A 71,201-nucleotide genomic window follows, 5' to 3' on the forward strand; every position below is an offset into this window, starting at 1 on the left:
GGCACTCAATGACTTCTTTGCCTCAGTCTTCACTGTCAAGGACTGCAGCCGCACTACCCCTGGCGCAGAATGCAAAGACGAGGATTGGGGAAATGGAGAACCACCCACTGTAGGTGAAGATCAAGTACGAGACCACCTGAGGAATCTGAAGGCGCACAAGTCCATGGGACCTGATGAGATACATCCGCAGGTCCTGAGGGAGCTAGCAGATGAGGTCGCTAAGCCACTAGCCATGATATTTGAGAAGTCGTGGCGGTCTGGAGAGGTTGGTGCCGACTGGAAAAGGGGAAACATAAGCCCTAATTTCAACAAGGGAAGCAAGGCAGACCCAGGGAACCACAGGCCAGTCATTCTGACCTCTGTGCCTGGCGAGATCGTGGAGCAGATCCTCCTGGAAACTCTGCTGAGGCACATAGAAAAGAGGGAGGTGATTAGTGACAGCCAGCATGGCTTCACCAAGGGCAAGTCATGCCTGACAAATTTGGTGGCCTTCTACGAAGGGGTTACAGTGGCAGTGGCCAAGGGGAGACCAGCTGATGTCATCTACTTGGATTTTTGCAAAGCGTTTGACACTCTCCCACACCATATCCTGGTCTGTAAATTGAAGAGACGTGGATTCGACTAATGGACCGCTGTGTGGATAAAGAACTGGCTGGACGGTCGCACTCAAAGAGGTGCAGTCAACGGCTCGATGTCCAAGTGGAGAGAAGTGACGAGTGGCATTCCCCAACATAAGAAGGACATGGACCTGCTGGATCACGTCCAGAGGAGAGCCACAAAGATGATCCGGGGGCTGGAGCACCTCTCCTGTGAGGAGAGGCTGAAAGAGTTGGGGCTGTTCAGCCTGGAGAAGAGAAGGCTCGGGGAGATCTTATTGCGGCATTCCAGTCCCTAAAGGGGGCCTACAGGAGAGCTGAGGAAGGACTTTTTACTGGGGCATGAAGCGATAGGAGGAGGGGCAATGGCTTTAAACTAGAAGAGGGCAGGTTCAGATTGAACATTAGGAAGAAGGTTTTCACTCTGAGGGTGGTAAGGCACTGGAACAGGTTGCCCACAGAGGTTGTTGAGGCCCCATCCCTGGAGGTGTTCAAGGCCAGGCTGGACATGGCTGTGGGCAACCTGGTCAAGTGGGTGGTGTCCCTGCCTATGGCAGGGGGGTTGGAACTGGATGATCTTCAAGGTCCTTTCCAACCTAAACCATTCTATGATTCTATGATTCTATGACTCCATGTCAGGACACCAGATGTCGGCATGTTTCACGGTACCTACTGCGTTCTGCTGGCAAAGTTCCTCCTGGCAAACCTTGCTCCGCCTCTTTGCATGCAGCTCAGGCTACGTTTGGCTTTCTGGGCTGCAGGTGCACCGTGCCGGCTCACGTCCAGCTTTTCATCCACCAGTGCACCCCCAGCGTATGCATCGGCAGGGCAGCGTGCGAACAGAGTAGGCCTTGGCGCCGTGCAAGCAGTGTTGAGCAACAACTGCAACATGGGTGTGCTACCAATACTGTCTTGCTGACAAATCCAAACCTGGCAGCATATGGGCTGCTAGGAAGAAAACGGACTCCTTCCCAGGCAAAACCACAATAGACAGTGTCTCTGTTGAGGCTTGATAGCAGCTTTGTGCCGCTCTGTTTTATTTGTGGCTTTGCCTTCTGTGGCATATTTGGTGTGCAGAGAGCGGAGGGACTGGGGCTGGTAGTGCCCTACACAGTACCCCTGTCCTGTGCAGCCCCGGACAGAGCTGGCACGGGGAGCAGAGGTGGGGGCGATGAGCTGTTCATGAGCCCCGTGGGTGCCTCTGCGGCTCAGAATTTAGCAGACCGGTCCCACCAGGGAAGCTGTGTTCCCCCAGCCCATCAGCGGGCTCTGTGCCCAGGTTCTGGCCTGCTGACACCATGGGCATCCTCCTCCCTGCCTGCCCTGATATGAAGTTTGGCTCAGAATTGGTGATTTTCTGGGATTGCTTCCGTTATGACCCGGAGGATGGTGCTACAAATCTGTATTTATTGATATGCTATGGTAGCATAATAAGTAATAAATAATAATAAAAAATAAATGGTAGCCTCCTGAAGCTGTCGGTCGGAGTCTGTTGTCGCACCCCAGACCCGTACATAGGTGGGGCCGCCTCACGCCCTTGCAGGAGGATGAGAGCACTGGTCTTAGGGCACATAGGCGGGGTTCAATATCTTTGGGTTCTGGAGGTGGCTGGGCTGGTCCCAAATGGCCGGCTGGCTGAGATGGGCAGCGGTGGAGGTGGTGGTGGAGGTGGGGGTGGGGGCGGGGGTGGAGGTGGAGGCGGGGGTGGGCTGGCCCTGTGGCTGTCCAGGCTGGCAGGTGCTGGTTCCTTGGTTGTCCTTGGCATGTGGGCCGGTCTTTGAGGCACAGGTGATGGCTGCCGGTGTTGGGTCCAGCTCTCAGGGCTTCTGGGATGGGCTGTGCGGCTGTCCGGGTGTGGGGGGCGCCTGCTAGCATTGTGCCGGGCTTCTGAAGCTGCGGAGAGGCGCCTGTGGAGAGAGAAGGCTGCTGAGTTCCCACTGCAGCTGCCGTGCCGGCCAGGTGTGAGAGTTTCGGACACCGCTGGGCACCCCGGGGGTTGTGGGCACCCGCCTGCTCTTAGTGCTCCATGAAGAAAATGGGGCTGAAGTGAACATCTGGGATTTACAGCATCACCTGACAGTTTGACCACTATCTAACTTGGCACTCCAGAATACCCGACTTCTAAATGCTTCCTGGCTAAGAGCTGCCATCTAGTACAAAAGTTGGCACCTCCCCTCCCCCTCACCGCTCCCCCCCCTCAAAAAAACCAACTTACTTTTGTCTCTTCCTATACAAGCAGATCGCACAACACAGTATCATCCCATACAGGATGGAGCCTAAGATCGCCATGGCGCCTTGTATGCAGTACTTCTGGAAATCGTTAGAATCTCTAGCATTTGTCCTTCTCCTGCCATCCGCCCCTGGAGGAACAATTCTGTACATTAGTGTGCCCTGCATGCTCATGGTAATCTCACAGGAGGTCTGACATTGCCAGGAAATGTTCTTTCTCACTTTGCTAGCATCTCTGAACCAGGGAACATCCTGGGGCTGCAACATTGCATTGGTTTCAGTAGAAGCAAAGGAAACTCCCAAAGCCGTGGCAAATCAATGCACTCTGGAGCCTCTCTTTCTCCTCTCGCCCCCAGCTCTCCCTCCCCAGGCGAAGTACGCACACCCCAAAGGGACAGAGGCAGGCCCTCTCGGGAGACACCAGGAACTTGCTCTCCCTCTTTGCCTTTTCTCCAGTACGGGCACTGCTTGCATGCCCCCAATTTTCAGGAGTTGTCGCCCTGCAAGACTGCTCAGTACCTGGATTCTTTTGAAGAAAGTAATGTATCCCAGCACGGCGGGCCTCCCCGAGGTTGGGCAGCGCTGCCAAAAATCAGAGAAAGGTAAAGCCTCAGCATGGTTCAGGCACAGAGCATGCAGAAGGACGGTGCAGGTTCCCTCTAAGCTGTGACACCCAGTGATTTTGATTCAGGATGCTGGATGAGCGAGGGACAGCAATTACCTGGCACACCTCTTTGTTGAATTGCCCTCCTTTTCTCATCAGAGCCTGGCACTGCCGGACTGCCTCCTTCCTGAAGCGCCTCCTTCTCCACAGTCCCACGGTCTGTCTCTTTTCAAAGAAAGTAGGATGGTTTCATTCATTTCATTGGTGTCATTCATGGAGAAAAATGTAAGCGCTAGACACTTTTCAGTTTGCCAGCGTACACAAGAGCCCACAGTGCCCCAAAAGAAGCAGAAAACCACCCCCAAGTTATCTAAAGCACAACTCAAAACAGACAGCTAAACCACCCGAGACGGAATTCACAACCCTTCGTTTGAGCTGCCTTCAAGTTCCACGTCCAGCCTCAAGCTGGGTGTCCAGCTTTCACCTGTCCCTGACCCCGAGGTATCACCGAGCGTCCTCAGACATCAAGAAGAACAACGGGCCTGGACCAGGCTGTGAAGCTGCCCCGATCCTGGCCATGCCACGCCTGCAGCCCAGGCACAGTGTGCCCGTCCCAGTGACCCCAAGCTGCCTGTGCATCCTCTCCACCACTCAAGGGCACTCGCCTCTGGCGACTGGCAGGGCGCTGGCCCTCTCATGGCTTCTCTGCAATCAGCTCCTTGGCAAGTTCCTCACACACTCTGGCGTGACCACCGCCAGTTCCTGCCAGCTGGATACCAACGCCTGCCCAGAACAGCTCTGATGAGTAATGCGAGAGCTGGGGCAGTAGCTGTCCCTGGACCTCAGCTGGAACCAGAACTGGCAGCAGAGACTCTGGACCATCTCCGCCTGCAGCTCACCAGTGCCTGCACGGCGTGAAATTTAAATCACGTTCTGATCAATCCCATCCCGCTGCGTAGGCCACGGCTCGTGTATACCGGCATCTAAAACCTCAGCTTCCCAAGCCTTTGGGTTAAGAGTGACATATGCCCACCACGTGCTGCTTTGTCCAATTCATCCACGATTTCCTCCAGCACTTGCGATGACCACTGGGAAGATTTTCTTCTTTCACCTTTATGCTTTGCTCTTTGAGAACCTTAACGGAAAGTATGAGGTTAAATTTCTCACAAGTAAAACACTAAAAACAAGCACTTAGTCTGTGAATTCGGTCAAAACTGACTACTCACCCCTGCGATGCCAGGTGAGCTCCTGCACCGGATTCAGCCGAGAAGCTGGAAAATCCCTCTCTCTACTCACATCTGCAATCAAACAGCCACAAGAACTTTGCATCATACCTTGGGATATACACCGTCATAACTGATTTACACAACATGTAAGGGGATCGCGTAATGACAGAGCACACGCGATGCAAGTCTCTATTCTCACACCCACAAGAGATGCCTCGCTCCCATTTGGGCTTTCAGCTGGCAGCTCTCAAAGGACGTAAAAACCCATGACATACCCACGCCATCTCCCTCAGCATCAGCCCTGGAAGCCAGTAGGGAAGCTGGATATCCACCGCTTCCAGCCACGTCTGTAAACAAACAGAACAGAGCAGCTCCCATGAACTATTTCAACAGACTTCTTCAGATGTGAGCGGCAGTGAGCGCAGTTCAAAGCCGGGACTGAGCCATGGCACACGTCTTTCCCTTCCACTCAGGATCATTGTGCACAGTCACTGGCTGCCTGGAACACACCCGTGAAAAACAAAGCCTGCACGGAGCTGTCGGGAGAAAGGAGCTCACACCAGCTCTAAACTCAACCCCAACAAGCCCGCTGGCTATGCAGCAGGCACTGGAAGCAGCTCCGGCTTGGAGAGGCTGGGCAAGAATGCTTTGCAAGGCAGAGTGCCCTGCGGCACATCACTGAGCTTCACCCACTCTCTCTCTGCTCTTCTGCGTCTCTGAGTATTGGCCAAGAAAATACTAAGTTACATTTCAGAGGAACAGAATATTAAAACCCAAATGCTCGCTCGTTCAAGTGACATACCTGTGGGATCGCCCTGAAGCTCCTGGACAAGGTCTGGCTGAGAAGTCGGGCGGCCATCGGCTACAGGCACAGCTGTAATCAAGTGCATTTACATAAGATGTTGTGATCTACTTCATTCTCAGTGACCTGCAGGGACTGCAGGGGGTCAGATAATGCCATGGGACCCAGATGTGGGTGAAGATTTCCAAAGCTGCAGAGGGGCCTGGGTGACCTGTTGGCTGGCACCTGGCAGCTCTCAAAATACGGCTTCCAGGCCACGTGCATGTCCATCCTCAAGGACAGGATGGACAAACATTCGGCCCCTTGGGGATTCCCTACTGGGAGATCTCTACTGTGGCCAAAAGAGGCCCACATGAGAGCACTGGAGGAAAAGCTCTAGTGGAGAAGAGCCCATTGGCCAGCGAGTGGCTGCACCAGCGCTGTCCCATCTGCTCCCCGGGCTGTGCACCTCCCTGTGGGGCATCTGCCTCCCACTGCCTGCAGAGCTGGCCACGGCTCACCCATCCCTGCTGCCCTCCCGGCCCTGCCCCAACACGGCCCCAGCCCCGCTGCCACAACGAGGTGCGATGGGTGCTGCAGCACGCTGTCGGGGCTGTGTGACGGCCCTTGCCCACCCGCTTACCTAATCCCCGCGCTCTCCACGGAGCAGCCCAGGCATCCCGGGCTTGCAGGACCACCAGGAGGAGGATAAGGAGGTGGGCGGGGGACATGGTCCCCTGTACTATGCCACTGCCGCTGCTGCTCCGGACACTCCTCCCACTGCTGAAAGCGTGCTTCTATTGCTGCTGCTGCTGCTGCTGCTGCTGCTGCTGCCGCAGTTGGCACTGTCAGAGCAGTGCCCACAGTACAGCTCTGCACAGCAGCGCGTGGCACAGCGGGGCTCTGTGACCTCACAGCCAGGCCTCCCCACCGCAGCCGTGCCCCTGGGGCACCGACTATCCTCCAAGCACTGCCCCCAGCTGCATCGGCTGTGACACCTCTGAGCCTGAGCGCAGCAAAACTGACCAACCCAGGCTCATCCCCATGGACTTACATGCAAAACACTGCTTTTCGGCTTGGAAGGGAGTCTGGCCGAAATGCTCCCGCAACAGACACACTTTGCTACATCTCTTTGCAAGTCCTGGCTCTGTGTTGTCAAATGGGGCAAAGATGGCAAACAAAAGCCCAGCTTTACTCAGCATGTAAGCCTTTTGCCTGCGTGCCCTGGGGCAGTTCCCTCTGGTGCACAGCAAAATACTTGCGAAAGCTGCATCCCAGTCACATACAGCCATTGCCAATGAACGACTGAGCCTGCAAACTAGTGCACGTCCTCCTTCTACACCCGTGTGGAGGGAGCAGAAGCGGAGACGAGTGGGTCTATTTTAGGAGGCAGCACTGCCGATGGGAGTGCACAGGCAGCCGGGCAGCCTGGGTGATACCGGGTGCTCAGTACAGGAGGAGGAGCGCTGGGAAGAGGTGCTCGTAAAGATTAGCATGGCAGCCCATGATGATAGGGAAAGCCTCTTCTGCCTCCCTCCCGTACCGTTGACGTGCGTCACGTCCCTTGGAGTGCATGGTGAGATTCTGGTGACAGATATTTGTCTAAATACAGTACTTAAAACGAAACCGTTGAAATACCAAAGCATCTTTTTTGCTCTTGCTCGTGAGTCAAATGGAGTATCTCTGACCTCAAAGGGACACTGGTTCTCCAGACTCCCATGGGCTATAGCTAAACGTGTCTGGAAGAGCAGTCCAGGGTCAGTTCTGCTGTCCCATCCATGCGGACACCGGATATGTCAACGTACTGGCTGTGCTCAGATGTGCCCTTTGATCCTAAGTGCGACAAAGACAGTTCTCCACAAGCAGAAAGCGGGGAGCTGCAGCCATTTGGCAGTGTCCCAGCGATGGAAAAATTAATGCCCCTACAAAACCCTGTGCTGGAAACCAAGGGTCTGGGATCATGGCAGGATTGTGTGCATGTTCTCTTTTGTCCCGCTTGAGAGACAAAGAGAGAGAACCAGAAGACCATCCACCCTAAGGGTACCAATACCAATGCAGGCAGCCTGGGGAACAAACAGGAGGAAGCGGGGCTCTGCGCTCAGTCAGAAAGTTACGATATCATAGGAATAACTGAAACATGGTGGGACGACTCACATGACTGGAGGATCGCGACGACTGGCTGTTCTGTAAAGAGAGGCAGGGAAGAAGAGGAGGAGTCGCACTCTGTGTTTAGGAGGTTCTTACAGTAGGCGTCTGCTACTGACCTCCAAACCAAGACGATAAGGCCAACGAAGCAATATTTGGGTCACTTAAGCAAGCTTTGGGTCAACAGACCCTGGTTCTTATGGGATGAGCAGTTAGTGGAAGCCACCTGGCTAGTCAACACCCGGGGAACCGTCAGCCGAGCTGGTCCCGCTCTACACAACCGATTAAATCAATGGAGCATTTAATCGGATCAAGGCCTTGCGAAACAAGACACTTTGTATAAAAAATACATGCCTTGCTCATGAAAGTACCCTTGAAGAAGAACAGAAGGTTGATAACAAGGGAAGACCCCTACGCAGAAAGCACCAAAAGCGGCTGAAAACCAGACAGCTGCTGCAAGAAGCCCAAAGTCAACAAAGATTTGCAGTAACCGGGGGAAAGCTAAAGACATCGTGACCACCGACTCAATTAGAGGCTGAATAGAACTGCCCCCCGACTGCACTGGAGCATGCGCACATCAACTCAAGGACTTTGTGGCTCAAAATGAAAGCGAGAGACTGTACTAACCAACAGAAATTGTTAAGATAGGGTGCTAAGCAGTAATTGTAATTAAGGGCGTGTATTTTGGTGTTTTGAATTGTATTCCAAAGAGTTTGTAGGCCGATGTGATGGCTTTGTGGGCTACCAGCTAGCACCCATCTCTGCGCAGAAATGATTTAAATAAATACCTCTGCTCTGGGCATTCATGGGCGTCTTGCACACCGGGTAAACGACCCCACTTTGGGACAACAGCCAGGCTCAACAATTGCACATGTCCAGCGATTGCTCCCACACCAAAGGTGCCAGGAGGGAAAGCTGTGGCTTGCCCTCACTGTCCCAAAGCACCAGCGCAGGAGCAGGCAGGGCAGTCAGGCGCCGGGGTCAAAGTGGGGAGCAGCGAGCAGCAACAGCCCTCTGCCACCCAGCATTAGTTAACAACAATTGCTGCTCTCAACTGGGGCTTGGGCCGTGTGCAGGTACAGTACCGACCCAGATACAAAGCTCAGGATGTCACTTTATCCCCAGTGCCACATACATGGTACCTTCTTCAAGCGCCTCCTCTCGATCAACTCTTTTCCAGGCTCTTCCATCTCGTTCCAGCTCAGACACCTCCCCTCCGGCTCAGCGCTAACTGGGGACCAACGATCCGGGAGGCAGCAGCACGACATGATCTCATCGGGGTTGTGGGGTTGTCCCTGGGGTTGAGCCCTCGGGCCCAGGGCCGGTGAACTGGGCCATGGCCAGGCCTGTGGGCGGTGATGTCTCCAGGGCCCCCCTGACGCGACCATGGGACGTACCTGCTCCGGCGCCTGCAGTTGTCCTGGGCTTGGCCTGGTCCCGGTCCTATGCCTACCCCCTATCCCTATCCCCCCTGTCCCTGTCGCCGTCGCCGTCCCTGTCCCTGTCCCTGTCCCTGTCCCTGTCCCTGTCCCTGTCCCTGTTCCTGTTCCTGTTCCGGTCTCTGTCCCTGTCCCCCCTCGCTCCAGCTGCCCCTCCCCCTTTCTCCTCAGGCCCCTCAGCTCCCCTCCGGCCCCACCCCCGGCCGCCTGTGACTGACAGGCCGCCTCCGGCTCTGCTGATTGGCTCAGCCCTGGCCAATGGCAGCCTGTTTCCTGGCTGGCTGGGGGTTGCTTCCCTGTAGCTTTTGGGAGGGTTCTGGAGGACTCTTTGGAGGAATAAAGTGAAATGCCAGAAGCTTCTGTCCAGGCCCTCTCCTGAGGAGACAGGCCGTCCTGGACAGGGCCCTCTCGGGACATGCCTGGACTCCTCCCAGGCATCTCCTGGAGGGTTTAGTGCTCCCCGAGGAGGGAGCAAAACTGACAGAAACAGAGAATGGTTTGGGCTGAAAGGGACCTTCAAAGACCTAGTCTACCCCGCTCCCCGCCATCAGCAGGGACACCTTCTACTACACCAGCTTGCTCAAAGCCCCTCCAACCTGACTTGTCCAGTCTTAACCTCCCTCTTTCACGTTACACCCCTCGCCCCTTCTACCTCTCACTACAGGCCCTGGTAAAAAGTCTCTTTGCACCTTTCTTATCAGTCCCCTTTAAGTAGTGAAAGGCCGCAGTGAGGTCTCCCCGGAGCCTCCTCTTGTCCAGGCTGACCACCCCCAACTCTGACAGCCTTTCTTCGCAGGAGAGCTGTTGCAGCCCCGGCAAAATTTTCGTGGTCTCCTCTGGACCCGCTCTACAGGTCCATGCCGTTCTTGCGCTGGGGACCTCAGAGCTGGACACCTGCTGGCCACGCTTTACAGAGTCAGAGAATGGTCAGGGTTGTAAGGTACCTTTGGGGATCATCTAGGCCAGCGTGTCGCCAAATCAGGTTCACCTAGAGCAGGTTGGACAGGAACGCCGCAGGCGGATTTTGAATCTCCAGAGAAGGAGATCTATACAATGGGTTACATGATGTGCCATTTAGCAAGGCGGGGATGTCTCTTGAGAGCTGGGAATACCCTTGGAATGTTTTGATTACTGTGCTTGTGTTGTTCAGTTTTGCGGGCTTGTTCTTCTTCGTTGGCTGGACCTGCGGTAGAGGGACACATCCAGCAGCAACACTGCCAGTGCCCAGAGCAGATATCGTGCCTGCACAGACTGCGCTGTCCCCTGCAGCAGACATCGTACCTGTACAACCGCTGCTGGCCCCCACCACAGACATTCTTATGGGTGACTTCAACTGCCCAGACATTTGTTGGCAGAACAGTACAGCAACTCACATGTCCCCATCAAGTTCCCGGAATGCGTAGAGGACTGCTTCCTCCTACAAATGGTAGATGTGCCAACCAGGAACGAGGCACTGCTGGACTTGCTACACACCTGATTCGTGGTATCTTGGTTCAAGATAGTGATACCATAGCGCTAACAAAATTCTTGTCTAACTAGAGTCACAAAACCAATTGCCTTTTTGAAGGTACCAATAGAATCTGTACCTAAGACATGACAGTAGGGAACACAGGGCTAAAGACTAAGAAAGTCAGTTGAAGAGAAGGCTGTCTTGTATGGAGTAAGTGAGCAGGCTGATGTGGTATAAGTGGGAGTTGAACAATGTAGCAAAGTTTGGAATTTTTGCAAGCAGATGGCTTTAGAATTTGTTATATGCGAGACACTGTATCCTTGAGTAGAATAGGTAAGGGAAGCGTGCTAGAAGCAGGTAGGTTTGGTATAAGCAACCAGGCCAAAAATGAACTGAGCAAGCGCAGGAACTACGGTCAACCAGCGGACGCGGTGAGGAAGACTATCAACGACCACCAGAGGACCCTGGAAGACCACCAATGCACATGAAAGCGCACGCATCAAGGACATTTATTATATTACTGGCTTCTAGGAAAGAGTATGACTATGTTAATCATTTCTCAGAAATTGAATCAATATGTATATTCTGATTGTACATAACTTCTGCAGTTGAGCAACTCAGCACGCACACTAGGTGAAGCGATCCCCTGTGCGCCCGGTACCGTGATAAACAATGCGTGCTTTCTAAAACTCCAAGATGAGTCCTAGAGAGTTATCATTTTGCCGACTTACTGTAACAATAGCCTTGGCTGTAGTGATCTCAATATTGTGGAGTCTGGGATCTTGCTGGCATGCTGAAGTTTAGGACTAAGACAAAGGAGTTAGGTTTTAGCAGAGCAAAGTTCAGCTTGCTCAGAGCTCAGTTGGGAGGGATTCCATGGGAAGCTTCCATGGAGGAGCAAATGAATGCTGGGAGTTTTTGAAGAACACTCTCCTGGAAGCACAAAACCCGTTCATTCCTTTTAAAGGGAATTCCCTTTGTTGGGCCCCAGGCCTTGGCAACACCAATCCAGGTTGATGCAAACACAGACCCACCACCAGTGAAGGAAGAGTTTGTATGTGAACTCTTACAGCAGTGCCACCTATAGAGGGATGGGCCCTGACAAGATCCACCAGAGGATGTTAAGAGAGCTGGCTGATGTTGCTGTGAGGCTGCTCTCCATAATCTTTGAGAAACCGTGAAAATCGGGGGACGTCCCAGAAGACTGGAAGAAGGCTACTGTCACCACCATCTACAAGGCGGCCTTAAAGGAGGATCCAGGAAATTATAGGTCCACCGGCCTTCTTTCGGTCTCTGGGAAAGTTACGGAACGAATCCTCCTGGGGGCCATCACAAGTGAAATGAAGCACATGATTGGAATAAGCAGCACGGATTCACCAAGGGCAAATCGTGCTTGCCAAACCTGATCACCTTCTACAACCAAGGAACCTGCTCAGGTGATGAGGGCTGAGCGGTGGCCATTGTCTACCTGGAATTCTCCAAGGCTTTCAACAGGGTTCCCCGCAGCCTCCTCCTAGAGAAAGTCTTGCGTTAGGGTCTAGACAAGTGGTCTGTGTGCTGGGTTGGTAACTGTCTGACAGGCTGCCCCCAGAGGGTTCTGGTAGATAGCTCTTTTTCAAACTGTCAGCCTGTCACAAGAGGGGTCCCCCAGGGATCTATACTGGGCCCAATGCTGTTCAATGTCTTCATAAGTGATGTGGACGATGGGGTCTTGTTTATCCTAATGAAGGTTTCAGCTGATACAAAACTGAGTGGGGAAGCAGACAGTTGGCAAGGCAGAGCCCACAAGCAGGAGGACCTGCATAGGCTGGAAGAGCGGGCTAACAAGAACGCGCCCGTGTCAATGACATTTACGTATATGAATACGTTCTAGGAAATAGCATGAGTATGATAATTCCATGGGAAGCTTCCATGGAGAAGCAAGTGAGTGCTGGGAGTTTTTGGAGAACGCTCTCCTGGAAGCACAAAACCATGTCTACTGCCACGCTGCTGGGGCTGTGTGACGGCCCTCACCCACCCACCTACCTAACCCCCGTTCGCTCCGCAGAGCAGCCCAGGCCTCCTGGGCTTGCAGTACCAGCAGGAGGAGGATAAGGAGGCAGTTTGGGGGCCATGGCCCCCTGCACTATGCCGCTGCCACCGCTGCTCCTGACACTCCTGCCGCTGCTGACACTGCTCCTTCGACTGCCAGTGCTTGCACTGCTGCTGCTGCTGCTGCTGGCACTGCTGCTTACAGTAACATGGCTGCTGCTGTGTCTGCTTCCGCTTCTGGCTCTGCCGGGGTGGTGCTCGTGGTACAGCTCTGCACATCTGTTGGTCGGGAGCCTGTTTTCACACACCAGACCCAAACACTGGTGGGGCCACCTCACGCCCTTGCAGAAGGATGAGGCTACTGGCCTAGGGGGATAGAGGGTGTGTTCAGTGTCTTGGGGGTCTGCAGAGCTCTGGTCTGATCCTGATTGGTCGGCTGGTTGAGTTGGGCAGTAGTGGAAGCAGGTGTGGGCTGGCCAAGTGTCTGTCCAGGTTGGCGGGTGCCGGTTCTTCGGTGCTCCTTGGCACGTGGGCTGCTCTTCCAGGCACAGGTAATGGCTGCCGGTGCTGGTTCCATCTGTCAGGGGTTCTGGGATGGGCTGTGCGGTGCTCCGGGTGGGTTGCTTCTAGAACTGTGCCGGGCTCCTTAAGCTGCGAAGAAGTGCCTGTGGAGAGAGGTGTCTTCTGAGGTCCCACTGTGGCTGCCATGCTGGCCAGGTGCATGTCTGAACCAGGGAACATCCTGGGCCTGCAAAATTTCATTGGTTTCAGTAGAAGCAAAGGAAACTCCCAAAGCCGTGGCAAATCAATGCACTCTGGAGCCTCTCTTTTTCACGGAATCACGGAATTTTCAGAGTTGGAAGGGACCCCTAGAGAGCATCTAGTCCAACTCCCCTGCTAAAGCAGGACTGCCTAGAGCACATTACTCAGGACTACATCCAGGCGGGTCTTGAAAATCTCCAGAGAAGGGGACTTCACATCCTCCCTGGGCAGCCTGTTCCGGTGCTCTGTCACCCTCACCGTCAAGAAGTTTTTCCGTGTATTTGAACGGAACTTCCTGTGTTCTAACTTGTGCCCATTACCCCTCGTCCTGTTACTGTGAACCATTGAAAAGAGCCTGGCTCCATCCTCCTTCAACCCACCCTTTAGATCCTTGTATCCCACGATAAGGTCTCCCCTCAGCCTTCTCTTCTCCAGGCTAAAGACTCCCAGATCTTTCAGCCTTTCCTCATAAGGGAGATGCTCCAATCCCTTAATCATCTTAGTTGCTCTTCGCTGGACTCGCTCCAGCAGTTCCCTGTCCCTCTTGAACGGGGGAGCCCAAAACTGAACACAGTATTCCAATCGTGGCCTCACCAGTGCAGAGTAGAGGGGGAGAATAACCTCCCTCGACCTACTGGCCACACTCTTCCCTATGCAGCCCAGGATTCCATTGGCCTTTTTGGCAACAAGGGCACATTGCTGGCTCATGGATAATTTACTGTCTACCAGGACCCCCAGATCCTTCTCCTCAGAGCTACTTCCCAGCAGGTCTGCCCCTAACCTATACTGGTGTTTGCATTCTTCCTCCCCAGGTGCAGGTCCTTGCACTTGCTTTTGTTGAACCTCATTAGGTTCATCTCTGCCCAGCTCTCAAGCCTGTCCAGGTCACGCTGGATGGCAGCACGGCCCTCTGGGGTGTCAGCCACCCCACCCAGTTTGGTATCATCAGCAAACTTGCTGAGGATACACTCTGTCCCCTCATCCAGGTCATTAATGAATATATTAAACCAAATTGGAGCAAGTATTGACCCCTGGGGGACACCACTGGTTACAGGCCTCCAACTAGACTCTGTGCCGCTGATCACAACCCTCTGAGTTCTGTCCCACGGCCAACTCTCAATCCACCTCACTGTCACCTCATCTAGCCCTCAGCTTCCTAAGACTGGTCTAAATAACATCTGCCAGCTCTCTCAGCACTCGCGGGTGTATCCCGTCAGAGCCCATGGACTTATGAATGTCCAGCTTGGCCAAGATGTCTCTGACCCGGTCCTCCGCAACTGAGGGAAAATCTTCCTTTTTCCAGACCTTCCCCCTTGCCTCCAGGGCATGGGATTTGTGAGGGACAACTTTAGCAGTGAAGACCGAAGAAAAGAAGTCATTCAGTAAGTCTGCCTTCTCTGTGTCTTCCACCACTAGGGCACCCGTCTCATTCATCAGTGGGCCTACATTTTCCCTAGTCTTCTTCCTTTTTCTATGGATATACTGAAAGAATCGCTTCTTATTGTCTTTAACTGCAGTGGCCCAGCTGAGTTTTGATTGAGCTTTGGCCCTTCTCATTTTCCCCCTACATAGCTTTGTTATATCTTAATAGTCTTCATAAGTTGCCAACCCCATTTTCCAGAGAATGTAAGCTTTCCATTTTTTCCTGAGGTCCACCCAAAGTTCTCTATTTAGCCAGGCTGGTCTTCTTCCCCGTCTGCTCATTTTTCGAGACAAGGGGATGGCCTTCTCCTGTGCTTTTAAGAGCACCTGCTCGAAGTATGCCCAGCCTCCCCGGGCACCTTTGCTCTTCAAAGCAGTTTCCCAAGTGTATGGGAGCATGCAGACAAACCGGTTTCTGAGCACAATAGGTGAGCTATAGGGGGGATAGATTCTAGAGATCGGGGTGAGCCACTGGCTATTAAAACTGCTGGGCTGTCTGGGCGAGCTGAATCCATACAAAAGGCTGCCTGTATATAAGGCATGTATGAGCGTGGTGAGCAGGGCATTCCCCTTGCCGCTCCGGTAGATTCGGTCCACCTTAAACTGTTGATTAGAGGTCTCCCTGATTCTGTGAAAATGTATGTGCAAAACCTAAAGGTAAAGATTACACAGGCAATTGACCATAATACTCGCAACCCGCACCAGCGGCAGCAGCCCATTTTAACTTGGGGGGAAGTATTACACGAAATAGTGATTTTTGGTAGAGACATGGGTTGGTTAGAGGAAGGTTTGAATTTACAGCGCCGGGTCCGGCAGGCACGATTTGTCGGCCATAATAATCCTCGTCCTCCCCGACAAACTAATTCTCGTTTTGACCCCCAGCGTGATGAATTGTGGAGAAAGGCGTTAGCATTAGGAATTCCCCGATCAATGTTACATGGGCAGTCCACAGAGAATATTCGTATTATGGTAAACCTCCTGGAGCAGCCTATTAGCAAAGCTACGGAGCGCACTGATGTTGTTAAAACACAGAGAGATAAACCCTCTGCTCCTGCGAATCCTTACTCAGATTTAAGGAAGGATTTAATAGATCTAAAAAGTAGAAAGTGCGGGGGGTATTTTAGGCCGACCCACCCGCGTAATGTGTAACCTAGAATGGCCTAACCATTTAAGTGACCCACATATTACTTTAGCTACTGGCCCCAGACGAATACCTGTGAATTTTCTAATTGATACTGGAGCTCAAATAAGTGTCATCACTGAAAAAACAGCAAAAAAGTCAGATTTAGCCCCCACCCGGAAGAAAATAAATATAATAGGAGTGACTGGAGCCCCTGAAATCAGACCAATTGGTATGGTGTGTGCCTGGCTTCCAGGAGAAAACCAAATGACTAAGATAAAAGTAGTCATCGGTCCTTATCGTAATAACGTTTTGGGATTTGATGTATTAGCACACAAAGTCTGGAGGCTGCCAGACGGGACAGTGTGGAGTTTTGGAGCCCCACCACGTGAAGTCCGGTTACTGGAGACAGCCACTAGACTGCCTCCTTGCCGGGTAACGAATGTTAAGCAATATCCACTACCAGCCGCAGCCAAAACGGGGATCAGGGAAGTTATTAAAGACCTGGAAGCCCGTGGCATTATAATCAGGACTCACTCACCCTATAACTCCCCAGTGTGGCCAGTATGTAAAGCGGACGGTAGATGGCGACTCACAGTTGACTACAGGAGGTTGAATAGCAATGCAATGCCCCTTACGGCCGCTGTTCCCAGCATTGCTGACCTGGTTACTCAGATTCAAGCTAACCACCACACATGGATGTGCACATTAGATGTTAAGGATATGTTTTTTATGATTCGTCTTCAGGAGGAAGATAAACCCCAATTTGCATTCACGTGGGAGGGAGTGCAATATACCTTGAATCGGCTCCCACAGGGATACAAACACTCTCCCACTATTGCCCATAATGCATTAGCAAAAGTATTGAAGGAGGTAAAAATACCAGATGGGGTAAGCGTGTACCAATACATTGATGACCTCTTAATAGGTGGAGACAATGAAGAGGCAGTCAGAGAAGTGTCCAGTAAGGTTTGGGACACACTGACTTCATTGGGATTAGAAATCCCTCCTGCCAAATGTCAGGGACCAAGCCAAGAGGTTAAATTTTTAGGAGTTTGGTGGTCTGGAGGAGCCGTGGCTATACCAGCTGACACCCTGGAAGAAACAGAAGCTGGTAAAGCTCCAGAGAACAAAAGGGAACTACAACAGATACTTGGAACTTTAGGTTATTGGCGAAAACATATCCCTGGGTTTTCTATAATTGCTAGACCCCTGTATAATTTGTTTAAGAAAAATGCTGTGTGGCAGTGGACTCCTCAGCATGAGGGAGCCTTGAATTTGCTGATTCACGAACTTCACCTATATCAGACTTTAGGCCCTATACAACAGACAGATCCTATACAGATCGAGTGGGGATTCAGTGAGCATGCTTCTCATTGTAATTTATATCAACGGGGACCAGAAGGCCCTGATAGACCCTTGGAATTCTCTTCTCATTCCTTCAGTGATACTGAGCAGAGATACACTGACTGGGAAAAGGGTATGTTATCACTGGTGCGGGCAGTAAAAAAGGCTGAGAGCATTTGCATGAACCAAGATATGGTCATCCGGGGTCCTTTCCTTCTCCTGGAATCAGTTAGGAAAGGGACTCCTCCCCCTGAAGGAATTGCCCCCAAACCCACTATCCAGAAACGGTACTCCTATTTGGAAGATATTTGTCAGTTAGTTACTATTACTGAAGGGCCAGCAAAAATATCTAAATTACAAAAGGGTGTTAACGTAGACCTTTCTCTGCTCGTCAAACCTAAGAAGCCATCACCTATTTTAGAAGCACCCCCTTTTACAGCCGAATCTGATCAATCAGGAGTATGGTTTACAGATGCTTCTGCAGTTTGCAAAACCCGGAGTTGGCAATATACAGCAGTAGCTCTAGAGATAAAACCAGGAAAAACTGAGATTGAGAAAGGAGAAGGTAGTGCCCAAGTAGGGGAGCTCTGGGCTGTGTTGTTAGCTGTGAAACATGGAGCTCAAACTATGTAATAATAGTCATTAGCTCTATAATAATCATAGGTATAAGTAGGCAATCTAGAATATGGAATAGACAGCCTCGGGCTTTTGAACAGCATGTCGATGGATCCCCAGTTATTAATTACACTGAACCAGACAATGTGATCTATAGGATGATACAAGGTTTTGCCCGCATCCTCAATTTTTCTCATGTGACTACCTGTCTGCCTCTACCACATACCCCCACTCAGGGGCTCCCCATAACAGCTCTCCCTGTGGATGGGTAAAAATTTAGATTGGCTCTGGAATCAAAATAAGTCTATTATTTGGGGTGAATTTGAGTGGAGGTGGCCATTTAACAATACACTAAATCAAACTTCTGTTTGGAGCTTGAACTGTTCCTATGCCCCTCTTTGTTTGGACAATAAGACTGTGGGATGTAGAGGCAAACAACCGCAATTCTTCCAACAGCCGTGTTCCAGACACCCTTGGGCAGAAGCCGTACTGGGGGAAACGTTTAGTCCTGAACTGTGTGGAACCGGTAAACACCCAGTGGTACTTTGAGTTCCCTTCAACACCCAGTAATTCATGTACATGGTTCAATGTAATGCAGGGGCCACCTGCTGATTGTTTATGGTCTCATGCCCATGAGGAGAAAAGAGATGACGGGAAGGATTGCTATCCATGGAGGTCTCGACAAAAGGCCTCAACACAGCCCAGTGTAAAAAGCCCACTGTGGAATTGCACAAATATTATCAATTGTACCACTGGTGGGAATCTGCAAAACAGTTGGGTGTGGTTAATCCCTTCATTACAGTATTTAATTAGTGTTGCCTGCTTGTGTCAAAATTACACAAAGCCATATCCTCCAGAAATGGGGTGTAACACTGGCATAAGCTATAAGGACTTAAAATATTCGGAAAAATCCTCCTGTCGGATCCCTCAAACCATGGGCAATTGTGATGACTCACCTGTATATGCTCCTCGCCAGTTAACTTGTATATGCTCAGACGGGACCATTACAGATATGTTAAACCCTATTCATCCCGGTCTGCAATGTACTTTGGGAGTACCATCATCATTATGTCTTTCTTACTACTCTAAAAAAAATATTTCTCAAGGGCTGTGGCATCCCCGTACCAAACGAAGTACGGATGGTACTGGTTGGACTGTGTCCCAGTGATTAGCAGTATGGGCTGAAGGATTCTTTGGACTGGGAATAGGTCACCTTAGAACTAGAATGATATTGTCCAATTTAACTGCACAAGTGGAAACTTTAGCAGACCTTACTAATGACAATTTTGAATTGCTCAATGCCCAAGTGCAAGCTGTCTCGAAAGTCACAGTTCAAAACCGACTCGTGCTAGATATGACACTACTCAAAGAACAAGGAGTGTGTGGATACCTAAAAGCAAACCACGAACAAGAATGCTGTGTCACAATTCCTAATGTGGCACTACCTCTCCGGGAAAACCTCCAGAAGATGAGGAAGATAGCTGAAGTGACACATGAGCTGCAGGACCAAATAAAGAACACTTGGCTGGGAAATATTTTTGCTAGAATAGGATGGGTGTTTTCTGGATGGATTACTAACTTGTTGCAAACATTGATTGTTATAATAATTTGCATTATTGTAGTATGCATTGCCGTTAGTTGTGTTAAAAGAATTATTGCAAAATCTATCTCTCGGGTAAGAGTCCACCTGGAAACTGGGGAATACCTGGATCTACTTAAACACTCAGATGAAAATTATACAGACACATTGGGTGATGACATATCCGTGGCGGATCTGTGACTCAGGTCACGGGGTGGAATGTATGGCAGCACGCAGCCAAACTGCTTTCTGAGCACAATAGGTGAGATGCAGGAAGTTGTCATCCGACTCAGCTTCATCTCTGCCTTGCCTTGTCTATGCAGAGATAACTTGGGGGGAGCTCCAAAACAGCTCAGCCCGGGGTTATCTCAAGATTGCATATGAGAACTGAAACCAAATGGCCCTTGACAAACAAAATGCCCTGAGTCCCATCCCACCACTCTCCCCGTGACTTTGAGTGCCAGACATCACAAATTGGCAGCAGAGACTTAGTTATCGCACCACCAGAGGTAAATATCCCTCATAGTGTAATCCACTTAGGCATAATCCTGCACCCTCACAGAGTCAGGAAATATAAACCGCAGGGTTTGGGGAGAAAAAGGGGGAATCCTCCAACGATACAGCTGGCCTGTAGGAGATCCGTCCCCCCCCTGTCCAGGACGCTGTACAGGGTAACTTCCCAGGGATTGAGCGACCTCACCTGAGAGAGAGAGGGTAAGTGACTAAGAAACATACGTACGGTATATGGCATGTGTCCTGGTTCCGGCAAGGATGGGGTTAATTTCCAAGGAGCCGGCAGGGGAGGCACGTATTCCATACCACGTGACCCATGCCCAAGGAGCTAGCCGGGGCGGGGGAGTCAGTCGCCACTCCGGGGTGGGTTGCGGCGGTGCGGGTCCGGTCGGTGCGCTTCGCGGCGGTACTGTAATCGCGTTCTTGTATTCCTTTACCGGTGTTATTGTTTTTCTTTCTTTCTTTTCTTTCTTTTTCCCTTTGTCTGTTCTGTTAAATTATAATATTTCAACCCACGAGTTTTGCCCTTTTCTGCTGATTTTTCCCACGGCTGTGGGAGTCGAGTGAGCGGCTGCGTGGTTCTCTGTTGCTGGCTGAGGCCAAACCATGACAGCATGCTATTAAGTTTGTGATTGGTGCACTCGTTTATTAATATCTAGAGCGCTTGTGGTTTGTGTTGTTACTTGTCGGGATCATTTGTAGCTTGCAATAGTGTATCCCACTAATTTCTTTTAAACTGCAATAGTGTAATAGCCATTGTACACCTAGAACTTGCAATAGTGACGTATTGGACCTGTGAGTGAAGTCCAAATAAATTGTTAATTTGAACCTCACAGTGAAGTCCTTTTTTCCCGTTCGTCACACCAAGGGACACTCTCGACCATGCTCCGAAACATGCCAAAGTCTGCCCTTTGGAAATCCAAGGTGGCAGTTCTGCTGGCTCCCCACTTTGCTTCATCAAGAATTGAAAATTCTATCCTTTCATGATCACTCTGCCCAAGGCCACCTCCAACCTTTACATCCCCCACAAGACCTTCTCTGTTAACAAACAGTAGGTCCAGTAGGGCACTTCCCCTAGTTGGTTCCTTCTCCAGCTGTGTTAGGAAGTTGTCTTCCACACACTCCAGGAACCTCCAGGACTGTTCCCTCTCTACTGCGTACTATTTCCAGCAGACGTGGGAAGTTGAAGTCCCCCACAAGAACAAGGGCAGATGATCGTGAGACCTGTGCCAGCTGCTTATAGAATACTTCATCGGTTTCTACATCCTGATTAGGGGTCTATAACAAACTCCCATCACGATGTCTGCCTTATTGGCCTTCCCCTTAATTCTTACCCATACACACTCAACACTGTCATTCACACTGTTAAGTTCCAGACATTCAAAAGTGCCCCTAACATAGAGGGCCACCCCACCACCTCTCCTTCCTTGCCTATCACGTTCACAGACCCTGGTTCTCATGGGTGACTTCAACCACCCCGACATCTCTTGGAAGGGTAGCACAGCCAGGCAGAGGCAATCCAGGAGGTTCTAGGATTGCATTGATGACAACTTCCTTCTCCAAGTGGTTGAGGAGCCAACGAGGAGAGGAGTTATGCTGGATCTTGTTCTTACCAACAAGGAGGGGCTGGTAGACAGTGTCAAACTCAAGGGTAGCCTGAGCTGTAGTGACCATGAAAAGGTCGAGTTTGAGATCCCTGAGGCAGCGAGGAAGGTGTGCAGAAGGCTGACCATCCTGGAGTTTGGGAGAGCTGACTTTGCCCTCTTGAAGAATCTGCTTGTTGTGGTGCCATGGGATGAAGCGCTGGAGGGAAGGGGGGTCCAAGAAAGTTGGTTAATATTCAAGGACCACCTCCTCCAAGCTCAGGAGCAATGCATCCCTACAAAGAGGAAGGCAGGCAGAAATCCATGAGGCCTGCATGGATGAACAAGGAGCTCCTGGACATGACCAAAAGGAAAAAGGAGGCCTCTAGAGAGTGGAAACAGGGGCGGGTAGCCTGGGAGGTATACAGAGGAATAGTTCGAGCAGCCAGCGATCGGGTTAGACAAGCTAAAGCCCAGATGGAACTAAATCCGGCCAGGGACGTTAAGACAAACAAAAAATCCTTCTTTACGTATGTCAGCGAGAAAGGAAAGACTAGGGAAACTGTGGGCCCTCTCCGGAAGGAAATGCAAGAACTGGTTACCTGGGACAGAGACAGAGCTGAGGCAGTCACTGACTTCTTTGCCTCAGCCTTCACTGGCAAGGACTGCAGCCACACTACCCCTGATGCAGAATGCAAACAAGGGAAACAAGGCAGACCCAGGGAACCACAGGCCAGTCAGTCTCACCTCTGTGCCTGGCAAGATCGTAGAGCAGATCCTCCTGGAAACTCTGCTGAGGCACGTAGAAAACAGGGAGGTGATTGGTGACAGCCAGCATGGCTTCACCAAGGGCAAGTCATGCCTGACAAATTTGGTGGCCTTCTACGAAGGGGTTACAGTGGCAGTGGACAAGGGGAGACCAGCTGATGTCATCTACTTGGATTTGTGCAAAGTGTTTGACACTCTCCCACACAATATCCTGGTCTCTAAATTGAAGAGACGTGGAGTCAACTAATGGACCGCTGTGTGGATAAAGAACTGGCTGGATGGTCGCACTCAAAGAGTTGCGTCAGCGGCTCGATGTCCAAGTGGAGAGCAGTGACGAGTGGCGACATGGACAGTGGGGTCGAGTGCACCCTCAGCAAGTTTGCCGATGATACCAAGCTGTTTGGTGAGGTAGACACGCTGGAGGGGTGGGATGCCATCCAGAGGGACCTAGAGAGGCTGGAGAGGTGGGCCCAAACCAACCTCATGGAGTTCAACAAGGCCAAGTGCAAGGTGTTACATCTGGGTCGGGGCAATCCCAAGCACAACTCCAGGCTCGGCGGGGAATGGCTGGAGAGCAGCCCTGAGGAGAAGGACCTGGGAGCGCTGATTGACGAGAAGCTCAACATGAGCCAGCAGTGTGTAATCGCAGCCCAGGAGGCCAACCGTATCCTGGGCTGCATCAAAAGAAGTGTGGCCAGCAGGTCAAAGGAGGTGATTCTGCCCCTCTACTCCACTCTCGTGAGACCCCACCTGGAGTACTGCATCCAGCTCGGGAGAACCCAGCATAAGAAGGACATGGACCTGCTGGATCATGTCCAGAGGAGAGCCACGAGGATGATCCGAGGGCTAGAGCACCTCTCCTATGAGGAGAGGCTAAAAGAGTTGGGACTGTTCAGCCTGAAGAGAAGGCTCCGGGGAGATCTTATTGCAGCCTTCCAGTCCCTAAAAGGGGCCTACAGAAGAGCCGGAGAAGGACTTTTTACTAGGGCATGTAGCGATAGGACGAGGGGGAATGGCTTTAAACTAGAAGAGGGCAGGTTCAGATTGAACATTAGGACATTAGGAACAAGAACATTAGGAAGAAGGTTTTCACTCTGAGGGTGGTAAGGCACTGGAACAGGTTCCCAGAGAGGTTGTCGGCGGGCCGCGTGCCCAGCTGCCGGCCTGCTGACACCGTGGGCATCCTTTTCCCTGCCTGCCCTGATATGAAGTTTGGCTCAGAATTGGTGATTTCTTGGGATTGCTTCCATTACGACCCAGAAGATGGTGCCACAGATCTGTATTTATTGCTATGCTAGGGTGGCATAATAAGTAATAAATAATAAATAATAACAATTGGTAGCCTCCTGAAGCTGTCAGTCGAAGTCTGTTGTTGCACCCCAGACCCATACACTGGTAGGGCCGTCTCATGCCGTTGCAGGAGGATGAGGGCGCTGGTCTTGGGGCAAAGAGGGGGCGTTCAGTGTCTTGGGGGTCTGGAGGTCGCTGGGCTGGTCCTGAATGGACAGCTGGCGGAGTTGGGCAGCGCTGGAAGCAGTGGTGGGGGTGGGGCTGGGCAGGCCAGGTGGCTGTCCAGGATGGCAGGTGCCAGTTCCTCGGTGCTCCTTGGCACGTGGGCCGGTCGTCCAGGCACAGGTGATGGCTGCCGGTGTTGGATCCAGCTCTCAGGGGTTCTGGGATGGGCTGTGCAGCTGTCCGGGTGTGTGATGCAGCTGCTAGAATTGTGCGGGGATCCTTAAACTCGGGCGAGGCACCTGTGGAGAGAGGAGGCTGCTGAGGTCCCACTGCACTTGCTGTGCCGGCTTGGTGTGAGGGTTTGGGACAGTGCTGGGCTCCCCGGGGGGTGTGGGTGCCCAGCTGCATGCGGGGAGCTCCATCCAGAAAACCGGGGTCTCTGTTTCACTTGGCTGGGGCTCTGCTCGCCCGCCTTTGGCTTCTCTCCTCTCTGTCCTGACCATCCTGACCTGGCTGCTCTGCATGTGCCGGGAAGGAGACCGAGGGGACCAAAGCTGGCCACAGCACTGCAGGGCCAGCAGAGCCTCCCCTTTGCCTTTCTCAGCGTGTCTGGCAAAAAACAGCACTTGGCTCCCCTGCCCGTACCAGACCAGACAAGGGGACAGGCTCCGCTTTCTGTACAGTGAGGTTCTCTCCATGCTCTCTTCAGAATACGTATCTGAGGAGACACATACACCTGCACAGACAAAACCCCTGCTGTTGCTGAGAACACGCACGCCGGCAGTGTTGGGTTGCGCCTGACTCTCTCTCTCCAAAACAAGGCGGAAAACCGGGAAGCTTCCTCACAACAATCTGCGTTGCTGGGACATCTTGGCGAGGTGAACATCTGGGATTTACGGCATCACCTGATAGTTTGGCAAGTAACTAATTCAGCACCCCACAATACCCGACCTCTAAATGCTTCCTGTCTAATAGCTGCCATCTAGTACAGAAGTTGGCACCTCCCCTCCCCCCCCGACCCCCGCTAAAACCCACCCAACTTACTTTTTTCTATTCATCCACAACCTGATCGCACAACACAACAACATTCCAAACAGGATGGAGCCTAAGATTGCCATTGCGCCTTCTATGCAGTAATTCTGGAAATTGTTATGGTCTGTAGCATGTGTCCTTCTCTTGCCATCCACACCTGGAGGAATAATTCTGTAAGTTAGTGTGTCCTGCACGCTGTGTCTCGCCCCCAGCTCTCCCTCCCCAGCCAAGTACCCACACCCCGAAGGGACGGAGGCAGGTCCTCTCGGGAGATACCTGGGCCTTGCTCTCCCTCCTTGCCTTTTCACCAGCGCAGACACTGCTTGCATGCCCCCAGTTTTCAGGACTTGTTGCCCTGTAAGACTGCTCAGTACCTGGGTTCTTTTGAAGCAAATCATGTATCCCAGCGCGTTGGGTGTCCCCGGGGTTGGGCAGTGCTGCCAAAATCAGAGAAAGGTAAAGCCTCAGCATGGTTCAGGCACAGAGCATGCAGAAGGACGGTGCAGGTTCGTCTCTAAGCTGTGACACCCGGTGATTTTGATTCAGGATGTTAGATGACCGAGGGACAGCAATTACCTGTCACACCTCTCTGTTGAATTGCCCTCATTTTCTCATCAGAGCCTGGCACTGCCAGACTGCCTCCTTCCTGAAGCGCCTCCTTCTCCACAGTCCCACGGTCTGTCTCTTTTCAAAGAAAGTAGGATGGTTTCATTCATTTCATTGGTGTCAATCATGGAGAAAAATGTGAGTGCTAGACTCTTTTCAGTTTGCCAGTGTACACAAGAGCCCACAGTGCCCCAAAAGAAGCAGAAAACCACCCCCAAGTTATCTAAAGCACAACTCAAAACAGACAGCTAAAGCACCCAAGACGGAATTCACAACCCTTCATTTGAGCTGCCTTCAAGTTCCGCGTCCAGCCTCAAGCTGGGTGTCCAGCTTTCACCTGTCCCTGACCCCGAGGTATCACCGAGCGTCCTCAGACATCAAGAAGAACAACGCAGCTGGACCAGGCTTTCAAGCTGGGGCTGCTCCGATCCTGGCCATGCCACGCCTGTAGCCCAGGAACAGTGTGCCCGTCCCAGCGACCCCAAGCTGCCTGCGCATCCTCTCCACCGGCCAAGGGCACTCGCCTCTGGCGACTGGCAGGGCGCTGGCCCTCTCACGGCTTCTCTGCAATCAGCTCCTTGGCAAGTTCCTCACACACTCAAGGCGTGAGCACTGCCAGTTCCTGCCAGCTGGACACCAACGCCTGCCCAGAACAGCTCTGACGAGTAATGCGAGAGCTGGGGCAGCAGCTGTCCCTGGACCTCAGCTGGAACCGCAACTGGCAGCAGAGACTCTGGACCATCTCTGCCTGCAGCTCACCAGTGGCTGCACGGCGTTAAATTGATTGTGGCTGCGGTGATGTTCTGATCAATCTCATCCCGCTGTGTAGGCTACGGCTCGTGTATACCGGCATCTAAAACCTCAGCTTCCCAAGCCTTTGAGTTAAGAGTGACATATGCCCACCACGTGCTGCTTTGTCCAATTCCTCGAGGAGTTCCTTTATGACTTCTGCTGACTGCTGGGAAGATTTTCTTCTTTCACCTTTATGCTTTGCTCTTTGAGAACCTTAACGGAAAGTATGAGGTTAAATTTCTCACAAGTAAAATATTGAAAACTGTCTGTGAATTCAGTTAAAACTGACTACTCACCCCTGCGATGCCAGGTGAGCTCCCGCGCCGGATGGAGCTCAGAAGCTGGAAAAGACCTCTCTCTACTCACATCTGCAACCAAAGAGCCATGAGAACTTTGCATCATACCTTGGGATATACACTGTCATAACCGAATTACACAACATGTAAGGGGATCATGGAATGAGAGGGCACGCGCGATGCAGGTCTCTATTCTCACACCCACAAGAGATGCCTCGCTCCCATTTGGGCTTTCAGCTGGCAGCTCTCAAAGGACGTAAAAACCCATGACGTACCCACGCCATCTCCCTCAGCATCAGCCCTGGAACCCAGCCGGGAAGCTGGATATCCACCGCCTCCAGCCACGTCTGTAAACAAACAGAACAGAGCAGCTCCCATGAACTGTGTCAACAGACTTCAGATGTGAGCGGCAGTGAGTGCAGTTCAAAGCCGGGACTGAGCCATGGCACACGTCTTTCCCTTCCATTCAGGATCATTGTGCACAGTCACTAGGTGCCTGTACCATGCCCGTGAAAAACAAAGCCTGCACGGAGCTGTTGGGAGAAAGGACTCCCTGGAGCTCACACCAGCTCTAAACTCAACCCCGACAAGCCCACTGGCTTTGCAGCAGGCACTGGAAGCAGCTCCGGCTTGGAGAGGCTGGGCAAGAATGCTTTGCAAGGCAGAGTGCCCCGCGGCACATCACTGAGCATGACCCACTCTCTCTCTGCTCTTCCACATGTCTTAGCATTGGCCAAGAAAATATTGAATTACTTTTCAGAGGTACAGAATATGAAAACCCAAATGCTCGCTCGTTCAAGCGACATACCTGTGGGATCGCCCTGAGGCTCCCGGACAAGATCCGTCTTAGAAGTCGGGTGGCCGTCGGCTACAGGCACAGCTGCAATCAAGCGCATTTCCATTAGATGTTGTGATCTACTTCATTCTCAGTGATCTGCAGTGACTGCAGCGGGGGAGGTAATGCCGTGGGACCCAGACGTGGGTGGAGATTTCCAAAGCTGCAGAGGGGCCTGGGTGACCTGTTGGCTGGCACCTGGCAGCTCTCAAAATACGGCTTCCAGGCCACGTGCATGTCCATCCTCAAGGACAGGATGGACAAACATTCGGCCCTCTTGGGGATTCCCTACTGGGAGATCTCTACTGCGCTCAAAAGAAGCCCACATGAAAGCACTGGAGGAAAAGGTCTAGTGGAGAAAAGCCCGCTGGCCAGCGAATGGCTGCACCAGTGCTGCCCCATCTGCTCCCCGGGCTGTGGGCTGGGGCTGTGTGTCCAATGGGGGCCTGGATTCGCCCAAGGAGAACACTGCAGGTCTCAAGCAGCGATGCTCCTGTATTCCTGAGCAGACATCTCCCACAAACATAGGTCTCCGAAGCTGAAAGACGAGATGCAGTGTGGGAGTGGCAGAACCATGGCCCCGGCCATGGCTGTGCCCAGCCTGGGGAAGAAGTGCTCCTGCACTGCCTCTCTGTCCTTGACACGCAGGCTGGAGGAAGGCTGCTCAAGCCCAGGGCGGCACCAGGCCAGCTCTAGGGACACTTTCTCATGCCGATGTGCTGGTCCCGGCCCCACCATTCACCTGGAAAATGCCCATGCAGCAGCCACAGCCCTCTGCACGTCCCTGTGGGGTATCTGCCTCCCACTGCCTTCAGAGCTGGCCATGGCTCACCCATCCCTGCTGCCCTCCCGGCCCTGCCCCACCCGGCCCCAGCCCCGCTGCCACAACGAGGTGCGGTGGGTGCTGCACCACACTGCCCGGCTGTGTGATGGCCCTCGCCCACCCGCCTACCTAATCCCTGCGCTCTCCATGGAGCAGCCCAGGCATCCCGGGCTTGCAGGACCACCAGGAGGAGGATAAGGAGGCGAGCGGGGGACATGGTCCCCTGCACTATGCCACTGCCGCTGCTGCTCCGGACACTCCTCCCACTGCTGACAGCGTGCTTCTATTGCCGCCGCTGCTGCTGCTGCTAGTGCTGCTGCTGCTGCTGCTGCTGCTGCTGCTGCTGCTGCTGGCACTGCCACACCAGTGCCCACGGTACAGCTCTGCACAGCAGCGCGTGGCACAGCGGGGCTCTGTGACCTCACAGCCAGGCCTCCTCACCGCAGCTACGCCCCTGGGGCACCGACCCTCCTCCAAGCACTGCCCCCTGGTGAACCAGCTGTGACACCTCTGAGCCTGAGCACAGCAAAACTGACCAACCCAGGCTCATCCCCATGGACTTACATGCAAAACACTGCTTTTTGGCTTGGAAGGGAGTCTGGCCGAAACGCTCCCGCAACAGACACACTTTGCTACATCTCTTTGCAAGTCCTGGCTCTGTGTTGTCAAATGGGGCACAAGACGGCAAACAAAAGCCCAGCTTTCCTCAGCATGTAAGCCTTTTGCCTGCGTGCCCTGGGGCGGTTCCCTCTGGTGCACAGCAAAATACATGCGAAAGCTGCATCCCAGTCACGTACAGCCATTGCCAATGAACGACTGAGCCTGCAAACTAGTGCACGTCCTCTTTGTACACCCATGTGGAGGGAGCAGAAGCGGAGAAGGGTGGGCCTATTTTGGGAGCAGCACTGCCGATGGGAGTGCACAGGCCGCCGGGCAGGCTGGGGTATACCGCGTGCTCGGCACAGGAGGAGGAGCGCTGGGAAGGGGTGCTCGTAAAGATCATCATGGCAGCCCGTGATGATAGGGAAAGCCTCTTCTGCCTCCCTCCCGTACCCTTGACTTGCATCACGTCCCTTGGAGTGGATGGTGAGACTCTGGTGACAGATATTTGTCTAAAAACAGTACTGAAAACGAAACCGTTGAAATAGCAATGCATCTGTTTTGCTCTTGCTTGTGAGTCAAATGGAGTATCTCTGACCTCACAGGAACACTGGTTCTCCAGACTCCCATGGGCTATAGCTAAACGTGTCTGGAAGAGCAGTCCAGGGTCAGTTCTGTTGTCCCATCCATGCGGACACCGGATTTGTCAACGTGCTGGCTGTGCTCAGATGTGCCCCCTGATCCTAAGGGTGGCAAAGACAGTTTTCCACAAGCAGAAAGCGGGGAGCTGCAGCCATTTGGCAGTGTCCCAGCGATGGAAAAATTAATGCCCCTACAAAACCTTGTGCTGGAAACCAAGGGACTGGGATCACGGCAGGATTGTGTGCATGTTCTCTTTTGTCTCGCTTGAGAGACAAAGAGAGAGAACCAGAAGACCATCCACCCTAAGGGTACCAATACCAATGCAGGCAGCCTGGGGAACAAACAGGAGGAAGCGGGGCTCTGCGCTCAGTCAGAAAGTTACGATATCATAGGAATAACTGAAACATGGTGGGACGACTCACATGACTGGAGGATCGCGACGACTGGCTGTTCTGTAAAGAGAGGCAGGGAAGAAGAGGAGGAGGAGTCGCACTCTGTGTTTAGGAGGTTCTTACGGTAGGCGTCTGCTACTGACCTCCAAACCAAGACGATAAGGCCAATGAAGCAATATTTGGGTCACTTAAGCAAGCTTTGGGTCAACAGACCCTGGTTCTTATGGGATGAGCAGTTAGTGGAAGCCACCTGGCTAGTCAACACCCGGGGAACCGTCAGCCGAGCTGGTCCCGCTCTACACAACCGATTAAATCAATGCACCATTTCCCACGGATCAACTGAATACAAGCATCTGTGGTTACCTGTTTTCACAAGAGGCACATGCTGCTTCAACTTCTATCTTTCGGGCTGTTACCTATGAGAAAATGGAAGCATGTTTTATTGTCAGAGGAAATCATGAATTGCAAAGTCAGCTCATGGCCCACTTTGCCTCTCCATGCACGTACCTAGCAAACAGCCCAGGAAGTGTTACAGAGGTGATTAGCAAAGCAACGCCACAACACCTCAAGAGATCCCGTAACTAAACGAGTCTGTCCCTTGGCGGTGCTTTCATAGCCCCACAAACCTTGGGGCTCCATGCTTTCCTGGCAACTTAATCCTCAAAACAACTTTTTTTCACTCGCACCAGCGCTGTTGTACTTTACAAAAGTAAAATTTACTTTTAAAAGGTAGAATGTATTATAGAAGGTAGAATTACTCATTAAGCAAGAGCTAAAAGCTGTAAAAAGGTTGCAAGGCCTTGCAAAACAAGACACTTTGTATAAACAATACATGCCTTGCTCATGAAAGTACCCTTGAAGAACAGAAGGCTGATAACAAGGGAAGACCCCTACGCAGAAAGCACCAAAAGCGGCTGAAAACCAGACAGCTGCTGCAAGAAGCCCAAAGTCAACAAAGATTTGCAGTAACCGGGGAAAGCTAAAGACATCGTGACCACTGACTCAATTAGACTGAATAAAACTGCCCCCCCCACTGCACTGGAGCACGCGCACATCAACTCAAGTACATTCTGGTTTTAAATGAAAGCGAGAGACTGTACTAACCAACAGAAATTGTTAAGATAAGGTGCTAAGCAGTAATTGTAATTAAGGGCGTGTGTTTCGGTGTTTTGAATTGTATTCCAAAGAGTTTGCAGGCCGGTGTGCTGGCCTTGTGGGATACCACCTAGCACCCATCATCCGATTTAAATAAGTACCTCTGCTCTGGGCGTACATGGGCATTAATTAACAATTGCTGCTCTCAACCGGGGCTTAGGCCGTGTGCAAGTACAGTACCGACCCAGATACAAAGCTCAGGGTGTCACTTAATGCCCAGTGCCACATACACGGTACCTTCTTCAATTGCCTCCTCTCGATCAACTCTTTTCCAGGCTCTTCCATCTCGTCCCAGCTCAGACACCTCCCCTCCTCCTCAGTGCTAACTGGGGACCAACCATCCGGGAGGCAGCAGCACGACATGATCTCACCGGGGTTGTGGGGTTGTCCCTGGGGTTGAGCCCTCGGGCCCAGGGCCGGTGAACTGGGCCATGGCCAGGCCCGTGGGCGGTGATGTCTCCAGGGCCCCCCTGATGCGACCATGCTGGGACGTACCTGCTCTGGCGCCTGCAGTTGTCCTGGGCTTGGCCTGGTCCCGGTCCTATGCCTACCCCCTATCCCTAGGTCCCGGTCCCTGTCCCTGTCCCTGTTCCTGTCCCTGTCCCTGTTCCCGTCCCCGTCCCCGTCCCCGTCCCCGTCCCCGTCCCCGTTCCCGTCCCTGTCCCTGTCCCTGTCCCTGTCCCCGTCCCCGTCCCCGTCCCCGTCCCCGTCCCTGTTCCGGTCTCTGTCCCTGTTCCCCCTCCCTCCAGCTGCCCCTCCCCCTTTCTCCTCAGGCCCCTCAGCTCCCCTCCGGCCCCACCCCCGGCCGCCTGTGACTGACAGGCCGCCTCCGGCTCTGCTGATTGGCTCAGCCCTGGCCAATGGCAGCCTGTTTCCTGGCTGGCTGGGGGTTGCTTCCCTGTAGCTTTTGGGAGGGTTCTGGAGGACTCTTTGGAGGAATGAAGTGAAATGCCAGAAGCTTCTGTCCAGGCCCTCTCCTGAGGAGACAGGCCGTCCTGGACAGGGCCCTCTCGGGACATGCCTGGACTCCTCCCAGGCATCTCCTGGAGGGTTTAGTGCTCCCCGAGGAGGGAGCAAAACTGACAGAAACAGAGAATGGTTTGGGCTGAAAGGGACCTTCAAAGACCTAGTCTACCCCGCCCCCCGCCATCAGCAGGGACACCTTCTACTACACCAGCTTGTTCAAAGCCCCTCCAACCTGACTTGTCCAGTCTTAACCTCTCCCCTCGCCCCTTCTACCTCTCACTACAGGCCCTGGTAAAATCAGAATCACAGAATCACAGAATTATCAGAGTTGGAAGGGACCTCAAGAGATCATCTAGTCCAACTCTCCTGCTAAAGCAGGATTGCCTAGAGCACATTACTCAGGACTGCATCCAGGCGGGTCTTGAAAATCTCCAGGGAAGGGGACTCCACAACCTCCCTGGGCAGCCTGTTCCAGTGCTCTGTCACCCGAACCGTAAAGAACTGTTTCCGTGTATTTGAACGGAACTTCCTGTGTTCTAACTTGTGCCCATTGCCCCTCGTCCTGTCACTTGGAACCAATGAAAAGAGCCTGGCTCCATCCTTCTTCAACCCACCCTTTAGATACTTGTACGCCATAATAAGGTCTCCCCTCAGCCTTCTCTTCTCCAGGCTAAAGAGTCCCAGCTCTCTCAGCCTTTCCTCATAAGGCAGATGCTCCAAGCCCTTAATCATCTTAGTTGCCCTTCGCTGGACTCGCTCCAGCAGTTCCCTGTCCCTCTTGAACTGGGGAGCCCAAAACTGGACACAGTATTCCAGTTGTGGCCTCACCAGTGCCGAGTAGAGGGGGAGAATGACCTCCCTCGACCTACTGGCCACACTCTTCCCTATGCAGCCCAGGATTCCATTGGCCTTTTTGGCGACAAGGGCACATTGCTGGGCCATGGATAATTTACTGTCTACCACAACCCCCAGATCCTTCTCCTCCAAGCTATCTCCCAGCAGGTAAGCCCCTAACCTGTACTGGTGCCTAGCATTCTTCCTCCCCAGGTGCAGGACCTTGCACTTGGTTTTGTTGAACCTCATTAGGTTCTTCTCTGCCCAGCTCTCCAGCCTGTCCAGGTCACGCTGGATGGCAGCACAGCCCTCTGGGGTGTCAGCCACCCCACCCAGTTTGGTATCATCAGCAAACTTGCTGAGGATACACTCTGTCCCCTCATCCAGGTCATTAATGAATATATTAAACAAAATAGGACCGAGTATTGACCCCTGGGGGACACCACTGGTTACAGGCCTCCAACTAGACTCTGTGCCGCTGATCACAACCCTCTGAGTCCTGTCCCGCAGCCAACTCTCAATCCACCTCACTGTCACCTCATCTAGCCCATACTTCCTCAGCTTCCTAATGAGGATGTCATGGGAGACAGTGTCAAAAGCCTTGCTAAAGTCAAGGTAGATGACATCCACGACTTTCCCCTAATCCAGCCAACCAGTTATAACATCATAGAAAGCTATCAGATTGGTCAAGCACGATTTACCCTTGGTAAATCCATGTTGACCACTTCCAATAACTTCCTGTTCCTCAACGTGATTGGAGATGACATCCAGAATGAGTCGCTCCAATACCTTCCCAGGGACAGAGGTGAGACTAACCGGTCTGTAGTTCCCTGGGTCCTCCTTCTTGCCTTTTTTGAAGATTGGAGTGATGTCGGCCTTCCTCCAGTCCTCAGGCACCTCTCCTGTTCTCCATGACCGTTCAAAGACGATGGAGAGTGGTCTAGCAATAACATCCGCCAGCTCTCTCAGCACTCGCGGATGCATGCCATCAGGGCCCATGGACTTATGAATGTCCAGCTTGGCCAAGTGGTCTCTGACCTGGTCCTCCTCAACTGAGGGAAAATCTTCCACTCTCCAGACCTCCCCTTTTGCCTTCAGAGGGTGGGATTCATGAGGGACAGCTTTAGCAGTGAAGACCGAAGAAAAGAAGGCATTCAGTAACTCTGCCTTCTCTGCGTCCTCCACCACTAGGGCACCTGTCTCATTCACCAATGTCTCTCTGCACCTTTCTTATCAGTCCCCTTTAAGTAGTGAAAGGCCGCAGTGAGGTCTCCCCGGAGCCTCCTCTTGTCCAGGCTGACCTCCCCCAACTCTGACAGCCTTTCTTCGCAGGAGAGCTGTTGCAGCCCCGGCAAAATTTTCGTGGTCTCCTCTGGACCCGCTCTACAGGTCCATGCCGTTCTTGCGCTGGGGACCTCAGAGCTGGACACCTGCTGGCCACGCTTTACAGAGTCAGAGAATGGTCGGGGTTGTAAGGTACCTTTGGGGATCATCTAGGCCAGCGTGTCGCCAAATCAGGTTCACCTAGAGCAGGTTGGACAGGAACGCCGCAGGCAGATTTTGAATCTCCAGAGAAGGAGATCTATACAATGGGTTACATGATGTGCCATTTAGCAAGGCGGGGATGTCTCTTGAAAGCTGGGAATACCCTTGGAACGTTTTGATTACTGTGCTTGTGTTGTTCAGTTTTGCGGGCTTGTTCTTCTTCGTTGGCTGGACCTGCGGTAGAGGGACACATCCAGCAGCAACACTGCCAGTGCCCAGAGCAGATATCGTGCCTGCACAGACTGCGCTGTCCCCTGCAGCAGACATCGTACCTGTACAACCGCTGCTGGCCCCCACCACAGACATTCTTATGGGTGACTTCAACTGCCCAGACATTTGTTGGCAGAACAGTACAGCAACTCACATGTCCCCATCAAGTTCCCGGAATGCGTAGAGGACTGCTTCCTCCTACAAATGGTAGATGTGGCAACCAGGAACGAGGCACTGCTGGACTTGCTACACACCTGATTCGTGGTATCTTTGTTCAAGATAGTGATACCATAGCGCTAACAAAATTCTTGTCTAACTAGGATCAGGAAACCAATTGCCTTTTTGAAGGTACCAATTGAATCTGTACCTAAGACATGACAGTAGGGAACACAGGGCTAAAGACTAAGAAAGTCAGTTGAACAGAAGAGTGTCTTGTATGGAGAAAGTGAGCAGGCTGATGTGGTATAAGTGGGAGTTGAACAATGTAGCAAAGTTTGGAATTTTTGCAAGCAGATGGCTTTAGAATTTGTTATATGTGAGACACTGTATCCTTGAGTAGAATAGATAAGGGAAGTGTGCTAGAAGAAGCTAGGTTTGGTATAAGCAACAAGGCCAAAAATGAACTGAGCAAGCGCAGGAACTAAGGTCAACCAGCGGACGCGGTGAGGAAGACTATCAACGACCACCAGAGGAGCCTGGATGACCACCAATGCGCACGAATGTGCACGCATCAAGGACATTTACATATATTAATGGGGTCTAGGAAAGAGTATGACTATGTTAATCATTTCTCAGAAATCGAATCAATATGTATATTCTGATTGTAAGCTTCCATGGAGGAGCAATTGAATGCTGGGAGTTTTTGACGAACAGTCTCCTGGAAGCACAAAACCCCTTAATTCCCTTTAAAGGGAATTCCCTTTGTTGGGCCCCAGGCCTTGGCAACACCAATCCAGGTTGATGCAAACACAGACCCGCCACCAGTGAAGGAAGAGTTTGTATGCGAACTCTTACAGCAGCGTGGCCCCTATAGAGGGATGGGCCCTGACAAGATCCACCAGAGGATGTTAAGAGAGCTGGCTGATGTTGCTGCTAGGCTGCTCTCCATAATCTTTGAGAAACCGTGGAAATCGGGGGACGTCTCAGAAGACTGGAAGAAGGCTACTGTCACCCCCATCTACAAGGCGGCCTTAAAGGAGGATCCAGGTCCATCGGCCTTCTTTCGGTCTCTGGGAAAGTTACAGAACGAATCCTCCTGGGGGCCATCACAAGTGAAATGAAGCACGTGATTGGGAAAAGCAGCACGGATTCACCAAGGGCAAATCGTGCTTGCCAAACCTGATCACCTTCTACAACCAAGGAACCTGCTCCGTGATGAGGGCTGAGCGGTGGCCATTGTCTACCTGGAATTCTCCAAGGCTTTCAACAGGGTTCCCTGCAGCCTCCTCCTAGAGAAAGTCTTGCGTTAGGGTCTAGACAAGTGGTCTGTGTGCTGGGTTGGTAACTGTCTGACAGGCTGCCCCCAGAGGGTTCTGGTAGATAGCTCTTTTTCAAACTGTCAGCCTGTCACAAGAGGGGTCCCCCAGGGATCTATACTGGGCCCAATGCTGTTCAATGTCTTCATAAGTGATGTGGACGATGGGGTCTTGTTTATCCTAATGAAGGTTTCCGCTGATACAAAACTGAGTGGGGAAGCAGACAGTTGGCAAGGCAGAGCCCACAAGCAGGAGGACCTGCATAGGCTGGAAGAGCGGGCTAACAAGAACGCGCCCGTGTCAATGACATTTACGTATATGAATACGTTCTAGGAAATAGCATGAGTATGATAATTCCATGGGAAGCTTCCATGGAGAAGCAAGTGAGTGCTGGGAGTTTTGAAGAACGCTCTCCTGGAAGCACAAAACCATGTCTACTGCCACGCTTCCGGGGCTGTGTGATGGCCCTCAGCCACCCGCCTACCTAATCCCCGTGCGCTCCACGGAGCAGCCCAGGCATCCCGGGCTTGCAGTACCAGCAGGAGGAGGATAAGGAGGCAGTTGGGGGCCATGGTCCCCTGCATTATGACACTGCCACAGCTGCTCCTGACACTCCTCCCACTGCTGACACTGGTGCTTCGACTGCTTTTGCCCAAAAATTAGCAGGGCTTATTAATAAGGTTTTAAACTAGATTCGATGGGGGAAGGGGGTAATATCGGGTAATATCGGGTATCGCAAAGTAATTACAGCTGCTCCAGCCAAGTCAGCCTCAACAAAGACACAGCTGAAGTCCCTCTATGCAAATGCATGGAGGGGAAGGCCAATAAGGCAGACATTGTGATGGGAGTTTGTTATAGACCTCCCAATCAGGATGTAGAAGCCGATGAAGGATTCTATAAGCAGCTGGAAGAGGTCTTACGATCATCTGCCCTTATTCTTGTGGGGGACTTCAACTTCCCAGACGTCTGCTGGAAATACTACGCAGCAGAGAGGGAACAGTCCTGGAGGTTCCTGGAGTGTGTGGAAGACAACTTCCTAACACAGCTGGAGAAGGAACCAACTAGGGGAAGTGCCCTACTGGACCTACTGTTTTTTAACAGAGAAGGTCTTGTGGGGGATGTAAAGTTTGGAGGTGGCCTTGGGCAGAGTGATCATGAAAGGATAGAATTTTCAATTCTTGATGAAGCAAGGCGGGGAGCCAGCAGAACTGCCACCTTGGATTTCCAAAGGGCAGACTTTAGCCTGTTTAGGAGCATGGTTGAGAGTGCCCCTTGGGAGGCAGTTGTGAAGAGCAAAGGTGCCCAGGAAGGCTGGGCATACTTCGAGCAGGTGCTCTTAAAAGCGCAGGAGAAGGCCATCCCCATGTCTCGAAAAACGAGCAGACGGGGAAGAAGACCAGCCTGGCTAAATAGAGAACTTTGGGTGGACCTCAGGAAAAAAAGGAAAGTTTACATTCTCTGGAAAAGGGGGTCGGCAAATTCTGAGGACTATCAAGATATAACAAAGCTATGTAGGGGGAAAATGAGAAGGGCCAAAGCTCAATCAGAACTCAGCTTGGCCACTGCAGTTAAAGACAATAAGAAGCGATTCTTTCAGTATATCCATAGAAAAAGGAAGAAGACTAGGGAAAATGTAGGCCCACTGATGAATGAGACAGGTGCCCTAGTGGTGGGAGACACAGAGTTACTGAATGCCTTCTTTTCTTTGGTCTTCACTGCTAAAGCTGTCCCTCATGAATCCCATACTCTGAAGGCAAAGGGGAAGGTCTGGAGAGGAGAAGATTTTCCCTGAGTTGAGGAGGACCGTGTCAGAGACCACTTGGCCAAGCTGGACATTCACAAGTCCATGGGCCCTGATGGCATGCATCCGCGAGTGCTGAGGGAGCTGGCGGATGTTATTGCTAGACCACTCTCCATCGTCTTTGAACGGTCATGGAGAACAGGAGAGGTGCCTGAGGACTGGAGGAAGGCTGACATCACTCTGATCTTCAAAAAAGGCAAGAAGGAGGACCCAGGGAACTACAGACCAGCTAGTCTAGGAAGAATGCAAACACCAGTATAGGTTAGGGGTGGACCTGCTGGGAATTAGTTCTGAGGAGAAGGATCTGGGGGTCCTGGTAGACAGTAAATTATCCATGGTTCAGCAATGTGCCCTTGTTGCCAAAAAGGCCAATGGCATCCTGGGCTGCATAGGGAAGAGTGTGGCCAGTAGGTCGAGGGAGGTCATTCTCCCCCTCTACTCTGCACTGGTGAGGCCACGATTGGAATACTGTGTTCAGTTTTGGGCTCCCCAGTTCAAGAGGGACAGGGAACTGCTGGAGCGAGTCCAGCGAAGAGCAACTAAGATGATTAAGGGATTGGAGCATCTCCCTTATGAGGAAAGGCTGAGAGAGCTGGGAGTCTTTAGCCTGGAGAAGAGAAGGCTGAGGGGAGACCTCATTATGGCGTACAAGTATACAAAGGGTTGTGTTTAAGGAGAATGGAGCCAGGCTCTTTTCAATGGTTCCAAGTGACAGGACGAGGGGCAATGGGTACAAGTTAGAACACAGGAAGTTCCGTTCAAATAAATGGAAAAACTTCTTGATGGTGAGGGTGACAGAGCACTGGAACAGGCTGCCCAGGACAGTTGTGGAGTACCCTTCTCTGGAGATTTTCAAGACCCGCCTGGATGTAGTCCTGAGTAATGTGCTCTAGACAATCCTGCTTTAGCAGGGGAGTTGGACTAGATGATCTCTAGAGGTCCCTTCCAACTCTGAAAATTCTGTGATTCTGTGATTCTGTGAAACAGGAGGAGCTAGAGCTATGTGCACGCCTCCAAGGCTACGATCTCATTGGCATCGTAGCAACTCTGTGGGATGACTCCTATGACTGGAGTGTTGCCCTGGAAGGCTACAGGCTCTTCAGGAGAGAGAGGCAAGGGAAACGAGGAGGTGGTGTTGCCTTATATGTTAAGGAGCAGCTGGAATGCCTGGAGCTCAGCCTAGGGACGGATAAAGAGCCAACTGAGAGCCTATGGGTCAGGATTAAAGGGAAATTGGGAGCAGGGGACATTACAGTGAGGGTCTGCTAGAGGCCACCCTACCAAGAAGACCGAGTGGATGAAGCCCTGTATAGACAGATAGGGGCAGCATCACGTTCACAGACCCTGGTTCTGATGGGTGACTTCATCCACCCCGACATCTCTTGGAAGGGTAGCACAGCCAGGCAGAGGCAATCCAGGAGGTTCTTGGATTGCATTGATGACAACTTCCTTCTCCAAGTGGTTGAGGAGCCAACGAGGAGAGGAGCTATGCTGGATCTTGTTCTTACCAACAAGGAGGGGCTGGTAGACAGTGTCAAACTCAAGGGTAGCCTGGGCTGTAGTGACCATGAAATGGTCGAGTTTGAGATCCTTGAGGCAGCGGGGAAGGTGCGCAGCAGGTTGACCATCCTGGAGTTTGGGAGAGCTGACTTTGGCCTCTTGAAGAATGTCAGCGAGAAAGGAAAGACTAGGGAAACTGTGGGCCCTCTCCAGAAGGAAACGCAAGAACTGGTTACCCGGGACAGAGACAGAGCTGAGGCACTCAATGACTTCTTTGCCTCAGTCTTCACTGTCAAGGACTGCAGCCGCACTACCCCTGGCGCAGAATGCAAAGACGAGGATTGGGGAAATGGAGAACCACCCACTGTAGGTGAAGATCAAGTACGAGACCACCTGAGGAATCTGAAGGCGCACAAGTCCATGGGACCTGATGAGATACATCCGCAGGTCCTGAGGGAGCTAGCAGATGAGGTCGCTAAGCCACTAGCCATGATATTTGAGAAGTCGTGGCGGTCTGGAGAGGTTGGTGCCGACTGGAAAAGGGGAAACATAACCCCTGTTTTCAACAAGGGAAACAAGGCAGACCCAGGGAACCACAGGCCAGTCATTCTGACCTCTGTGCCTGGCGAGATCGTGGAGCAGATCCTCCTGGAAACTCTGCTGAGGCACATAGAAAAGAGGGAGGTGATTAGTGAGAGCCAGCATGGCTTCACCAAGGGCAAGTTATACCTGACAAATTTGGTGGCCTTCTATGAAGGGGTTATAGTAGCAGTGGCCAAGGGGAGACCAGCTGATGTCATCTACTTGGATTTGTGCAAAGCGTTTGACACTCTCCCACACCATATCCTGGTCTGTAAATTGAAGAGACGTGGATTCGACTAATGGACCGCTGTGTGGATAAAGAACTGGCTGGACGGTCGCACTCAAAGAGGTGCAGTCAACGGCTCGATGTCCAAGTGGAGAGAAGTGACGAGTGGCATTCCCCAACATAAGAAGGACATGGACCTGCTGGATCACGTCCAGAGGAGAGCCACAAAGATGATCCGGGGGCTGGAGCACCTCTCCTGTGAGGAGAGGCTGAAAGAGTTGGGGCTGTTCAGCCTGGAGAAGAGAAGGCTCGGGGAGATCTTATTGCGGCATTCCAGTCCCTAAAGGGGGCCTACAGGAGAGCTGAGGAAGGACTTTTTACTGGGGCATGTAGCGATAGGAGGAGGGGCAATGGCTTTAAACTAGAAGAGGGCAGGTTCAGATTGAACATTAGGAAGAAGGTTTTCACTCTGAGGGTGGTAAGGCACTGGAACAGGTTGCCCAGAGAGGTTGTTGAGGCCCCATCCCTGGAGGTGTTCAAGGCCAGGCTGGACATGGCTGTGGGCAACCTGGTCTAGTGGGTGGTGTCCCTGCCTATGGCAGGGGGGTTGGAACTGGATGATCTTCAAGGTCCTTTCCAACCTAAACCATTCTATGATTCTATGATTCTATGACTCCATGTCAGGACACCAGATGTCGGCATGTTTCACGGTACCTACTGCGTTCTGCTGGCAAAGTTCCTCCTGGCAAACCTTGCTCCGCCTCTTTGCATGCAGCTCAGGCTACGTTTGGCTTTCTGGGCTGCAGGTGCACCGTGCCGGCTCACGTCCAGCTTTTCATCCACCAGTGCACCCCCAGCGTATGCGTCGGCAGGGCAGCGTGCGAACAGAGTAGGCCTTGGTGCCGTGCAAGCAGTGTTGAGCAACAACTGCAACATGGGTGTGCTACCAATACTGTCTTGCTGACAAATCCAAACCTGGCAGCATATGGGCTGCTAGGAAGAAAACGGACTCCTTCCCAGGCAAAACCACAATAGACAGTGTCTCTGTTGAGGCTTGATAGCAGCTTTGTGCCGCTCTGTTTTATTTGTGGCTTTGCCTTCTGTGGCATATTTGGTGTGCAGAGAGCGGAGGGACTGGGGCTGGTAGTGCCCTACACAGTACCCCTGTCCTGTGCAGCCCCGGACAGAGCTGGCACGGGGAGCAGAGGTGGGGGCGATGAGCTGTTCATGAGCCCCGTGGGTGCCTCTGCGGCTCAGAATTTAGCAGACCGGTCCCACCAGGGAAGCTGTGTTCCCCCAGCCCATCAGCGGGCTCTGTGCCCAGGTTCTGGCCTGCTGACACCATGGGCATCCTCCTCCCTGCCTGCCCTGATATGAAGTTTGGCTCAGAATTGGTGATTTTCTGGGATTGCTTCCGTTATGACCCGGAGGATGGTGCTACAAATCTGTATTTATTGATATGCTATGGTAGCATAATAAGTAATAAATAATAATAAAAAATAAATGGTAGCCTCCTGAAGCTGTCGGTCGGAGTCTGTTGTCGCACCCCAGACCCGTACATAGGTGGGGCCGCCTCACGCCCTTGCAGGAGGATGAGAGCACTGGTCTTAGGGCACATAGGCGGGGTTCAATATCTTTGGGTTCTGGAGGTGGCTGGGCTGGTCCCAAATGGCCGGCTGGCTGAGATGGGCAGCGGTGGAGGTGGTGGTGGAGGCGGGGGTGGGGGCGGGGGTGGAGGTGGAGGCGGGGGTGGGCTGGCCCTGTGGCTGTCCAGGCTGGCAGGTGCTGGTTCCTTGGTTGTCCTTGGCATGTGGGCCGGTCTTTGAGGCACAGGTGATGGCTGCCGGTGTTGGGTCCAGCTCTCAGGGCTTCTGGGATGGGCTGTGCGGCTGTCCGGGTGTGGGGGGCGCCTGCTAGCATTGTGCCGGGCTTCTGAAGCTGCGGAGAGGCGCCTGTGGAGAGAGAAGGCTGCTGAGTTCCCACTGCAGCTGCCGTGCCGGCCAGGTGTGAGAGTTTCGGACACCGCTGGGCACCCCGGGGGTTGTGGGCACCCGCCTGCTCTTAGTGCTCCATGAAGAAAATGGGGCTGAAGTGAACATCTGGGATTTACAGCATCACCTGACAGTTTGACCACTATCTAACTTGGCACTCCAGAATACCCGACTTCTAAATGCTTCCTGGCTAAGAGCTGCCATCTAGTACAAAAGTTGGCACCTCCCCTCCCCCTCACCGCTCCCCCCCCTCAAAAAAACCAACTTACTTTTGTCTCTTCCTATACAAGCAGATCGCACAACACAGTATCATCCCATACAGGATGGAGCCTAAGATCGCCATGGCGCCTTGTATGCAGTACTTCTGGAAATCGTTAGAATCTCTAGCATTTGTCCTTCTCCTGCCATCCGCCCCTGGAGGAACAATTCTGTACATTAGTGTGCCCTGCATGCTCATGGTAATCTCACAGGAGGTCTGACATTGCCAGGAAATGTTCTTTCTCACTTTGCTAGCATCTCTGAACCAGGGAACATCCTGGGGCTGCAACATTGCATTGGTTTCAGTAGAAGCAAAGGAAACTCCCAAAGCCGTGGCAAATCAATGCACTCTGGAGCCTCTCTTTCTCCTCTCGCCCCCAGCTCTCCCTCCCCAGGCGAAGTACGCACACCCCAAAGGGACAGAGGCAGGCCCTCTCGGGAGACACCAGGAACTTGCTCTCCCTCTTTGCCTTTTCTCCAGTACGGGCACTGCTTGCATGCCCCCAATTTTCAGGAGTTGTCGCCCTGCAAGACTGCTCAGTACCTGGATTCTTTTGAAGAAAGTAATGTATCCCAGCACGGCGGGCCTCCCCGAGGTTGGGCAGCGCTGCCAAAAATCAGAGAAAGGTAAAGCCTCAGCATGGTTCAGGCACAGAGCATGCAGAAGGACGGTGCAGGTTCCCTCTAAGCTGTGACACCCAGTGATTTTGATTCAGGATGCTGGATGAGCGAGGGACAGCAATTACCTGGCACACCTCTTTGTTGAATTGCCCTCGTTTTCTCATCAGAGCCTGGCACTGCCGGACTGCCTCCTTCCTGAAGCGCCTCCTTCTCCACAGTCCCACGGTCTGTCTCTTTTGAAAGAAAGGAGGTCGGTTTCATGAGAAGTAACCGTTCTTCAGCAGGAGCACGATACCTTCAGGTTGCAATACTTCTCAAAATACATGAATAATGCTTAGAAACAAAGCCTGGGAATCTGGGGATGTGCCTAGTCACTAGTCCAAGCAATATGTCATTCATGGAGAAAAATGTAAGCGCTAGACACTTTTCAGTTTGCCAGCATACACAAGAGCCCACAGTGCCCCAAAAGAAGCAGAAAACCACCTCCAAGTTATCTAAAGCACAACTCAAAACAGACAGCTAAACCACCCGAGACGGAATTCACAACCCTTCGTTTGAGCTGCCTTCAAGTTCCGCGTCCAGCCTCAAGCTGGGTGTCCAGCTTTCACCTGTCCCTGACCCCGAGGTGTCACCGAGCGTCCTCAGACATCAAGAAGAACAACGGGCCTGGACCAGGCTTTCAAGCTGCCCCGATCCTGGCCATGCCACGCCTGCAGCCCAGGCACAGTGTGCCCGTCCCAGTGACCCCAAGCTGCCTGTGCATCCTCTCCACCACTCAAGGGCACTCGCCTCTGGCGACTGGCAGGGCGCTGGCCCTCTCACGGCTTCTCTGCAATCAGCTCCTTGGCAAGTTCCTCACACACTCTGGCGTGACCACCGCCAGTTCCTGCCAGCTGGATACCAACGCCTGCCCAGAACAGCTCTGATGAGTAATGCAAGAGCTGGGGCAGTAGCTGTCCCTGGACCTCAGCTGGAACCAGAACTGGCAGCAGAGACTCTGGACCATCTCCGCCTGCAGCTCACCAGCGCCTGCACGGCGTGAAATTTAAATCACGTTCTGATCAATCCCATCCCGCTGCGTAGGCCACGGCTCGTGTATACCGGCATCTAAAACCTCAGCTTCCCAAGCCTTTGGGTTAAGAGTGACATATGCCCACCACGTGCTGCTTTGTCCAATTCATCCACGATTTCCTCCAGCACTTCCGATGACCACTGGGAAGATTTTCTTCTTTCACCTTTATGCTTTGCTCTTTGAGAACCTTAACGGAAAGTATGAGGTTAAATTTCTCACAAGTAAAACACTAAAAACAAGCACTTAGTCTGTGAATTCGGTCAAAACTGACTACTCACCCCTGCGATGCCAGGTGAGCTCCTGCACCGGATTCAGCCGAGAAGCTGGAAAATCCCTCTCTCTACTCACATCTGCAATCAAACAGCCGGGAGAAAGGAGCTCACACCAGCTCTAAACTCAACCCCAACAAGCCCGCTGGCTATGCAGCAGGCACTGGAAGCAGCTCCAGCTTGGAGAGGCTGGGCAAGAATGCTTTGCAAGGCAGAGTGCCCTGCGGCACATCACTGAGCTTCACCCACTCTCTCTCTGCTCTTCTGCGTCTCTGAGTATTGGCCAAGAAAATACTAAGTTACATTTCAGAGGAACAGAATATTAAAACCCAAATGCTCGCTCGTTCAAGCGACATACCTGTGGGATCGCCCTGAAGCTCCTGGACAAGGTCTGGCTGAGAAGTCGGGCGGCCATCGGCTACAGGCACAGCTGTAATCAAGTGCATTTACATAAGATGTTGTGATCTACTTCATTCTCAGTGACCTGCAGGGACTGCAGGGGGTCAGATAATGCCATGGGACCCAGATGTGGGTGAAGATTTCCAAAGCTGCAGAGGGGCCTGGGTGACCTGTTGGCTGGCACCTGGCAGCTCTCAAAATACGGCTTCCAGGCCACGTGCATGTCCATCCTCAAGGACAGGATGGACAAACATTCGGCCCCTTGGGGATTCCCTACTGGGAGATCTCTACTGTGGCCAAAAGAGGCCCACATGAGAGCACTGGAGGAAAAGCTCTAGTGGAGAAGAGCCCATTGGCCAGCGAGTGGCTGCACCAGCGCTGTCCCATCTGCTCCCCGGGCTGTGCACCTCCCTGTGGGGCATCTGCCTCCCACTGCCTGCAGAGCTGGCCACGGCTCACCCATCCCTGCTGCCCTCCCGGCCCTGCCCCAACACGGCCCCAGCCCCGCTGCCACAACGAGGTGCGATGGGTGCTGCAGCACGCTGTCGGGGCTGTGTGACGGCCCTTGCCCACCCGCCTACCTAATCCCCGCGCTCTCCACGGAGCAGCCCAGGCATCCCGGGCTTGCAGGACCACCAGGAGGAGGATAAGGAGGTGGGCGGGGGACATGGTCCCCTGTACTATGCCACTGCCGCTGCTGCTCCGGACACTCCTCCCACTGCTGACAGCGTGCTTCTATTGCTGCTGCTGCTGCTGCTGCTGCTGCCGCAGTTGGCACTGTCAGAGCAGTGCCCACAGTACAGCTCTGCACAGCAGCGCGTGGCACAGCGGGGCTCTGTGACCTCACAGCCAGGCCTCCCCACCGCAGCCGTGACCCTGGGGCACCGACTATCCTCCAAGCACTGCCCCCAGCTGCATCGGCTGTGACACCTCTGAGCCTGAGCACAGCAAAACTGACCAACCCAGGCTCATCCCCATGGACTTACATGCAAAACACTGCTTTTTGGCTTGGAAGGGAGTCTGGCCGAAATGCTCCCGCAACAAACAGACTTTGCTACATCTCTTTGCAAGTCCTGGCTCTGCGTTGTCAAATGGGGCAAAGATGGCAAACAAAAGCCCAGCTTTACTCAGCATGTAAGCCTTTTGCCTGCGTGCCCTGGGGCAGTTCCCTCTGGTGCACAGCAAAATACTTGCGAAAGCTGCATCCCAGTCACATACAGCCATTGCCAATTAACGACTGAGCCTGCAAACTAGTGCACGTCCTCCTTCTACACCCGTGTGGAGGGAGCAGAAGCGGAGATGAGTGGGTCTATTTTAGGAGGCAGCACTGCCGATGGGAGTGCACAGGCAGCCGGGCAGCCTGGGTGATACCGGGTGCTCAGTACAGGAGGAGGAGCGCTGGGAAGAGGTGCTCGTAAAGATTAGCATGGCAGCCCATGATGATAGGGAAAGCCTCTTCTGCCTCCCTCCCGTACCGTTGACGTGCGTCACGTCCCTTGGAGTGCATGGTGAGATTCTGGTGACAGATATTTGTCTAAATACAGTACTTAAAACGAAACCGTTGAAATACCAAAGCATCTTTTTTGCTCTTGCTCGTGAGTCAAATGGAGTATCTCTGACCTCAAAGGGACACTGGTTCTCCAGACTCCCATGGGCTATAGCTAAACGTGTCTGGAAGAGCAGTCCAGGGTCAGTTCTGCTGTCCCATCCATGCGGACACCGGATATGTCAACGTACTGGCTGTGCTCAGATGTGCCCTTTGATCCTAAGTGCGACAAAGACAGTTTTCCACAAGCAGAAAGCGGGGAGCTGCAGCCATTTGGCAGTGTCCCAGCGATGGAAAAATTAATGCCCCTACAAAACCCTGTGCTGGAAACCAAGGGACTGGGATCACGGCAGGATTGTGTGCATGTTCTCTTTTGTCCCGCTTGAGAGACAAAGAGAGAGAACCAGAAGACCATCCACCCTAAGGGTACCAATACCAATGCAGGCAGCCTGGGGAACAAACAGGAGGAAGCAGGGCTCTGCGCTCAGTCAGAAAGTTACGATATCATAGGAATAACTGAAACATGGTGGGACGACTCACATGACTGGAGGATCGCGACGACTGGCTGTTCTGTAAAGAGAGGCAGGGAAGAAGAGGAGGAGGAGTCGCACTCTGTGTTTAGGAGGTTCTTACAGTAGGCGTCTGCTACTGACCTCCAAACCAAGACGATAAGGCCAACGAAGCAATATTTGGGTCACTTAAGCAAGCTTTGGGTCAACAGACCCTGGTTCTTATGGGATGAGCAGTTAGTGGAAGCCACCTGGCTAGTCAACACCCGGGGAACCGTCAGCCGAGCTGGTCCCGCTCTACACAACCGATTAAATCAATGGAGCATTTAATCGGATCAAGGCCTTGCGAAACAAGACACTTTGTATAAAAAATACATGCCTTGCTCATGAAAGTACCCTTGAAGAAGAACAGAAGGTTGATAACAAGGGAAGACCCCTACGCAGAAAGCACCAAAAGCGGCTGAAAACCAGACAGGTGCTGCAAGAAGCCCAAAGTCAACAAAGATTTGCAGTAACCGGGGGAAAGCTAAAGACATCGTGACCACCGACTCAATTAGAGGCTGAATAGAACTGCCCCCCCACTGCACTGGAGCATGCGCACATCAACTCAAGGACTTTGTGGCTCAAAATGAAAGCGAGAGACTGTACTAACCAACAGAAATTGTTAAGATAGGGTGCTAAGCAGTAATTGTAATTAAGGGCGTGTATTTTGGTGTTTTGAATTGTATTCCAAAGAGTTTGTAGGCCGATGTGATGGCTTTGTGGGCTACCACCTAGCACCCATCTCTGCGCAGAAATGATTTAAATAAATACCTCTGCTCTGGGCATTCATGGGCGTCTTGCACACCGGGTAAACGACCCCACTTTGGGACAACAGCCAGGCTCAACAATTGCACATGTCCAGCGATTGCTCCCACACCAAAGGTGCCAGGAGGGAAAGCTGTGGCTTGCCCTCACTGTCCCAAAGCACCAACGCAGGAGCAGGCAGGGCAGTCAGGCGCCGGGGTCAAAGTGGGGAGCAGCGAGCAGCAACAGCCCTCTGCCACCCAGCATTAGTTAACAACAATTGCTGCTCTCAACTGGGGCTTGGGCCGTGTGCAGGTACAGTACCGACCCAGATACAAAGCTCAGGATGTCACTTTATCCCCAGTGCCACATACATGGTACCTTCTTCAAGCGCCTCCTCTCGATCAACTCTTTTCCAGGCTCTTCCATCTCGTCCCAGCTCAGACACCTCCCCTCCGGCTCAGCGCTAACTGGGGACCAACGATCTGGGAGGCAGCAGCATGACATGATCTCACCGGGGTTGTGGGGTTGTCCCTGGGGTTGAGCCCTCGGGCCCAGGGCCGGTGAACTGGGCCATGGCCAGGCCCGTGGGCAGTGATGTCTCCAGGGCCCCCCTGACGCGACCATGGGACGTACCTGCTCTGGCGCCTGCAGTTGTCCTGGGCTTGGCCTGGTCCCGGTCTTATGCCTACACCCTATCCCTATCCCCCCTGTCCCTGTCCCTGTCCCTGTCCCTGTCCCTGTCTCTGTCCGTATCTCTGTCCCTGTCCCTGTCCCCGTCCCCGTCCCCGTCCCTGTCCCCGTCCCTGTCCCTGTCCCCCCTCTCTCCAGCTGCCCCTCCCCCTTTCTCCTCAGGCCCCTCAGCTCCCCTCCGGCCCCACCCCCGGCCGCCTGTGACTGACAGGCCGCCTCCGGCTCTGCTGATTGGCTCAGCCCTGGCCAATGGCAGCCTGTTTCCTGGCTGGCTGGGGGTTGCTTCCCTGTAGCTTTTGGGAGGGTTCTGGAGGACTCTTTGGAGGAATAAAGTGAAATGCCAGAAGCTTCTGTCCAGGCCCTCTCCTGAGGAGACAGGCCGTCATGGACAGGGCCCTCTCGGGACATGCCTGGACTCCTCCCAGGCATCTCCTGGAGGGTTTAGTGCTCCCCGAGTAGGGAGCAAAACTGACAGAAACAGAGAATGGTTTGGGCTGAAAGGGACCTTCAAAGACCTAGTCTACCCCGCCCCCCGCCATCAGCAGGGACACCTTCTACTACACCAGCTTGCTCAAAGCCCCTCCAACCTGACTTGTCCAGTCTTAACCTCTCCCCTCGCCCCTTCTACCTCTCACTACAGGCCCTGGTAAAATGTCTCTTTGCACCTTTCTTATCAGTCCCCTTTAAGTAGTGAAAGGCCGCAGTGAGGTCTCCCCGGAGCCTCCTCTTGTCCAGGCTGACCACCCCCAACTCTGACAGCCTTTCTGCGCAGGAGAGCTGTTGCAGCCCCGGCAAAATTTTCGTGGTCTCCTCTGGACCCGCTCTACAGGTCCATGCCGTTCTTGCGCTGGGGACCTCAGAGCTGGACACCTGCTGGCCACGCTTTACAGAGTCAGAGAATGGTCGGGGTTGTAAGGTACCTTTGGGGATCATCTAGGCCAGCGTGTCGCCAAATCAGGTTCACCTAGAGCAGGTTGGACAGGAACGCCGCAGGCGGATTTTGAATCTCCAGAGAAGGAGATCTATACAATGGGTTACATGATGTGCCATTTAGCAAGGCGGGGATGTCTCTTGGGAGCTGGGAATACCCTTGGAATGTTTTGATTACTGTGCTTGTGTTGTTCAGTTTTGCGGGCTTGTTCTTCTTCGTTGGCTGGACCTGCGGTAGAGGGACACATCCAGCAGCAACACTGCCAGTGCCCAGAGCAGATATCGTACCTGCACAGACTGCGCTGTCCCCTGCAGCAGACATCGTACCTGTACAACCGCTGCTGGCCCCCACCACAGACATTCTTATGGGTGACTTCAACTGCCCAGACATTTGTTGGCAGAACAGTACAGCAACTCACATGTCCCCATCAAGTTCCCGGAATGCGTAGAGGACTGCTTCCTCCTACAAATGGTAGATGTGGCAACCAGGAACGAGGCACTGCTGGACTTGCTACACACCTGATTCGTGGTATCTCAGTTCACGATAGTGATACCATAGCGCTAACAAAATTCTTGTCTAACTAGAGTCACAAAACCAATTGCCTTTTTGAAGGTACCAATAGAATCTGTACCTAAGACACGACAGTAGGGAACACAGGGCTAAAGACTAAGAAAGTCAGTTGAAGAGAAGGCTGTCTTGTATGGAGTAAGTGAGCAGGCTGATGTGGTATAAGTGGGAGTTGAACAATGTAGCAAAGTTTGGAATTTTTGCAAGCAGATGGCTTTAGAATTTGCTATATGCGAGACACTGTATCCTTGAGTAGAATAGGTAAGGGAAGCGTGCTAGAAGCAGGTAGGTTTGGTATAAGCAACCAGGCCAAAAATGAACTGAGCAAGCGCAGGAACTAAGGTCAACCAGCGGACGCGGTGAGGAAGACTATCAACGACCACCAGAGGACCCTGGAAGACCACCAATGCACATGAAAGCGCACGCATCAAGGACATTTATTATATTACTGGCTTCTAGGAAAGAGTATGACTATGTTAATCATTTCTCAGAAATTGAATCAATATGTATATTCTGATTGTACATAACTTCTGCAGTTGAGCAACTCAGCACGCACACTAGGTGAAGCTATCCCCTGTGCGCCCGGTACCGTGATAAACAATGCGTGCTTTCTAAAACTCCAAGATGAGTCCTAGAGAGTTGTCATTTTGCCGACTTACTGTAACAATAGCCTTGGCTGTAGTGATCTCAATATTGTGGAGTCTGGGATCTTGCTGGCATGCTGAAGTTTAGGACTAAGACAAAGGAGTTAGGTTTTAGCAGAGCAAAGTTCAGCTTGCTCAGAGCTCAGTTGGGAGGGATTCCATGGGAAGCTTCCATGGAGGAGCAAATGAATGCTGGGAGTTTTTGAAGAACACTCTCCTGGAAGCACAAAACCCGTTCATTCCTTTTAAAGGGAATTCCCTTTGTTGGGCCCCAGGCCTTGGCAACACCAATCCAGGTTGATGCAAACACAGACCCACCACCAGTGAAGGAAGAGTTTGTATGTGAACTCTTACAGCAGTGCCACCTATAGAGGGATGGGCCCTGACAAGATCCACCAGAGGATGTTAAGAGAGCTGGCTGATGTTGCTGCTAGGCTGCTCTCCATAATCTTTGAGAAACCGTGGAAATCGGGGGACGTCCCAGAAGACTGGAAGAAGGCTACTGTCACCCCCATCTACAAGGTGGCCTTAAAGGAGGATCCAGGTCCATCGGCCTTCTTTCGGTCTCTGGGAAAGTTACAGAACGAATCCTCCTGGGGGCCATCACAAGTGAAATGAAGCACGTGATTGGGAAAAGCAGCACGGATTCACCAAGGGCAAATCGTGCTTGCCAAATCTGATCACCTTCTACAACCAAGGAACCTGCTCAGTGATGAGGGCTGAGCGGTGGCCATTGTCTACCTGGAATTCTCCAAGGCTTTCAACAGGGTTCCCCGCAGCCTCCTCCTAGAGAAAGTCTTGCGTTAGGGTCTAGACAAGTGGTCTGTGTGCTGGGTTTGTAACTGGCTGACAGGCTGCCCCCAGAGGGTTCTGGTAGATAGCTCTTTTTCAAACTGACAGCCTGTCACAAGAGGGGTCCCCCAGGGATCTATACTGGGCCCAACGCTGTTCAATGTCTTCATAAGTGATGTGGACGATAGGGTCTTGTTTATCCTAATGAAGGTTTCCGCTGATACAAAACTGAGTGGGGAAGCAGACAGTTGGCAAGGCAGAGCCCACAAGCAGGAGGACTTGCATAGGCTAGAAGAGCGGGCTAACAAGAACGCGCCCGTGTCAATGACATTTACGTATATGAATACGTTCTAGGAAATAGCATGAGTATGGTAATTCCATGGGAAGCTTCCATGGAGAAGCAAGTGAGTGCTGGGAGTTTTTGGAGAACGCTCTCCTGGAAGCACAAAACCATGTCTACTGCCACGCTTCCGGGGCTGTGTGATGGCCCTCAGCCACCCGCCTACCTAATCCCCGTGCGCTCCACAGAGCAGCCCAGGCATCCCGGGCTTGCAGTACCAGCAGGAGGAGGATAAGGAGGCAGTTGGGGGCCATGGCCCCCTGCATTATGACACTGCCACAGCTGCTCCTGACACTCCTCCCACTGCTGACACTGGTGCTTCGACTGCTTTTGCCCAAAAATTAGCAGGGCTTATTAATAAGGTTTTAAACTAGATTCGATGGGGGAAGGGGGTAATATCGGGTAATATCAGGTATCGCAAAGTAATTACAGCTGCTCCAGCCAAGTCAGCCTCAACAAAGACACAGCTGAAGTCCCTCTATGCAAATGCATGGAGGGGAAGGCCAATAAGGCAGACATCGTGATGGGAGTTTGTTATAGACCCCTAATCAGGATGTAGAAGCCGATGAAGGATTCTATAAGCAGCTGGAAGAGGTCTTACGATCATCTGCCCTTATTCTTGTGGGGGACTTCAACTTCCCAGACGTCTGCTGGAAATACTACGCAGCAGAGAGGGAACAGTCCTGGAGGTTCCTGGAGTGTGTGGAAGACAACTTCCTAACACAGCTGGTGAAGGAACCAACTAGGGGAAGTGCCCTACTGGACCTACTGCTTTTTAACAGAGAAGGTCTTGTGGGGGATGTAAAGGTTGGAGGTGGCCTTGGGCAGAGTGATCATGAAAGGATAGAATTTTCAATTCTTGATGAAGCAAGGCGGGGAGCCAGCAGAACTGCCACCTTGGATTTCCAAAGGGCAGACTTTAGCCTGTTTAGGAGCATGGTTGAGAGTGCCCCTTGGGAGGCAGTTGTGAAGAGCAAAGGTGCCCAGGAAGGCTGGGCATACTTCGAGCAGGTGCTCTTAAAAGCGCAGGAGAAGGCCATCCCCTTGTCTCGAAAAACGAGCAGACGGGGAAGAAGACCAGCCTGGCTAAATAGAGAACTTTGGGTGGACCTCAGGAAAAAAAGGAAAGTTTACATTCTCTGGAAAAGGGGGTTGGCAAATTCTGAGGACTATCAAGATATAACAAAGCTGTGTAGGGGGAAAATGAGAAGGGCCAAAGCTCAATCAGAACTCAGCTTGGCCACTGCAGTTAAAGACAATAAGAAGCGATTCTTTCAGTATATCCATAGAAAAAGGAAGAAGACTAGGGAAAATGTAGGCCCACTGATGAATGAGACAGGTGCCCTAGTGGTGGGAGACACAGAGTTACTGAATGCCTTCTTTTCTTTGGTCTTCACTGCTAAAGCTGTCCCTCATGAATCCCATACTCTGAAGGCAAAGGGGAAGGTCTGGAGAGGAGAAGATTTTCCCTGAGTTGAGGAGGACTGTGTCAGAGACCACTTGGCCAAGCTGGACATTCACAAGTCCATGGGCCCTGATGGCATGCACCTGCGAGTGCTGAGGGAGCTGGCGGATGTTATTGCTAGACCACTCTCCATCGTCTTTGAACGGTCATGGAGAACAGGAGAGGTGCCTGAGGACTGGAGGAAGGCTGACATCATCTTCAAAAAAGGCAAGAAGGAGGACCCAGGAAACTACAGACCAGCTAGTCTCACCTCTGTCCCTGGGAAGGTAATGGAGCGACTCATTCTGGATGTCATCTCCAAACACGTTGAGGAACAGGAAGTTATTGGAAGTGGTCAACATGGATTTACCAAGGGTAAATCATGCTTGACCAATCTGATAGCTTTCTATGATGTTATAACTGGTTGGCTGGAAGAGGGGAGAGTCGTGGGTGTCATCTACCTTGACTTTAGCAAGGCTTTTGACACTGTCTCCCATGACATCCTCATTAGGAAGCTGAGGAAGTATGGGCTAGATGAGGTGACAGTGAGGTGGATTGAGAGTTGGCTGTGGGACAGAACTCAGAGGGTTGTGATCAGCGGCACAGAGTCTAGTTGGAGGCCTGTAACCAGTGGTGTCCCCCAGGGGTCAATACTTGCTCCAATTTTGTTTAATATATTCATTAATGACCTGGATGAGGGGACAGAGTGTATCCTCAGCAAGTTTGCTGATGATACCAAACTGGGTGGGGTGGCTGACACCCCAGAGGGCCGTGCTGCCATCCAGCGTGACCTGGACAGGCTTGAGAGCTGGGCAGAGATGAACCTAATGAGGTTCAACAAAAGCAAGTGCAAGGTCCTGCACCTGGGGAGGAAGAATGCAAACACCAGTATAGGTTAGGGGTGGACCTGCTGGGAATTAGTTCTGAGGAGAAGGATCTGGGGGTCCTGGTAGACAGTAAATTATCCATGGTTCAGCAATGTGCCCTTGTGGCCAAAAAGGCCAATGGAATCCTGGGCTGCATAGGGAAGAGTGTGGCCAGTAGGTCGAGGGAGGTCATTCTCCCCCTCTACTCTGCACTGGTGAGGCCACGATTGGAATACTGTGTTCAGTTTTGGGCTCCCCAGTTCAAGAGGGACAGGGAGCTGCTGGAGCGAGTCCAGCGAAGAGCAACTAAGATGATTAAGGGATTGGAGCATCTCCCTTATGAGGAAAGGCTGAGAGAGCTGGGAGTCTTTAGCCTGGAGAAGAGAAGGCTGAGGGGAGACCTCATTATGGCGTACAAATATACAAAGGGTTGTGTTTAAGGAGAATGGAGCCAGGCTCTTTTCAATGGTTCCAAGTGACAGGACGAGGGGCAATGGGTACAAGTTAGAACACAGGAAGTTCCGTTCAAATAAACGGAAAAACTTCTTGACGGTGAGGGTGACAGAGCACTGGAACTGGCTGCCCAGGACAGTTGTAGAGTCCCCTTCTCTGGAGATTTTCAAGACCCGCCTGGATGTAGTCCTGAGTAATGTGCTCTAGACAATCCTGCTTTAGCAGGGGAGTTGGACTAGATGATCTCTAGAGGTCCCTTCCAACTCTGAAAATTCTGTGATTCTGTGATTCTGTGAAACAGGAGGAGCTAGAGATGTGTGCACGCCTCCAAGGCTACGATCTCATTGGCATCGTAGCAACTCTGTGGGATGACTCCTATGACTGGAGTGTTCCCCTGGAAGGCTACAGGCTCTTCAGGAGAGAGAGGCAAGGGAAACGAGGAGGTGGTGTTGCCTTATATGTTAAGGAGCAGCTGGAATGCCTGGAGCTCAGCCTAGGGACGGATAAAGAGCCAACTGAGAGCCTATGGGTCAGGATTAAAGGGAAATTGGGAGCAGGGGACATTACAGTGAGGGTCTGCTAGAGGCCACCCTACCAAGAAGACCGAGTGGATGAAGCCCTGTATAGACAGATAGGGGCAGCATCACGTTCACAGACCCTGGTTCTGATGGGTGACTTCATCCACCCCGACATCTCTTGGAAGGGTAGCACAGCCAGGCAGAGGCAATCCAGGAGGTTCTTGGATTGCATTGATGACAACTTCCTTCTCCAAGTGGTTGAGGAGCCAACGAGGAGAGGAGCTATGCTGGATCTTGTTCTTACCAACAAGGAGGGGCTGGTAGACAGTGTCAAACTCAAGGGTAGCCTGGGCTGTAGTGACCATGAAATGGTCGAGTTTGAGATCCTTGAGGCAGCGGGGAAGGTGCGCAGCAGGTTGACCATCCTGGAGTTTGGGAGAGCTGACTTTGGCCTCTTGAAGAATGTCAGCGAGAAAGAAAAGACTAGGGAAACTGTGGGCCCTCTCCAGAAGGAAACGCAAGAACTGGTTACCCGGGACAGAGACAGAGCTGAGGCACTCAATGACTTCTTTGCCTCAGTCTTCACTGTCAAGGACTGCAGCCGCACTACCCCTGGCGCAGAATGCAAAGACGAGGATTGGGGAAATGGAGAACCACCCACTGTAGGTGAAGATCAAGTACGAGACCACCTGAGGAATCTGAAGGCGCACAAGTCCATGGGACCTGATGAGATACATCCGCAGGTCCTGAGGGAGCTAGCAGATGAGGTCGCTAAGCCACTAGCCATGATATTTGAGAAGTCGTGGCGGTCTGGAGAGGTTGGTGCCGACTGGAAAAGGGGAAACATAAGCCCTAATTTCAACAAGGGAAGCAAGGCAGACCCAGGGAACCACAGGCCAGCCATTCTGACCTCTGTGCCTGGCGAGATCGTGGAGCAGATCCTCCTGGAAACTCTGCTGAGGCACGTAGAAAAGAGGAAGGTGATTGGTGACAGCCAGCATGGCTTCACCAAGGGCAAGTCATGCCTGACAAATTTGGTGGCCTTCTACGAAGGGGTTACAGTGGCAGTGGCCAAGGGGAGACCAGCTGATGTCATCTACTTGGATTTGTGCAAAGCATTTGACACTGTCCCACACGATATCCTGGTCTCTAAATTGAAGAGACGTGGATTCGACTAATGGACCGCTGTGTGGATAAAGAACTGGCTGGACGGTCGCACTCAAAGAGGGACCTGTGGGTGCTGATTGACGAGAAGCTCAACATGAGCCAGCAGTGTGCAATCACAGCCCAGAAGGCCAACCGTATCCTGGGCTGCATCAAAAGAAGTGTGGCGAGCAGGTCAAAGGAGGTGATTCTGCCCCTCTACTCCACTCTCGTGAGACCCCACCTGGAGTACTGCATTCAGCTCAGGAGTCCCCAGCATAAGAAGGACATGGACCTGCTGGAGCGCGTTCGGAGGAGAGCCACGAGGATGTTCCAAAGGCTAGAGCACCTCTCCTATGAAGAGAGGCTGAAAAAGTTGGGACTGTTCAGCCTGGAGAATAGAAGGCTCCGGGGAGATCTTATTGCGGCCTTCCATTCCCGAAAGGGGGCCTACAGGAGAGCTGAGGAAGGACTTTTTTCTAGGGCATGTAGCGATAGGACGAGGGAGAATGGCTTTAAACTAGAAGAGGGCAGGTTCAGATTGAACATTAGGAAGAAGGTTTTCACTCTGAGGGTGGTAAGGCACTGGAACAGGTTGCCCAGAGAGGTTGTTGAGGCCCCATCCCTGGAGGTGTTGAAGGCCAGGCTGGACGTGGCCTTGGGCAACCTGGTCTAGTGGGTGGTGTCCCTGCCTGCGGCAGGGGGGCTGGAACTGGATGATCTTCAAGGTCCTTTCCAACCTAAACCATTCTATGATTCTATGATTCTATGACTCCCTGTCAGGACACCAGATGTCGGCATGTTTCACGGTACCTACTGCGTTCTGCTGGCAAAGTTCCTCCTGGCAGACCTTGCTCCGCCTCTTTGCATGCAGCTCAGGCTACGTTTGGCTTTCTGGGCTGCAGGCGCACCGTGCCAGCTCACGTCTAGTTTCTCATCCACCAGTGCACCCCCAGCGTATGCGTCGGCAGGGCAGCGTGCGAACAGAGTAGGCCTTGGTGCCGTGCAAGCAGTGTTGAGCAGCAACTGCAACATGGGTGTGCTACCAACACTGTCTTGCTGACAAATCCAAACCTGGCAGCATATGGGCTGCTAGGAAGAAAACTGACTCCCTCCTAGGCAAAACAACAACAGACAGTGTCTCTGTTGTGGCTTGATAGCAGCTTTGTGCCGCTCTGTTTTATTTGTGGCTTTGCCTTCTGTGGCATATTTGGTGTGCAGAGAGCGGAGGGACTGGGGCTGGTAGTGCCCTACACAGTACCCCTGTCCTGTGCAGCCCCGGACAGAGCTGGCACGGGGAGCAGAGGTGGGGGCGATGAGCTGTTCATGAGCCCCGTGGGTGCCTCTGCGGCTCAGAATTTAGCAGTCCGGTCCCACCAGGGAAGCTGGGTTCCCCCAGGCCATCGGCGGGCCCCGTACCCAGCTGTCGGCCTGCTGACACCGTGGGCACCCTTTTCCCTGCCTGCCCTGATATGAAGTTTGGCTCAGAATTGGTGATTTTCTGGGATTGCTTCCGTTACGACCCAGAAGATGGTGCCACAGATCTGTATTTATTGCTATGCTAGGGTGGCATAATAAGTAATAAATAATAACAATTGGTAGCCTCCTGAAGCTGTCAGTCAAAGTCTGTTGTTGCACCCCAGACCCATACACTGGTGGGGCCGTCTCATGCCCTTGCAGGAGGATGAGGGCGCTGGTCTTGGGGCAAAGAGGGGGCGTTCAGTGTCTTGGGGGTCTGGAGGTCGTGGGGCTGGTCCTGAATGGACAGCTGGCTGAGTTCGGCAGCGGTGGAAGCAGTGGTGGGGGTGGGGGTGGGCAGGCCAGGTGGCTGTCCAGGATGGCAGGTGCCAGTTCCTCGGTGCTCCTTGGCATGTGGGCCGGTCGTCCAGGCACAGGTGATGGCTGCCGGTGTTGGATCCAGCTCTCAGGGGTTCTGGGATGGGCTGTGCAGCTGTCCGGGTGTGGAATGCAGCTGCTAGAATTGTGCGGGGATCCTTAAACTCGGGCGAGGCACCTGTGGAGAGAGGAGGCTGCTGAGGTCCCACTGCGCTTGCTGTGCCGGCTGGGTGTGAGGGTTTGGGACAGTGCTGGGCTCCCCGGCGGGTGTGGGTGCCCAGCTGCATGTGGGGAGCTCCATGCAGAAAACGGGGGTCTCTGTTTCACTTGGCTGGGGCTCTGCTCGCCCGCCTTTGGCTTCTCTCCTCTCTGTCCTGACCATCCTGACCTGGCTGCTCTGCATGTGCCGGGAAGGAGACTGAGGGGACCAAAGCTGGCCACAGCACTGCAGGGCCAGCAGAGCCTCCCCTTTGCCTTTCTCAGCGTGTCTGGCAAAAAACAGCACTTGGCTCCCCTGCCCGTACCAGACCAGACAAGGGGACAGGCTCCGCTTTCTGTACAGTGAGGTTCTCTCCATGCTCTCTTCAGAATACGTATCTGAGGAGACACATACACCTGCACAGACAAAACCCCTGCTGTTGCTGAGAACACGCACGCCGGCAGTGTTGGGTTGCGCCTGACTCTCTCTCTCCAAAACAAGGCGGAAAACCGGGAAGCTTCCTCACAACAATCTGCGTTGCTGGGACATCTTGGCGAGGTGAACATCTGGGATTTACGGCATCACCTGATAGTTTGGCAAGTAACTAATTCAGCACCCCACAATACCCGACCTCTAAATGCTTCCTGTCTAATAGCTGCCATCTAGTACAGAAGTTGGCACCTCCCCTCCCCCCCCGACCCCCGCTAAAACCCACCCAGCTTACTTTTTTCTATTCATCCACAACCTGATCGCACAACACAACAACATTCCAAACAGGATGGAGCCTAAGATTGCCATTGCGCCTTCTATGCAGTAATTCTGGAAATTGTTATGGTCTGTAGCATGTGTCCTTCTCTTGCCATCCACACCTGGAGGAATAATTCTGTAAGTTAGTGTGTCCTGCACGCTGTGTCTCGCCCCCAGCTCTCCCTCCCCAGCCAAGTACCCACACCCCGAAGGGACGGAGGCAGGCCCTCTCGGGAGATACCTGGGCCTTGCTCTCCCTCCTTGCCTTTTCACCAGCGCAGACACTGCTTGCATGCCCCCAGTTTTCAGGACTTGTTGCCCTGTAAGACTGCTCAGTACCTGGGTTCTTTTGAAGCAAATCATGTATCCCAGCGCGTTGGGTGCCCCCGGGGTTGGGCAGTGCTGCCAAAATCAGAGAAAGGTAAAGCCTCAGCATGGTTCAGGCACAGAGCATGCAGAAGGACGGTGCAGGTTCGTCTCTAAGCTGTGACACCCGGTGATTTTGATTCAGGATGTTAGATGACCGAGGGACAGCAATTACCTGTCACACCTCTCTGTTGAATTGCCCTCGTTTTCTCATCAGAGCCTGGCACTGGCGGACTGCCTCCTTCCTGAAGCGCCTCCTTCTCCACAGTCCCACGGTCTGTCTCTTTTCAAAGAAAGTAGGATGGTTTCATTCATTTCATTGGTGTCAATCATGGAGAAAAATGTGAGTGCTAGACTCTTTTCAGTTTGCCAGTGTACACAAGAGCCCACAGTGCCGCAAAAGAAGCCGAAAACCACCCCCAAGTTATCTAAAGCACAACTCAAAACAGACAGCTAAAGCACCCAAGACGGAATTCACAACCCTTCATTTGAGCTGCCTTCAAGTTCCGCGTCCAGCCTCAAGCTGGGTGTCCAGCTTTCACCTGTCCCTGACCCCGAGGTACCACCGAGCGTCCTCAGACATCAAGAAGAACAACGCGGCTGGACCAGGCTTTCAAGCTGGGGCTGCTCCGATCCTGGCCATGCCACGCCTGTAGCCCAGGAACAGTGTGCCCGTCCCAGCGACCCCAAGCTGCCTGCGCATCCTCTCCACCGGCCAAGGGCACTCGCCTCTGGCGACTGGCAGGGCGCTGGCCCTCTCACGGCTTCTCTGCAATCAGCTCCTTGGCAAGTTCCTCACACACTCAAGGCGTGAGCACTGCCAGTTCCTGCCAGCTGGACACCAACGCCTGCCCAGAACAGCTCTGACGAGTAATGCGAGAGCTGGGGCAGCAGCTGTCCCTGGACCTCAGCTGGAACCGCAACTGGCAGCAGAGACTCTGGACCATCTCTGCCTGCAGCTCACCAGTGGCTGCACGGCGTTAAATTGATTGTGGCTGCGGTGATGTTCTGATCAATCTCATCCTGCTGTGTAGGCTACGGCTCGTGTATACCGGCATCTAAAACCTCAGCTTCCCAAGCCTTTGAGTTAAGAGTGACATATGCCCACCACGTGCTGCTTTGTCCAATTCCTCGAGGAGTTTTTTTATGACTTCTGCTGACTGCTGGGAAGATTTTCTTCTTTCACCTTTATGCTTTGCTCTTTGAGAACCTTAACGGAAAGTATGAGGTTAAATTTCTCACAAGTAAAATATTGAAAACTGTCTGTGAATTCAGTCAAAACTGACTACTCACCCCTGCGATGCCAGGTGAGTTCCCGCGCCGGATGGAGCTCAGAAGCTGGAAAAGACCTCTCTCTACTCACATCTGCAACCAAAGAGCCATGAGAACTTTGCATCATACCTTGGGATATACACTGTCATAACCGAATTACACAACATGTAAGGGGATCATGGAATGAGAGGGCACGCGCGATGCAGGTCTCTATTCTCACACCCACAAGAGATGCCTCGCTCCCATTTGGGCTTTCAGCTGGCAGCTCTCAAAGGACGTAAAAACCCATGACGTACCCACGCCATCTCCCTCAGCATCAGCCCTGGAACCCAGCCGGGAAGCTGGATATCCACCGCCTCCAGCCACGTCTGTAAACAAACAGAACAGAGCAGCTCCCATGAACTGTTTCAACAGACTTCAGATGTGAGCGGCAGTGAGTGCAGTTCAAAGCCGGGACTGAGCCATGGCACACGTCTTTCCCTTCCATTCAGGATCATTGTGCACAGTCACTGGGTGCCTGTACCATGCCCGTGAAAAACAAAGCCTGCACGGAGCTGTTGGGAGAAAGGACTCCCTGGAGCTCACACCAGCTCTAAACTCAACCCCGACAAGCCCACTGGCTTTGCAGCAGGCACTGGAAGCAGCTCCGGCTTGGAGAGGCTGGGCAAGAATGCTTTGCAAGGCAGAGTGCCCCGCGGCACATCACTGAGCATGACCCACTCTCTCTCTGCTCTTCCGCATGTCTTAGCATTGGCCAAGAAAATATTGAATTACTTTTCAGAGGTACAGAATATGAAAACCCAAATGCTCGCTCGTTCAAGAGCCATACCTGTGGGATCGCCCTGAGGCTCCCGGACAAGATCCGTCTTAGAAGTCGGGTGGCCGTCGGCTACAGGCACAGCTGCAATCAAGCGCATTTCCATTAGATGTTGTGATCTACTTCATTCTCAGTGATCTGCAGTGACTGCAGCGGGGGAGGTAATGCCGTGGGACCCAGACGTGGGTGGAGATTTCCAAAGCTGCAGAGGGGCCTGGGTGACCTGTTGGCTGGCACCTGGCAGCTCTCAAAATACGGCTTCCAGGCCACGTGCATGTCCATCCTCAAGGACAGGATGGACAAACATTCGGCCCTCTTGGGGATTCCCTACTGGGAGATCTCTACTGCGCTCAAAAGAAGCCCACATGAAAGCACTGGAGGAAAAGGTCTAGTGGAGAAAAGCCCGCTGGCCAGCGAATGGCTGCACCAGTGCTGCCCCATCTGCTCCCCGGGCTGTGGGCTGGGGCTGTGTGTCCAATGGGGGCCTGGATTCGCCCAAGGAGAACACTGCAGGTCTCAAGCAGCGATGCTCCTGTATTCCTGAGCAGACATCTCCCACAAACATAGGTCTCCGAAGCTGAAAGACGAGATGCAGTGTGGGAGTGGCAGAACCATGGCCCCGGTCATGGCTGTGCCCAGCCTGGGGAAGAAGTGCTCCTGCACTGCCTCTCTGTCCTTGACACGCAGGCTGGAGGAAGGCTGCTCAAGCCCAGGGCGGCACCAGGCCAGCTCTAGGGACACTTTCTCATGCTGATGTGCTGGTCCCGGCCCCACCATTCACCTGGAAAATGCCCATGCAGCAGCCACAGCCCTCTGTACCTCCCTGTGGGGTATCTGCCTCCCACTGCCTTCAGAGCTGGCCATGGCTCACCCATCCCTGCTGCCCTCCCGGCCCTGCCCCACCCGGCCCCTGCCCCGCTGCCACAACGAGGTGCGGTGGGTGCTGTACCACACTGCCTGGCTGTGTGATGGCCCTCGCCCACCCGCCTACCTAATCCCTGCGCTCTCCATGGAGCAGCCCAGGCATCCCGGGCTTGCAGGACCACCAGGAGGAGGATAAGGAGGCGAGCGGGGGACATGGTCCCCTGCACTATGCCACTGCCGCTGCTGCTCCGGACACTCCTCCCACTGCTGACAGCGTGCTTCTATTGCCGCCGCTGCTGCTGCTGCTAGTGCTGCTGCTGCTGCTGCTGCTGCTGGCACTGCTGGCACTGCCACACCAGTGCCCACGGTACAGCTCTGCACAGCAGCGCGTAGCACAGCGGGGCTCTGTGACCTCACAGCCAGGCCTCCCCACCGCAGCTACGCCCCTGGGGCACCGACCCTCCTCCAAGCACTGCCCCCTGGTGAACCAGCTGTGACACCTCTGAGCCTGAGCACAGCAAAACTGACCAACCCAGGCTCATCCCCATGGACTTACATGCAAAACACTGCTTTTTGGCTTGGAAGGGAGTCTGGCCGAAACGCTCCCGCAACAGACACACTTTGCTACATCTCTTTGCAAGTCCTGGCTCTGTGTTGTCAAATGGGGCACAAGACGGCAAACAAAAGCCCAGCTTTCCTCAGCATGTAAGCCTTTTGCCTGCGTGCCCTGGGGCGGTTCCCTCTGGTGCACAGCAAAATACATGCGAAAGCTGCATCCCAGTCACGTACAGCCATTGCCAATGAACGACTGAGCCTGCAAACTAGTGCACGTCCTCTTTGTACACCCATGTGGAGGGAGCAGAAGCGGAGAAGGGTGGGCCTATTTTGGGAGCAGCACTGCCGATGGGAGTGCACAGGCCGCCGGGCAGGCTGGGGTATACCGCGTGCTCGGCACAGGAGGAGGAGCGCTGGGAAGGGGTGCTCGTAAAGATCATCATGGCAGCCCGTGATGATAGGGAAAGCCTCTTCTGCCTCCCTCCCGTACCCTTGACTTGCATCACGTCCCTTGGAGTGGATGGTGAGACTCTGGTGACAGATATTTGTCTAAAAACAGTACTGAAAACGAAACCGTTGAAATAGCAATGCATCTTTTTTGCTCTTGCTTGTGAGTCAAATGGAGTATCTCTGACCTCACAGGAACACTGGTTCTCCAGACTCCCATGGGCTATAGCTAAACGTGTCTGGAAGAGCAGTCCAGGGTCAGTTCTGTTGTCCCATCCATGCGGACACCGGATTTGTCAACGTGCTGGCTGTGCTCAGATGTGCCCCCTGATCCTAAGGGTGGCAAAGACAGTTTTCCACAAGCAGAAAGCGGGGAGCTGCAGCCATTTGGCAGTGTCCCAGCGATGGAAAAATTAATGCCCCTACAAAACCTTGTGCTGGAAACCAAGGGACTGGGATCACGGCAGGATTGTGTGCATGTTCTCTTTTGTCTCGCTTGAGAGACAGAGAGAACCAGAAGACCATCCACCCTAAGGGTACCAATACCAATGCAGGCAGCCTGGGGAACAAACAGGAGGAAGCGGGGCTCTGCGCTCAGTCAGAAAGTTACGATATCATAGGAATAACTGAAACATGGTGGGACGACTCACATGACTGGAGGATCGCGACGACTGGCTGTTCTGTAAAGAGAGGCAGGGAAGAAGAGGAGGAGGAGTCGCACTCTGTGTTTAGGAGGTTCTTACGGTAGGCGTCTGCTACTGACCTCCAAACCAAGACGATAAGGCCAATGAAGCAATATTTGGGTCACTTAAGCAAGCTTTGGGTCAACAGACCCTGGTTCTTATGGGATGAGCAGTTAGTGGAAGCCACCTGGCTAGTCAACACCCGGGGAACCGTCAGCCGAGCTGGTCCCGCTCTACACAACCGATTAAATCAATGCACCATTTCCCACGGATCAACTGAATACAAGCATCTGTGGTTACCTGTTTTCACAAGAGGCACATGCTGCTTCAACTTCTATCTTTCGGGCTGTTACCTATGAGAAAATGGAAGCATGTTTTATTGTCAGAGGAAATCATGAATTGCAAAGTCAGCTCATGGCCCACTTTGCCTCTCCATGCACGTACCTAGCAAACAGCCCAGGAAGTGTTACAGAGGTGATTAGCAAAGCAACGCCACAACACCTCAAGAGATCCCGTAACTAAACGAGTCTGTCCCTTGGCGGTGCTTTCATAGCCCCACAAACCTTGGGGCTCCATGCTTTCCTGGCAACTTAATCCTCAAAACAACTTTTTTTCACTCGCACCAGCGCTGTTGTACTTTACAAAAGTAAAATTTACTTTTAAAAGGTAGAATGTATTATAGAAGGTAGAATTACTCATTAAGCAAGAGCTAAAAGCTGTAAAAAGGTTGCAAGGCCTTGCAAAACAAGACACTTTGTATAAACAATACATGCCTTGCTCATGAAAGTACCCTTGAAGAACAGAAGGCTGATAACAAGGGAAGACCCCTACGCAGAAAGCACCAAAAGCGGCTGAAAACCAGACAGCTGCTGCAAGAAGCCCAAAGTCAACAAAGATTTGCAGTAACCGGGGAAAGCTAAAGACATCGTGACCACTGACTCAATTAGACTGAATAAAACTGCCCCCCCCACTGCACTGGAGCACGCGCACATCAACTCAAGTACATTCTGGTTTTAAATGAAAGCGAGAGACTGTACTAACCAACAGAAATTGTTAAGATAAGGTGCTAAGCAGTAATTGTAATTAAGGGCGTGTGTTTCGGTGTTTTGAATTGTATTCCAAAGAGTTTGCAGGCCGGTGTGCTGGCCTTGTGGGATACCACCTAGCACCCATCATCCGATTTAAATAAGTACCTCTGCTCTGGGCGTACATGGGCATTAATTAACAATTGCTGCTCTCAACCGGGGCTTAGGCCATGTGCAAGTACAGTACCGACCCAGATACAAAGCTCAGGGTGTCACTTAATGCCCAGTGCCACATACACGGTACCTTCTTCAATTGCCTCCTCTCGATCAACTCTTTTCCAGGCTCTTCCATCTCGTTCCAGCTCAGACACCTCCCCTCCTCCTCAGTGCTAACTGGGGACCAACCATCCGGGAGGCAGCAGCACGACATGATCTCACCGGGGTTGTGGGGTTGTCCCTGGGGTTGAGCCCTCGGGCCCAGGGCCGGTGAACTGGGCCATGGCCAGGCCCGTGGGCGGTGATGTCTCCAGGGCCCCCCTGATGCGACCATGCTGGGACGTACCTGCTCTGGCGCCTGCAGTTGTCCTGGGCTTGGCCTGGTCCCGGTCCTATGCCTACCCCCTATCCCTAGGTCCCGGTCCCTGTCCCTGTCCCTGTCACCATCGCCGTCCCCGTCCCCGTCCCTGTTCCTGTTCCTGTTCCTGTTCCTGTTCCTGTTCCTGTTCCTGTTCCTGTTCCTGTTCCGGTCTCTGTCCCTGTCCCCCCTCGCTCCAGCTGCCCCTCCCCCTTTCTCCTCAGGCCCCTCAGCTCCCCTCCGGCCCCACCCCCGGCCGCCTGTGACTGACAGGCCGCCTCCGGCTCTGCTGATTGGCTCAGCCCTGGCCAATGGCAGCCTGTTTCCTGGCTGGCTGGGGGTTGCTTCCCTGTAGCTTTTGGGAGGGTTCTGGAGGACTCTTTGGAGGAATAAAGTGAAATGCCAGAAGCTTCTGTCCAGGCCCTCTCCTGAGGAGACAGGCCGTCCTGGACAGGGCCCTCTCGGGACATGCCTGGACTCCTCCCAGGCATCTCCTGGAGGGTTTAGTGCTCCCCGAGGAGGGAGCAAAACTGACAGAAACAGAGAATGGTTTGGGCTGAAAGGGACCTTCAAAGACCTAGTCTACCCCGCCCCCCACCATCAGCAGGGACACCTTCTACTACACCAGCTTGCTCAAAGCCCCTCCAACCTGCCTTGTCCAGTCTTAACCTCCCTCTTTCACGTTACACCCCTCGCCCCTTCTACCTCTCACTACAGGCCCTGGTAAAATGTCTCTTTGCACCTTTCTTATCAGTCCCCTTTAAGTAGTGAAAGGCCGCAGTGAGGTCTCCCCGGAGCCTCCTCTTGTCCAGGCTGACCACCCCCAACTCTGACAGCCTTTCTGCGCAGGAGAGCTGTTGCAGCCCCGGCAAAATTTTCGTGGTCTCCTCTGGACCCGCTCTACAGGTCCATGCCGTTCTTGCGCTGGGGACCTCAGAGCTGGACACCTGCTGGCCACGCTTTACAGAGTCAGAGAATGGTCGGGGTTGTAAGGTACCTTTGGGGATCATCTAGGCCAGCGTGTCGCCAAATCAGGTTCACCTAGAGCAGGTTGGACAGGAACGCCGCAGGCGGATTTTGAATCTCCAGAGAAGGAGATCTATACAATGGGTTACATGATGTGCCATTTAGCAAGGCGGGGATGTCTCTTGAGAGCTGGGAATACCCTTGGAACGTTTTGATTACTGTGCTTGTGTTGTTCAGTTTTGCGGGCTTGTTCTTCTTCGTTGGCTGGACCTGCGGTAGAGGGACACATCCAGCAGCAACACTGCCAGTGCCCAGAGCAGATATCGTGCCTGCACAGACTGCGCTGTCCCCTGCAGCAGACATCGTACCTGTACAACCGCTGCTGGCCCCCACCACAGACATTCTTATGGGTGACTTCAACTGCCCAGACATTTGTTGGCAGAACAGTACAGCAACTCACATGTCCCCATCAAGTTCCCGGAATGCGTAGAGGACTGCTTCCTCCTACAAATGGTAGATGTGGCAACCAGGAACGAGGCACTGCTGGACTTGCGACACATGATTCGTGGTATCTTGGTTCACGATAGTGATACCATAGCGCTAACAAAATTCTTGTCTAACTAGGATCAGGAAACCAATTGCCTTTTTGAAGGTACCAATAGAATCTGTACCTAAGACATGACAGTAGGGAACACAGGGCTAAAGACTAAGAAAGTCAGTTGAAGAGAAGGCTGTCTTGTATGGAGCAAGTGAGCAGGCTGATGTGGTATAAGTGGGAGTTGAACAATGTAGCAAAGTTTGGAATTTTTGCAAGCAGATGGCTTTAGAATTTGTTATATGCGAGACACTGTATCCTTGAGTAGAATAGATAAGGGAAGTGTGCTAGAAGAAGCTAGGTTTGGTATAAGCAACCAGGCCAAAAATGAACTGAGCAAGCGCAGGAACTAAGGTCAACCAGCGGACGCGGTGAGGAAGACTATCAACGACCACCAGAGGACCCTGGATGACCACCAATGCGCACGAATGTGCACGCATCAAGGACATTTACATATATTAATGGGGTCTAGGAAAGAGTATGACTATGTTAATCATTTCTCAGAAATCGAATCAATATGTATATTCTGATTGTAAGCTTCCATGGAGGAGCAATTGAATGCTGGGAGTTTTTGACGAACAGTCTCCTGGAAGCACAAAACCCGTTAATTCCCTTTAAAGGGAATTCCCTTTGTTGGGCCCCAGGCCTTGGCAACACCAATCCAGGTTGATGCAAACACAGACCCACCACCAGTGAAGGAAGAGTTTGTATGCGAACTCTTACAGCAGCGTGGCCCCTATAGAGGGATGGGCCCTGACAAGATCCACCAGAGGATGTTAAGAGAGCTGGCTGATGTTGCTGCTAGGCTGCTCTCCATAATCTTTGAGAAACCGTGGAAATCGGGGGACGTCTCAGAAGACTGGAAGAAGGCTACTGTCACCCCGATCTACAAGGCGGCCTTAAAGGAGGATCCAGGTCCATCGGCCTTCTTTCGGTCTCTGGGAAAGTTACAGAACGAATCCTCCTGGGGGCCATCACAAGTGAAATGAAGCACGTGATTGGGAAAAGCAGCACGGATTCACCAAGGGCAAATCGTGCTTGCCAAACCTGATCACCTTCTACAACCAAGGAACCTGCTCAGGTGATGAGGGCTGAGCGGTGGCCATTGTCTACCTGGAATTCTCCAAGGCTTTCAACAGGGTTCCCCGCAGCCTCCTCCTAGAGAAAGTCTTGCGTTAGGGTCTAGACAAGTGGTCTGTGTGCTGGGTTGGTAACTGTCTGACAGGCTGCCCCCAGAGGGTTCTGGTAGATCGCTCCTTTTCAAACTGTCAGCCTGTCACAAGAGGGGTCCCCCAGGGATCTATACTGGGCCCAACGCTGTTCAATGTCTTCATAAGTGATGTGGATGATGGGGTCTTGTTTATCCCAAGGAAAGTTTTTGCTGATACAAAACTGAGTGGGGAAGCAGACAGTTGGCAAGGCAGAGTCCACAAGCAGGAGGACCTGCATAGGCTGGAAGAGCGGGCTAACAAGAACGCGCCCATGTCAATGTATGTATATGAATACATTCTAGGAAATAGCATGAGTATGATAATTCCATGGGAAGCTTCCATGGAGAAGCAAGTGAGTTCTGGGAGTTTTTGGAGAACGCTCTCCTGGAAGCACAAAACCATGTCTACTGCCACGCTTCCGGGGCTGTGTGACGGCCCTCAGCCACCCGCCTACCTAATCCCCGTGCGCTCCACGGAGCAGCCCAGGCATCCCGGGCTTGCAGTACCAGCAGGAGGAGGATAAGGAGGCAGTTGGGGGCCATGGCCCCCTGCATTATGCCACTGCCACAGCTGCTCCTGACACTCCTCCCACTGCTGACACTGGTGCTTCGACTGCTTTTGCCCAAAAATTAGCAGGGCTTATTAATAAGGTTTTAAACTAGATTCGATGGGGGAAGGGGGTAATATCGGGTATTGCAAAGTAATTACAGCTGCTCCAGCCAAGTCAGCCTCAACAAAGACACAGCTGATGTCCCTCTATGCAAATGCATGGAGCATGGGGAACAAACTGTGGAGTGCTGTAATTGATGGCTACCAAGTCTTCAAAAAGGATAGGCAAGGAAGGAGAGGTGGTGGGGTGGCCCTCTATGTTAGGGGCACTTTTTAATGTCTGGAACTTAACAGTGTGGATGACTGTTGAGTGTGTATGGATAAGAATTAAGGGGAAGGCCAATAAGGCAGACATCGTGATGGGAGTTTGTTATAGACCTCCCAATCAGGATGTAGAAGCCGATGAAGGATTCTATAAGCAGCTGGAAGAGGTCTTACGATCATCTGCCCTTATTCTTGTGGGGGACTTCAACTTCCCAGACGTCTGCTGGAAATACTACGCAGCAGAGAGGGAACAGTCCTGGAGGTTCCTGGAGTGTGTGGAAGACAACTTCCTAACACAGCTGGTGAAGGAACCAACTAGGGGAAGTGCCCTACTGGACCTACTGCTTTTTAACAGAGAAGGTCTTGTGGGGGATGTAAAGGTTGGAGGTGGCCTTGGGCAGAGTGATCATGAAATGACAGAATTTTCAGTTCTTGATCAAGTAAGGCGGGGAGCCAGCAGAACTGCCACCTTGGATTTCCGAAGGGCAGACTTTAGCCTGTTTAGGAGCATGGTTGAGAGTGCCCCTTGGGAGGCAGTTGTGAAGAGCAAAGGTGCCCAGGAAGGCTGGGCATACTTCGAGCAGGTGCTCTTAAAAGCGCAGGAGAAGGCCATCCCCTTGTCTCGAAAAACGAGCAGACGGGGAAGAAGACCAGCCTGGCTAAATAGAGAACTTTGGGTGGACCTCAGGAAAAAAAGGAAAGTTTACATTCTCTGGAAAAGGGGGTCGGAAAATTCTGAGGACTATCAAGATATAACAAAGCTATGTAGGGGGAAAATGAGAAGGGCCAAAGCTCAATCAGAACTCAGCTTGGCCACTGCAGTTAAAGACAATAAGAAGCGATTCTTTCAGTATATCCATAGAAAAAGGAAGAAGACTAGGGAAAATGTAGGCCCACTGATGAATGAGACAGGTGCCCTAGTGGTGGGAGACACAGAGTTACTGAATGCCTTCTTTTCTTTGGTCTTCACTGCTAAAGCTGTCCCTCATGAATCCCATACTCTGAAGGCAAAGGGGAAGGTCTGGAGAGGAGAAGATTTTCCCTCAGTTGAGGAGGACTGTGTCAGAGACCACTTGGCCAAGCTGGACATTCACAAGTCCATGGGCCCTGATGGCATGCACCTGCGAGTGCTGAGGGAGCTGGCGGATGTTATTGCTAGACCACTCTCCATCGTCTTTGAACGGTCATGGAGAACAGGAGAGGTGCCTGAGGACTGGAGGAAGGCTGACATCACTCCGATCTTCAAAAAAGGCAAGAAGGAGGACCCAGGGAACTACAGACCAGCTAGTCTCACCTCTGTCCCTGGGAAGGTAATGGAGCGACTCATTCTGGATGTCATCTCCAAACACGTTGAGGAACAGGAAGTTATTGGAAGTGGTCAACATGGATTTACCAAGGGTAAATCATGCTTGACCAATCTGATAGCTTTCTATGATGTTATAACTGGTTGGCTGGAAGAGGGGAGAGTCGTGGGTGTCATCTACCTTGACTTTAGCAAGGCTTTTGACACTGTCTCCCATGACATCCTCATTAGGAAGCTGAGGCCGTGCTGCCATCCAGCGTGACCTGGACAGGCTTGAGAGCTGGGCAGAGATGAACCTAATGAGGTTCAACAAAAGCAAGTGCAAGGTCCTGCACCTGGGGAGGAAGAATGCAAACACCAGTATAGGTTAGGGGTGGACCTGCTGGGAATTAGTTCTGAGGAGAAGGATCTGGGGGTCCTGGTAGACAGTAAATTATCCATGGTTCAGCAATGTGCCCTTGTTGCCAAAAAGGCCAATGGAATCCTGGGCTGCATAGGGAAGAGTGTGGCCAGTAGGTCGAGGGAGGTCATTCTCCCCCTCTACTCTGCACTGGTGAGGCCACGATTGGAATACTGTGTTCAGTTTTGGGCTCCCCAGTTCAAGAGGGACAGGGAGCTGCTGGAGCGAGTCCAGCGAAGAGCAACTAAGATGATTAAGGGATTGGAGCATCTCCCTTATGAGGAAAGGCTGAGAGAGCTGGGAGTCTTTAGCCTGGAGAAGAGAAGGCTGAGGGGAGACCTCATTATGGCGTACAAGTATACAAAGGGTTGTGTTTAAGGAGAATGGAGCCAGGCTCTTTTCAATGGTTCCAAGTGACAGGACGAGGGGCAATGGGTACAAGTTAGAACACAGGAAGTTCCGTTCAAATAAACGGAAAAACTTCTTGACGGTGAGGGTGACAGAGCACTGGAACTGGCTGCCCAGGACAGTTGTGGAGTCCCCTTCTCTGGAGATTTTCAAGACCCGCCTGGATGTAGTCCTGAGTAATGTGCTCTAGACAATCCTGCTTTAGCAGGGGAGTTGGACTAGATGATCTCTAGAGGTCCCT

General features: G+C 52.6%; 2 long non-coding RNA genes across 2 annotated transcripts; both read right to left on the bottom strand.

The window, feature by feature from the left end:
• Positions 1 to 26,666: 26,666 nt before the first annotated feature.
• Positions 26,667 to 31,385, bottom strand: LOC309681917. Its single transcript, XR_014270081.1, has 4 exons — positions 31,334 to 31,385; positions 30,047 to 30,099; positions 27,200 to 27,271; positions 26,667 to 26,738 (listed from the first exon to the last, which is right to left on the bottom strand). It is a non-coding gene; the product is annotated as an uncharacterized lncRNA (long non-coding RNA).
• A 29,150-nt stretch (positions 31,386 to 60,535) lies between these two features.
• LOC309681712 lies at positions 60,536 to 65,244 on the bottom strand. The gene is made up of 4 exons (XR_014270057.1): positions 65,193 to 65,244; positions 63,906 to 63,958; positions 61,069 to 61,140; positions 60,536 to 60,607 (listed from the first exon to the last, which is right to left on the bottom strand). It is a non-coding gene; the product is annotated as an uncharacterized lncRNA (long non-coding RNA).
• Positions 65,245 to 71,201: the final 5,957 nt, after the last annotated feature.

The sequence above is a fragment of the Vanellus vanellus genome, assembly GCF_965231255.1.
Source record: "Vanellus vanellus genome assembly, chromosome: 26".
NCBI lineage: Eukaryota > Metazoa > Chordata > Aves > Charadriiformes > Charadriidae > Vanellus > Vanellus vanellus.